The sequence below is a fragment of the Schistocerca serialis genome, chromosome 5 (assembly GCF_023864345.2).
Source record: "Schistocerca serialis cubense isolate TAMUIC-IGC-003099 chromosome 5, iqSchSeri2.2, whole genome shotgun sequence".
NCBI classification, from domain to species: domain Eukaryota; kingdom Metazoa; phylum Arthropoda; class Insecta; order Orthoptera; family Acrididae; genus Schistocerca; species Schistocerca serialis.
In genome coordinates this window covers 241,069,848-241,141,936 of record NC_064642.1, presented here as the reverse complement: position 1 = coordinate 241,141,936, position 72,089 = coordinate 241,069,848, and positions in this window count along the sequence as shown.

Genomic DNA, 72,089 nt, shown 5'->3' with positions numbered 1-72,089 from the left:
TAAGTAATCTTCCTCTTGCCTGTTTGTGTCTCAGCTTCAAGAATTACTGTGTTTGCTGTAATCCATTTCGCTTTAACTTTTGTTTTGTCAAGCCTATGGTTTGTTGCTTTAGTTAAGATTTCCCTTATGACTTTAGCATCTTAGTTGTTTTCTGATTAAAAAAGCAGCTCAATTGCCTTTCATTTTTTTTCTATTTCGATTTGTTCTTCAACCCTGGTTTTCGGCTTGGTAACTGGACCACCTGTCACGACTGCAGCGAAAGTTAATTGTGTTAGCCTTATTTCAGTGGTTAATTTTTTTTTTAATTTTCTTTCGTTGGGGCTGCGGTTTCCATTTCCAAAATTGAATTCTGTCTATTGAGTCAGTGGCCTTTGCCGTCGCCAGCTCAGTACACAAACTATCGTTTCCAGTTCTTAGTTCACCATTTTGTCCACGAAGTCTGATTTGACGAAGTGCTAATGCCCATTTTTTGTTCCTAACTGACGCTGTAACTGTAGTGAACAACCTCTCTGCTTTAGTTCTAATTGAAAATCCGTCAATATTTCGTCTACAGCTACGATCATTTTTAGTTTCGTGTTTGTCCGTCTGGCTGTTACATCTTTCGTTGAGCTTGTTTCCGTGCTGGTGTGTTGTCATTCCCGTTTCGTACTGATGTTTCTGTAACGTTTAACTTCGGGGTCTGGCCACCGTCACCGGTGTTTGATTCAGCCGACGCCAGCTTGGTCCACGATGTATGCTCCAGTATCCAAATACACTACTGACCATTAAAATTGCTACACCAAGAAGAAGTTCAGATGATAAACGGGTATTCATTGGACAAATATATTAGACTAGAACTAAAATGTGATTACATTTTCACGCAATCTGGGTGCACAGATCCTGAAAAATCAGATCCCAGAACAACCACCTCTGCCCGTAATAACGGCCTTGATACGCCTGGGCATTGAGTCAAACAGAGCTTGGATGGCGTGTACAGGTACAGCTGCCCATGCAGCTTCAACACGACACCACAGTTCATCAACAGTAGTGACTGGCGTATTGTGACGAGCGAGTTGCTCGGCCACCATTGACCAGACGTTTCGAATTGGTGAGAGATATGGAGAACATGCTGGCCAGGGCAGCAGTCGAACATTTTCTGTATCCAGAGAGGCCCGTACAGGACCTGCAACATGCGGTCGGGCATTATCCTGCTAAAATGTAGGGTTTCGCAGGGATCGAATGAAGGGTAGAGTCACGGGTCGTAACACATCTGAAATGTAACGTCCACTGTTCAAAGTGCCGTCAATGTGAACAAGAGGTGACCGAGATGTGTAACCAATGGTACCCCATACCATCATGCCGGGTGATAAGCCAGTATGGCGATGACGAATACACGCTTACAATGTGCGTTCACCGCGACGTCGCCAAACACGGATTCGACCATCATGATGTTGTAAACAGAACCTAGATTCATCCGAAAAAATACGTTTTGCCATTCGTGCACCCAGGTTCGTCGTTGAGTACACCATCGCAGGCGCTTCTGTCTGTGATGCAGCGTCAAGGGTAACCGCAGCCATGATCTCTGAGATGATAATCCATGCTGCGGCAAACGTCATCGAACTGTTCGTGCAGATGGTTGTTGTCTTGCAAACGTCCCCATCTGTTGACTCAGGGATCGAGACGTGGCTGCACCATCCGTTACAGCCATGCGGATAAGATCCCTGTCACCTCGACTGCTAGTGGTACGAGGCCGTTGGGATCCAGCACGGCGTTCCGTATTACCCTCCTGAATCCATATATTCCATATTCTGCTAACAGTCATTGGATCTCGACCAACGCGAGCAGCAATGTCGCGATACGATAAACCGCAATCGCGATAGGCTACAATCCGATCTTTATCAAAGTCGGAAATGTGATGGTAGGCATTTCTTCTCCTTACACGAGCCGTCACAACAACGTTTCACCAGGCAACGCCGGTCAACTGCTGTTTGTGTATGAGAAATCGGTTGGAAACTTTCCTCATGTTAGCACGTTGTAGGTGTCGCCACCGGCGCCAACCTTGTGTGAATGCTCTGAGAAGCTAATCATTTGCATATCACAGCATCGTCTTTCTGTCGGTTAAATTTCGCGTCTGTAGCACGTCATCTTCATGGTGTAGCAATTTTAATGGCCAGTAGTGTATTTGCGCGGACATGGAGCTTAACCTTGTGTAGAGCCCGATGTACACGTACTAAAAATCTTTCAGAAAGTGAGGTAAAGGGAGCCCACATCGGGTGCTACTCAGTAACCGACAACCAGCTCCCAACATTTGGGTTTAATGTAAGTGAAAAACAGTCTTAAATCCTAGTAAACACTGTTAACTCGGCATTCGTGTTCACGCAGTGTGTCAGTACCAGTGTCAAAGAAGCGCGAGGAAATAAGAGTCACATACCGGATTTAAATAGCTGCAGACAGGTTTCTGTAGAAGGCGTCCGCTGAGTCGGGTCGCTGCTGCCTGGGTCGCCTCATGCAACGAACAGCTGTAGCTCGCGCAGACAGCCCGCACCAAGCCGCGCTGTCGACACCACAGCCCTCTGCACGCCGCGCCGTCAGCAGAAGGCGCCACCCGTTGCCGCTGCCTCAAGGGACAATGGCCTCCCGCTCAGCCGTCGAAACTCACCACATAAATAAAACTTTTATCCATTCTGGATTTGGAACACTGCGACTGTCTCGATAAAGGTTTCAGGAATTACTACAACCAGTCGCCGTTTTTTCTTCAATTTTTATTTATTCGTGACCGGTTTCGAATCACCTGGCCATTGATCATCAGATGATACAATTTTAGGTTGGAGTATTGTCGGGGTCGTGCATCTGTGGCAAATACAGAGACGAAAAACTGAGCACTGTATGTGGAAAGAATCTTACAATCGTAATATTCTTTCCACATACAGTGCTCACTTTTTCGTCTCTGTATTTGCCACAGATGCACGACCCCGACAATACTCCAACCTAAATTGTATCATCTGATTATCAATGGCCAGGTGATTCGAAACCGGTCACGAATAAATAAAAATTGAAGAAAAAACGGCGACTGGTTGCAGTACTTACCGCAGAGCTCGCAAGAGTACATTCACCATCACGTAGAAACCTCTCACAGCCAAATGACAGCACCGAACTAGTCTTTATTGCGTAACGTGACAGATTACACCTCTAACTATCTGCGCAGTAACTTGCACTGGACCACTTGTTCCCACCACAAACGTGAAAATAAACGGAGCGCTCGCCGAACACGTCCGCATGTCACGTCACGCCACTGGACGAGACTTGGGTGTAAAACTTTTCACGTTTCGAGGATTATGTTTGGGATCTCAGTTTCAAAAGTAATGTAGTACTTGCTTTCTCTTCAAAATAAAATTTTGTACGAGTCATAACACATAAGCGACACTGTAACAGTAGCAACATGTAAATGTAGTATTCGTTCCATATCCCTTCCTACAATTTTTCAACTATTTACTAAAATGATAGTCACAACCGCTGCCTTCCATTAAGTGTATCTGCCAATATCCGCAGATTCTGATTTCTCACGTAAAAATTAATAACTATATCAATTGAACAGATCGGCCAATCACATTACGCGACTTTGTAAGTGCGCTTTGTTCTGATTGGCCAAGAACCTCATCCCGCTCGGTATTACAAATTGACAGCTGGTGTACACGTGTTCGGGGTTGGTTTCTTTACAACGTTACACTAGCAGAGTGAGTTGACCGCGTCAATGTATCTCGAGTAACTGAGGGCATTTCTGGGTGCATGTATACATATCATTCAATGATGTTAGAACTATATACGTGTGTAAACTATATTAAATGAAAATGATATTTATTTATTTTTGTTAATGTTGGTGTTTACATGTTTGAGCAAAGGCATACGGCGAGTATATGACGACAGTTTTATTCATTTTGAGTTGCACAGTTAATTTCATTCTTTTGACTCAGAACCCACATGTGGAATTAACCACTGTTAAATATCACACTCAAGTTCATTCGGTGTAACGTAACAAGATTAGGTCACCATTTGATCATACGGTCATTTATACTATTCATATCTAGGTTGACCATTCCCGATGAGCTTTAAAACGTCACACAGGCGTGCTGGTCTTGAAACCGGATGATAAGGTAACCAATAATTGCAGACAATCAGGTGAAGTTGCGTGACAAAAAAAAATGGTGCAAATGGCTCTGAGCACTATGGGACTTAACATCTATGGTCATCAGTCCCCTAGAACTTAGAACTACTTAAACCTAACTAACCTAAGGACAGCACACAACACCCAGCCATCACGAGGCAGAGAAAATCCCTGACCCCGCCGGGAATCGAACCCGGGAACCCGTGCGTGGGAAGCGAGAACGCTACCGCACGACCACGAGATGCGGGCGTTGCGTGACAATTCCCTATAAGTAGGCAAACTGCAGTGAGTTAAATGAAGTTTGTAGTTCAGTGCAATATCTCATACTTCCTCGGCAAAATTGCAGATTTCCACGTTTCTGAGTTTGTAGCCGAATTAATATTTTCACTATCGACCTGCGATGCTTCGACAGTTCCCGTACTTGTCTTCTTCAGGTAGTGAAAGCAGATTTTGCTGCCTGCTGTTTGAACTACAACCAGACTTTCGACGAGACACGACGCGCGCCGTCCTAGCAAGTGTTTCGCGTAGCCGTCTAAGAATATCAAAACATCGAACATAAATTTGATGTCAGACGTTAAAACGCTGCCTAGGCCGTGAGCACGAAGTGAAGATACCTCGTCATGGTGCAGGTGCCGCACTTTTGGGGACAATTTAATAATGGATGTACTATAAATTAGAGTGGCTGATAATATAATTAACAATATCATATTTTGATCCAACGGCGTAATTTTCTTAAATCACTTGTCTCTCAACTCATAGAAAAGTGTCAGTTAAGGCGTTTTGCGGCAAAGGTTATTGTTTCACGACATTTTCCTTACAGATATTTACGCTTTAGCTTAACATTTTTACTGCTCTTTGACGGCAGTGACAATCTGTCGCGAGAACCTGTCCCTTTCACATTTTGGTTGAAGTCCAAGCGGCGAACAGCAAAGCCTGAGCTCGACGTTTGATTAAGACAACTGGGCTAATTGTCGAAATATCAAGAGAGGAAAATGACATTAACTTGGCTGCAAATCGAAGAACTTGGAAACAGTTAAAATTAGCGGTAATTTGGTAGTCAGAATCAAACAGCAGACACTTATCAGTTCGGCTACACGTACTCAATCTGCAGGGAGTTTAAGTCTCTTACTAAGGAAAGTGACGCCAAAGGATAGCGTTAGTAAGGAAGTGGTTTCGGACCAACCGAGGAGTCCCATAAGGGCAGCTGTAACATTCACTGGCAGCCGCAACAAAAAGATCCATCAAATTAAATATTAACGATGGGATGAAGATTGGCAACAGCAGTGCGTTAAATCCATGATCAGGACGGATAAATACAGAAGTTAAGAGTTAAGATCACATCAATACCTACATCTAAATCCATACTCTGCAATCATCAGGTAAGTGCATTCTACATTTTGCGTGGAGTAGAGCAAAAATGAAACCTGGAGATGGCAGGAATCCTAAATTTTCAATTATTTTTAGTTTTCCATTTTTTCAGCCCTGGCTTTTAAATCATATACAGTGCGATTCTGTTTTTATTCACTTAATCTCTTACATATGTCGTCTCTATTTGACTTTTAATGGACGCAATGAATACATTGTCTTGGTCCTTTGCGAAAAATGAAAAACCTTATTGTTCATGCCTACACTGTATCTGTCAGACTATGGAAGGATCTGGCACTCATGATTATAAGACATCAATGCGTAAGATGATAACATAAAACTAGGTTTCAAATGAGAAAGTATGAATTTAAAACAGCTGACAGAAAAATCAACCAGCTAACCGAAGTGATACATTCAAGCTCAACAACGACTAGAGACTGAACGTTCATATTCACGGGACATGTACATTAGTATGTTCTGCAAAATGATTAGCATGTCAGCCAGCAGGTTAGAGGTCAATAACATCGTGCCGCAACATCACCTACCTCTAAAATGTGACTTCGGCTCTCGCCGCCATAAACCGAAGGTAATGGATCAATGCGACTTCAGCAGACGTGCGGGATGACTCACAGATGTATACGCGAACCGTACCTTTAAATCAGTAAGTTTGAAAGAGGGCGCATTATTGGTATGAATGAAGGTGATGCATCCGTCCACGAAATTACTGCTCGTGAGGGACGAAGCGTTTCGGCAGTACAGTGGGTGTGTGCAGAATGGTTCACAGAAGGCCACTGAACACGACGAGATGGGTCACCCAGACCAACCCCCGAGGAGATCGACGCCTCATCCGAGTGGCATTGCAGGACAGATCTAAGTCCTCCTCGGGACTGGCGCAACTGTGGATCAGTGTTAACACGACGTACGCTGTTAGGGGTGACAGTCCATTGCCGTTCGTTACCGCATGGGTTACGTGCGCGTCATCCACACCTCTGCCTACCTTTGACGAATGTGCAGAACATGCTAGAGTGATGTATGGAACGAGGTCACTGGGGACAGAAATGGCATCAGATAGTGTTTTCAGACGAATCCAGGTTCTATTTGTTTGAAAATGGGGGCCACATTCTGGCTCGCCGCAGACAGGGGGAGCGGCATCACAGTGACTGCATTCGCACAAGACATAAGCGCCAACTGAAGCCCTTATGGTGTGGGGTGCTACTAAGTTCAACCAAAAATCACAGTTGGTGAATGACATCCTGCGACTTGTAGCCATACCATTTCTGCACAACACCCCAGACGCCATTTTTCAGCAAGACAACAAACCCAACCCCATAGAAAATCTTTACAGGGCCGCAGGTTTCAGAAACCCTGACTCACATAGGAAAGCCCATGAACATACCGAGAAGCTAAAACAAACCTTTGATGCTCGTCACTCAATATTTGGCCTAGAGTGTGGCCCCAGCAGACTCAAATCCAGACGCCGTTTCCTAAGTTGCGCCTTAGATGAGCCCCCCATCTACTATCCATTAAGAGAGGACCCACCAAGCGGCGTTTCTGGTGACTGGAAAATCTGGAGAATGCTTAACCGCATCAGAACTGGGGTGGCTCCTGTGAAATCTAATCTGATCAAATGGGGTTTGTTGGACGAAAATGACGACAAATGCGACTGCGGCACTCGACAGGACATGGAACATCTCCTACAATGCCCAGCCTGCCCGCACAGATGCACCCTCGACGATCTATGGCTGGCTAAAGAAGAAGCATTGGACATTGCCCAATATTGGGCAAACAAATTGTAGTTTCCGGACACGAAAAAGTAAAGTAAAGTAAGTTTCAGCAAGACAATGCACAAACCCATGTTGCTGCTCAAACACGTGCCTTGTTAGTGTCACAGGATGTCAGACTTGGCCCCTGGCCCGCCAGATCACCAGACTTGCCACCAACCTAAAACGTCTGGGATATGGTGAAACGACGGGTGCAGTGCAGTGACCCATTTGCCAGTCACCACAGACGAACTTTGGAACCAAGTGAATCAGCATGGACTGCTATACCACAGGACGCCATTCGCGCCTTATACGCGTCGATGCCATCGCGCATGGAACAAGTTATTAGGGCCCATGGAGGACCCTGTGTCCCCTAAGGGACAGTATACATGCTGAACCGAGGTAACTTAAATTCTAATAATTTCTGCAGAACACACTAATGTCAATGTCCTGTGAATATGAACGTCCTATCTCTAGTCGTTGGAGTTGTTCTGTTTCTTCTGAACATGAGCGTATACTGAGCTTACTTGTCCGTAGAAGGACAGTGTAGTCTGACTTGCGTTAGGACCACATCTATATCTAAATCCATACTCTGTAAACCACTGTGAAGTCCACGTCTGGAGGTACTTCCAACTCTACAACTTAGAAGGGCTTCTCCACGTCTTATTCACGTACGGAGCGCGGGAAGAATGATCGCTTAAACGGCTCTCTGTACGCAGTAACTGGTCTAACTTGCGATTCTTAAGAGAACGGCACATAGGGGGTAGTAATAAATTTCTAGATTGATCATTTAAAGATGGTAGTTGAAATTTTGTAAATAGGTTTCCTTGGGATAGTTTGCCCGTATCATCAAATGTGGGCCAATTCATTCTCTACAGCATCTTTGTGACACTCACTCATGGGTCAAACAGACGTGAGACCATTCGTTCTGCTCGTATCGCATGGGCTGAGAGCACCGCGCCTGCCAACAACACTCAGCAGTCCCAGACGGTGACCCATCCAAGTGCTGTCCAAGCCCAACTTCTGCGATCTAACGGGAACCGATGTTACCACTGCGGCAAGACTGTTAGCCTAGTATTTTGCCAATGAACAGAAAGCTCTCAACCACTTTACCTCCGACTGAACCTACGTGATAGTTACGTCTTATATTCCTACATATTGTTGCACCCAGATATTTGTGTGAGTTGACTGATTTAATCTGTATGGGTGCAAAAAATAGACAGTGGGAAAAACAAAAGTGAAACGATTAGCACCATTGCAGTTTGGTGCTACAGGAGACTGTTAAGCCAACGGCCTTAACCACGGTAGCAACGCCGAAGTTAAGTGCTGTCGGGCTGAGCTAGCACTTGGATGGATGACCATCCGTTTTGCCGAGCGCTCTTGCCAAGCGGGATGCGCTCAGAACTTGTGAGGCAAACTGAGGAGCTGCTTGATTGAGCAGTAGCAGCTCCAATCTCGTAAACTATCATACGGCAGGGAGAGCGGTGTGCTGACCACATGCCCCTCCATATCCGCATCCAGTGACACCTAAGGGCTGAGGTTGACACGGCGGCCGGTCGGTATCGTTGGGCCGTCATGGCCTGTTCGGACGGAGTTTAGTTTTTTTTGGAGACTGTTCACCAGATGGACTGGTCGGGTAAGCAATGAAGGAAATCTGAAATGAATCAACGACAAAAAATTTCTAAGAAAGGACATAACGAATAACAGAGAATGGCAGGGTACGTATTACGACTTAATCGGTGCTGAAAACTATAGTCGTTGAAATGACGGAAAGAAAGAGACTTAAGGGTCCATATGAATAGCTGTCAGGCAGCTAAAATAAGCCTCCAAATATTTGCGAAAAGTTACAGCATACAATGTTGCGAATTTTCAGAAGCATACATTTAATTTTCAACGATTGTACATTCCAAGCAAAAAAGCTGACTTTTTTTATTATGGAAGCCTAAGACGTCTTGTAAAACTTTAAGTGCAAGTTCAAATAAATTTTGAACATGTTTCACCCCGAATTTTATATTGGTTTTCAAATGCAGAACCCTGTATAACGCAATCTGACTTGTAATCCTTGGGTAATGAAGTGGTACAACCTTTCCAAGTGCAAGGGGGTTCTTTTTGTAGAGGATTTCTAACTAGTACCTACTGAGTATTGCGTATATTTACTGCCCAAACAAAGACACAACTCGTAATGAATCTTATCATATAGATAGTATTCGTGGAGAGGAAATGTGCTTGCTGTCTGTAATAGATAGCGCATCAAAATTAATAAACAATACAGTGTTAAACTGCTACCCCAGACTGCATCTCAAGATCTGCGTCACAGCGTCCTTATCTCATTGCTAAAAGTCTTGAAAACTCCAATGGCTGTGCGCATTCCAAAGCAAAAAGATGTTTTAGTTTGAAAATAAATGATAGGAATGAAAAAACCCACGTGGTTACGTGAACGAACAAAGGAATATTCTCTATTGCAATAAATAGGCCTAAGGAAAATCTGGCAAAATGAATGTTATAATCAAGATACAAAGAAATGACTGACATTGGCTGCCAGTGGATACTGATTTGAATTACTGAGAAAAGCTGTAAATTTGTGCCGTGCTGGGACTCAACCTGAGTCTTCTGTTTATTAGGCGGGTGCACCGACCACTGCACCATCCAGGCAAAGTGGTCATCGCGACTGCACGATCTACCCTAGCACGTCTCTCGACAGCCCCAAGTTCTCAGCTTGTTCACACACCATTGATATAGAGCTCGTTGTCCGTTATCCTCATGACTCGCGACATTTCGGCGATTCCCGCAGGAGTCCCAGCTCGGTGTGGATCTGCAATGAAGTGATCAATTGGTCGGCCTCACCTTAGTTTATATGTTGCCTCTGTTTTTTCGGGAATGTCTGAAAGAACAGCCACCACATACATAGAATGTAGTAATATCTGAAAAGATAGTACAGAAGTGGTAGTCCTACAAGGACAGTTTAGATCACCATCGCAGCTGATCGTACAAGCTCACAAATCATTTAATACCCCCGTAATATCCATAACGTACAAAATGTTTCCAGAGCCTTTTATGGGAGAGAGATGCTGTAAGTTAATTCTACTCACGGATGGAAGATCTGTAAGCGGATGTCACCAACCACGAATGCATGTCGATTATAATAACTCAAAAAGGTACAATAAAACCCCGTCGTAAACTGAAGCAAATGTCTGATCGAGCATGACTGTAAAGCTTAATTTGGCGGCCTGGCTTCTCATTGGCTGAGACGATTAAGATCTGATTTGCCACGAGGCACAGTGATCTTTGCCACCTGGCTATTGACTCATAGGGCACGCAAAACTTCGCAAACAAGTGACTCGCACGTGTCACGCTTGCGCGGGATGTTATGAACTATGAAGCAAATCGGAGCACATGGCGCCGACATATTTCAAGCATGCTTACAGAGTTCTTTTGTGTAACATCTGAAAGAGTCTTCGAAGTGGATTGCAGCGATATTCCGTGTGTGGAACTAGATCAAACAGTAACAATGGAATACACCCACATGCTGCTCTCCCGCCACTGGGGCTTTCTCAGCAGCCTCATTCTCTAGAAGGAAAATGTTGCTGTTATGCTGAAATAAAGTGAATGGTTGGCAAGCGACAAGAATGGAAAACCACACACAACCAGCAAACCAGTTTTAAGGCTGATGACTGATATAACGATAGAAACCTGTTAATACTAGCGACGAGGCTGTGTCTTGTTGTGGGGGATGTCTATCATCTAATCTCTTACGGTAAATCCGCAACAGCTTTTTATTCAAAACACGACCACAAAGGATAAAAAACTGTTTCACGCCCTAGTGTCCATGCATGTCGTATTGGAGTCTACATGAAAAGAGCAATAGCAAAAAAGACATACAAAGCACGTACATTTTGTGTTGGTACTTTGCCGATGTTTGCATTCAGCTGTCAGAGTAGCGTAACCCGCTGTCATCCCCAGAAATCCTCAGTGAGAAGGTAGCTGCAACGCTACAGCCAACACGAACCCTCGCCACTATGCGTTGTGCAGATTAAATCGTTAACCACCGTATTTCTTTCGACTACCTGTACTGCTCAAGTACGGCAAGGAACTCCAATTACACTCCAGTGAATACTCAGCATTTGAATAACTATAATGAACTTGACTATGTGTTGTTTGTGAGCCGTTTTAAGTTTACGCATCAAAGCGAACTGGACACCTGGCAGGGAGGTAGCACCTCCGTGTTTAGTTTCGAAAACGGGGAGAGAAGGGGAGGTACCAGCAAAATACACCTCGGTACTCCTACACATGGAACACGGTAACACGCTGCCAATATCCTGCGTGGCACTACGATTTACCATTGACGAGCACATTTGTTCGACAACAGTCCTCGAACACTTCCACAGTTGACAATATTTATCTGCTGTGTAATGTGTCTGAAGAAATCTCTTGATCCTTTAATTCCGGTGATGCATTTTTTTCGTAAAAATGGAATGCAACATGTCGTTTTTAAACCTACGCCATCTCGCTCGTACACATCAAACCTCATTTACTCTGGAACATTTTGAAATGAAATCCCAAGGAAAACTTTTTTCAAAATTTATTTTCTAGCCATGACGTTCAGTTCTATTTCACTAAAGCCGCGAAGTTTTCGTAAATTTTGTATTTTCTTGTATTGTATAGCAAAAATATCCGCCTAAAAACACATTTATTCATATCTTCAACGACACATTTATTGTGTGCACTTTGCTTATAGATATTTGAATTCCACTCTGCTCAACATCGGGTACCTCCTGCTATAATTTCCGCACTATTGATTAACTCGTCTCCAAAATTCTGCTTGTACGTCACATTTTCCTTCCGCACTGACGCTCATTTCTCCTCATAATTTTCACTGAATATGACGGTGTTGACAGCAGGCCATCGCAGCGGCTGTAAATCCACGCCCTCTTATTTACTTTGTATTTGTTTTGATAATGACAGTTCAGTTAATTTTAGTGGTAACCGAAAGAGTGAAAGGGGTGGCGTTTACACGATATACATAGGCGACTATCTTATTTTACTCTGTGTCTAAACCGACCTACGCACCGCTTCATCAGCGCATACGGTTCTATGCTTAAAAAAAAAAAAAAGTTCAAATGGCTCTGAGCACTATGCGACTTAACTTCTGAGGTCATCGGTCGCCTAGAACTTAGAACTAATTAAACCTAACTAACCTAAGGACATCACACACATCCATGCCCGAGGCAGGATTCGAACCTGCGACCGCAGCGGTCGCTCGGTTCCAGACTATAGCACCTAGAACCACACGGCCACTCCGGCCGGCTTCTATGCTTAACGGCAGTACTAGAATGATAAAAATCACTCAATTTTATCTCCATTTATTTATCCTCGAAACAAATATTTGCTTCCTAGTCAGTCTCACATAGTCTAGTTCCAAAGGAAAGGTTCATCATGTGACCTATTTTCAGAGAGATTTAACTGTCTCTCTAGTTCCCTCGATTAGTTATATAACTTCTGGTATTCAGTTACATCTTTAGTTCCCGCTAAGGTCAGTTCTATGTTTCCCTTTGTCGAGTAATACGAATACAAGTCAAATTTTCTTAAGTGATATCAAATGGTTATTAATGGGTGAATGGTTATCCGGAGAGTGATTTGCAAACAGAAATTGGGGGATGTTAACCAGTGTGAAACTCTGCAGTCTACTGTAAGTTTACTGCGTCACAAAATTTTTCTGGGTCATCAACCAATTTAATTAAAACATGAATAATTTAATATAAGGACGGAATTAATCACTGAATTGGAAAGCATAACTAACGTGTTAATATTATTGAAAAGATCCAAGTGAGTATGTAGAATGAGCATATAGGAACTATTTCAGTACAAAAGTTAAATCAAATAATTCAGAGCAAGCAGGAGTTTAAGCCCTAACCAAAAGAATAAGATAATCAGACAAATTATACAAATATAAGGCCTACCTTTTGTGCTTCAGAAACGCCAGGTGGTAAGTATTAAAATTAATCTTACAGTAGGGGACGGATTTGTCTGAGAAACAATCATCGCAGTTTAACATAGTTTACTAAAATAAAACATCATATTAAAAATGCACAAAATAATTCTAAACTATCGCCTGTCGTTGCCTGTTACGCAGTTAATTACCTCACTTATAATTTTATTACACTGAGTCTTATGGTACTTTGCGGTGATAAATGAGAAGGAAATCTTCGGAGTGCATGGGAAAAGTTCACACAAACATTCACGATTCACACACAAGAACAGGGATAAAAGAAATTTTGTCCATTTCACTAAGACAGAGAATCAGAGGTTCACTCCTATCGCTACGACTGAATTATTACGAATAATAATACTATGGAACACTTCCCGACAAAGAAATTTATCTGCGTCACCTTGCACATCAAACTAAGCTATGCTGGCGTGAAACACCGGAAACGCCGCGAATACTCGTGAACAAAGCAAAAGTATTAAGATTCGTAAAAACTTCAAGAAAACAAATCTAAATCGTATAGACACAAATAGCAATAAATATCAATAAAAGTTATTCAAGATGGTACTGAAATTACACACTGTGAAATCACCACCTCGTGGTATGAAAAAAGCTATACGATCTTAACATTGAAACGAAGTGAAAAGTAAAAGAAATAAAACACATACAGACAAGAAATGTTGACACATACATTCCAGTAATAAGAGAAGTCAGACAACTAAATTTTAAACCTTCTTGCATCGCGTGTTCTGCTTACACAAAGCGAGGAACGGAAAGACTTAGTACATATAGAAAATTTGCCTTGACTGAGAAAGCTGCGTTGGCTACACTGTTGCTACCACAGCAGACAGCCAAATGCTGTACCGCTACCACATATAAGACAAATTCAACATACATACAACTCACTCAGTCATAGAGATCATTAAGAGGGCAAGGAAATTTGGGAGTACAAAATGTAGGTAATGTACTTAGCATTAGATGTTTACTGGAAAAATTGGTACTTTAATGTGATTGTATACCATTGAATGGGGACAATCACGAAGTAAAAATCTAAATTACAAATACTTCAGTTTGTCAGCACTAAATACACACGCAATCACTCATTCATAGATTAGATGCTTACGGCAAAAACTGATACTTCAATGTTATTGTGTACCACTGAATGGGGACAAACACGAAATATAAAACTAACTTACAATAATTGATCGTGTCAGCATGAAATACAAGTTACAACGCTAAATAGTATGAAACGAATCTAATAGACGTTTCATAACTCCTATGTTCCATGAAAAAGGCTGTGCAGAAAATGTACTTGGTATGCTAGGGCATTATCAAGCATATGAAGCAGTCTTTCGAGAAAAAGAAGAAGAAAAAGAAGAAAAAAAAGGAACAAAATAACAGCCCAAAAAGTAGACATGTTGTGAATAGATTAGTGAAACATGAGACAGACGTTAAAAAACATAACCAATAACCTAAAGCTAAAGCATATGTGTGTAAATAAAATATACCGTCCGACACTGCAGTATGGTGATTGAATCATGGACCTTATTTGGTCACCAAGATTAACGTAATGTCCTGTTGACGAGTTTAAAACGAGGAAAGAAAGTAAGTGTGAGTTATGGAGCCCATCACGTCGAGCTCAGTTCAAGAGCGAAACCAAAGTAAAAGTGTTTCATATGTACAACTTGAGAACAAAACGACTTAAAAGTGAATATAAAAGTGTCACAGAAAACAAGCTGAGTTTAGATACAACATGAATGGCAATTATAGTTCAGTACAGAATGGAACACATCAGGATATATCAGAATAAATATGTAGCCTAAGCAAAGACATAAACAAATCCCTCATGTAAGTACATACTGAATAAATACTATAGATCAGTAACTTAACAGTTATCACTGTAACTTCAAAGGTTATAGTGAGTATTATATAAAAATGTGAATAAGAGAGAAAAGTGTTCATGGCACCATTGTGCACAATTCCATACTTCAACAAAGGTAATACATTGTGTATGACAATAATAGTACGGCAAAAAAATTATTTGAGACAAAATATGCATATATTGGAAATGGAATGCATTATTTGAATGTTGATCCATTGTCGTATTTTGTTGAAAATGTGAGACGTTTCTGACGTATGGTGCACAATTTAGAAAAAAGGATTAGATCATAAGTAAATTTTGAGATATATCTTGGCCATGACAAAAGTGTCAATAAATCGACAAGCCGCGCGGAGTGGCCGCGAGGTTTGAGGCGCCATGTTACGGATTGAGCGGCCCTTCCCGCCACAGGTTCGAGTCCTCCCTCGGGCCTGGGTGTGTGTGTTGTTCTTAGCATAAGTTAGTATGAGTAGTGTGTAAGTCTCATGACCGATGACCTCAGTAGTTTTGTCTCTTAGGAATTCATACACATTTGAACAATAAATCGACAAACCTGCACAACATATAATAATTTAGATTTTCGATTCGACGAATCATTAAATTTTATGTCTATGCCCTCATCACTTCTACTGAAAATTTTGCGCATAGATTTTGTTTACATCGTACAGAAATGAGCAATATTTACGCGCTGTTGGCACAGTCAGTCGTCGCACTGCATTGAAGTCCGAAGCAAGAGGATCGCACCCTGTTTGCAGTTCATGAAATATACACACAGATGCTGCGTGCGACCTCACTCCGTTCGCCGCACCCGTCATCAATCATGCAACTCGTGGTCACGTGGTAAGCCGCTTCTAGGTGTCGTCAGTGGCATCGAATTGTAATCCGCCTTGGATCGCCTGTAATATCTCTGATCAAGAGGGACAGGAACTGGCTCATTTGTATGTTGATCTCGTCAGCAGAGACATCGATCAAGGTAGTCCCCCGTTGACGTGAAGTCGCTATTGAGCGGCACGCCCCCTCGGCACCGAGGGCGCTGAGTTTGAGCAGCCGTGTGTACCAGCAGACATCTGCTCTTGCGGATACCGGCTCGGCCGTAGGCTTCGGTTCGGCATGTAGTCGCGACCCTTCAGTCCGCCGCCTTCTTCCGGCACTGGAAAGCAGTGGGGTAGGGCAAGCGGCCCTTTCTTGTAGGTCTGCTTTTGTCACCACTGGACGGACCCCGCCTGCTATTAACGGATCTGGGAATTCTGTCGTTAGCTGCAGACGCCGTGCTCTTAACCGCAGAACCTCCGGCAGATGCTGCTGGCTCACGGAGCTCAAACTTCACTGAGAAGCATCTCATTATAACATCCTACAGGCATTACAGAATTTACAAAGGAAATTTCTACTACTGAAACTCATACAAGAGAAACTGCCCCAAAAGTTGCTTTACAAGTTGGTCCTTCTTAATAAAATGAAACGAAGGAAATAAGAAACTTATATGAATGAATTACCAAGCTTCCAAAAATACTTCGACGTAAAATTTACTTCTCATAAGGTTACTTGCATGAGCAAACTGTTACCTAGGTCTTTTAACGTTACTGGAGTGAGACACAAAATTTAGACAATAAAACGAATTCTTACACAGTTTAAATAAAACACATTATTTATATTGAGAAGCTGGTCGGGGTACGCATTGCACAATATTTGGTAAGGAAATGGAGTATATTCGGTGTCGCTGCTACCTACAAACACAGAGCGTTATTTACCACTAATTACATTTCCATACACAACGATCTATAGAGTTAGAGCAAGCCGAGCCGTTCTAGGCGCTTCAGTCTGGAACCGCGCGACCGCTACGGTCGCAGGTTCTAATCCTGCCTCGGGCATGGATGTGTGTGTTGTCTCTAGGCTAGTTAGGTTTAGGAAGTTCTAAGTTCTAGGGGACTGATGACCACAGATGTTAGGTCCCATATTGCTCAGAGCCATCTCAACCATTTTGAAGTTAGAACAATTTGCTACAAACAGACATAACCATTATGATACCCACATATAAACAAAGAGGACAACCTTTATTTTGATATTTAATACCAATGCTACCATGGTTTGTTTGATTGTTCATCTGCGGTGTACACGTCTGCTGGTTTATGGAAGACTGCTGAAATATCTGATTTAAACACCTCACAAAAATTATGGTTATTCAAGCACCAAAACAATTCATACACTTCATATATGGAATCATTCTGAGATTATGTACCCCATTGACATAAACCAAATTACAGAAAAAAATAGAAATGTGAAGCACTTTACGTTATAAATAAATACATGAAAGACGGACAAAATACACATTTATAACCGAAGAGCGCTATTATATACAAAAATCAAATTATTCGTCAATTACCATATACTCTCTCACACTTATTGTTTTGTTCACTCAATAAATGGTTTGATATTTGAAATGTGATGAACGCCTTTTGACTTTAGTGTCCGGATTGTCTCCACTTCCAGTGCATTTCCACGAGGGGTGCGTTTCACGTGATATGGACCATTGTACAGATTGAAAAAGTTTTTGCAAAGGGTAAATCGCTTGTTGGTCATTTTATGGTTCTGGATCCAAACCTTTTGCACAATATGAATCTAAATGTTTCTAATATTCTTTTTCTAAGCATTGGTTCTTGTCTCGGCTGCACATTTAATGTTTGGCATTGCGAAGTCCACAATTTCAGTACGTCTCAACCTCGGTTCAGCAGTACATAAGCAGGAGGGAGCATAGTCGTCCCGTTCGGCAACTCATCCAGTATGTCCTGAAATTGGTTTATGTGTGTGTCCCGCGATTGGTGATCACGATTCCAGTATATGCCACAAAGTTTCCTGATTTCATTCATCCAGCGGTCGCTAGGATTAGAGGATGCATTGTACAATGATACATACACCGCTTTAATTTCTCTCCTGGACTTCATACGCTCCCAGAACTTCGACCTAAATTGTGGTCCGTTATCAGAAATAACTTTCTTCACCGAACCCACCTCTCGCAAGAAATGACTGGAGAATGCAGTTGCAAGTGCTTTCCCGTGGTTTTACGTAGTGGCTTCAAACACACAAGATTCGATGTGAGCTCCACTGCGACCAAGACATACTTAAAACCTGTCCTAGAGCGTACTAGAGGACCGAAAAATATCCACTGCAGCTAGATCTCGGAGTTTACTCGGAATAATTGGATGGAGTAGTGCAGCATACGACTCCTTGGCTGGTTTCGGTAGCTAATAGCGCCTGCATACTCTATTTACTTTCCAAATACCACGTAGCATATCGTTAAAGTAGCAGGTTTCCAGCAGCTTTAGGAATCATTTAAGTGTACCAAAGTGCCCGTTGCCTAAATGTGCGGACCAAACCAGTTTATGCACGAGTTCCTCTGGGATTACTGGGAGCTACCTGAAGTCGTTCGGGCCTCGTCGTTTGAACAATATCCCGTTCCTAGCTAAATAATGCAGACGAATCGCCGCATTATCTTCGTTGTGTCACTTCTCCTTTACGTTTTTCAACACATTGACCTTATCCTGCTTCTGTACGATATTACTCAAAGATGTGGACACAACGTTTTAGAAAGCAATGTTCTTCAAGTATAAAACGCTGAAGTTGTTTTCCCCAAGCTTGTTCTTTTCCGTATGGTCTAATCCTATCGGCATGCGCGACAGTGCGTCTGCGACCCCGTTTTTCTCTCCATAAATACACCGGTAGATAGTGAAGTCAAGTTCTTGGAGAAACAAAGTCCAGCGGGACATTCTCCTGCACCCCTGTCTTGTGCTCATGAAAAATTGCAGAGCGCAGAGGTCTGTGAACACACTAAATGCCCAGACGACTGCAAGAGCCTCGACTTCCGTGACAGAGTAATTTTTCTCCGAATACGAGAGCACTCTATTGCTAAAGGAAATTGTCATCTAAGAAGACGGGTCATCCTCACCATCCATTTGAAAGAAAACTGCGCCTAAGCACTTAAAGAATTGTCCGTCATGAGACAAAACTGCTTCTCCAGATCAGGATGTGACGGAAGCGGTGCATTTGTTAGTACGTCCTTCATCTTGTTTAATTCCTCTTGTGCCTTATGGTCCCAATCCCAAACGGTGTTTTTGTCCGTCAAGGAGCAAAGACGAGGAGTGGCCAGTGCGATCATGTTTACAAACCACTTACAAAAGTTGCAGAGGCCTAAATATGCTCTCAAATGATTCTTATTTGTCGGCGCTGCGCTGACCGTTACCGCTGCAATTTTCTCAGGGTCCGGTCACAGTCGATCAGACGATACAATATGCACTAGGAATTTTATTACTTTCTGTCCAAACTGAAAGTTTTCTAACTTCACCTGCATTTTCGGAAACCTCCAATTGTCCACGTAGCACTTCATTATGTTGTCCCCACGACTTTTCGACATAAAGCGTTATCCATGCTTGTAAATCGTCCGGCAAAATGCTGTTTAGCCCTTCAATAAATGCGGCTGAAGATACGTTCAACCCGAACGGAAGGCGCCGGAACTGGTAGCAACTGCCGTAACGGAGAAAGGTCGTGTACTGACTACAAGAAGGATCCAAAACGAAGTGCCAGAGGCTGACACGAGATCGGTCGATGACAAAAATTTTGCACCATGGAAGCGCTGTAAAAATTCGTTCAGGCTCTCCGGCCTATCCGTCTCCGGTATGTTGACGGTATTTATCTGTCTGGAGCAAAACAAACCGAACATTGCCAATACGTTTTGATACGACTTAGAGTGGAGAATTGTAGGAACTTATGCCATGCTCTCTTGCACCATAGCCAGCATTTTCTTTAGTTCACGCTCAATCCGCTCCTTATGTGCTAAGGGAATCGGATGCGGGCGAACAAAGAACTTCTGATGTTCCCTGCCCTAAACTTGCATGCAAATCCTTAATTGCACCTGTTGACCAGAGAAAGCACGCTCGTGTTTCCCCAAGATTCGAAACAATTCCGTTCAGGCGTCGACTGTGATACACTCATCGGCAACATTCTCACTCCAGTCATCAGCAAGGGTAGCATTTATTTTGTGTTCGTTATTCGAACAACTCGACCTGTTAATGCAGAAAACTAGGACCTCTTTACCCGGTCGAGCGTCGGATTGAACACGAAAACTCAGGCAGCTGAGAGATTCACAATGCAATACACATTCATTAAATACAATATGAACAAATTTACCATTAACCTGGATTATCATTGTTCCTCCACCCACGTCAATCTTTGAGTGGTGGTTAAAGTCTGCTGTTGGCTCAGAAGTCCGATGCGAGATCCGACTTGGCGCTCACAAGCAAGGCAAATGTGAGTCCCTCCAACAGGAGGGTTAGTCATAAACTCATGTCTCTGCGATCGTTTTGCAGCTAAGTTGTTAAGCCATGCGTATGTATATGTGTATTGAACTGGAGACCTAGGAACGACGAAGAGGCTTCGTCCCGCCATATCCCTCAGTGGTTCACAACCCTACAACAGGCCATAAAAGTCCACCCACCCACCGCCGCCTCACACAGAACCAAGAGTTATTGTGCTCTTCGGCCCCCAGACGAGTATAACCCCAAATGTTTGTGTGGTAGCGTAATTATGGTGTACGCGTACATGGAGACTGTTTGCGCAGCAATCGCCGACATAGTACACTAATGGCCATTAAAATTGCTACACCACGAAGATGACGTGCTACAGACGCGAAATTTAACCGACAGGAAGAAGATAATGTGATATGCAAATGATTAGCTTTTCAGAGCATTCACACAAGGTTGGCGCCGGTGGCGACACCTACAACGTGCTGACATGAGGAAAGTTTCCAACCGATTTCTCATACACAAACAGCAGTTGACCGGCGTTGCCTAGTGAAACATTGTTGTTATGCCTCGTGTAAGGAGGAGAAATGCGTATCATCATGTTTCCGACTTTGATAAAGGTCGGATTGTAGCCTATCGCGATTGCGGTTTATCGTATCGCGACATTGCTGCTCGCGTTGTTTGAGATCCAGTGACTGTTAGCAGAATATGGAATCGGTGGGTTCAGGAGGGTAATACGGAACGCCGTGGTGGATCCCAACGGCCTCGTATCACTACCATTCGAGACGACAGGCATCTTATCCGCATGGCTGTAACGGATCGTGCAGACCCGTCTCGATCCATGAGTCAACAGATGGGGACGTTTGCAAGACAACAACCATCTGCACGAACAGTTCGACGACGTTTGCAGCAGCAGGGACTATCATCTCGGAGACCAAGGCTGCGGTTACCCTTGACGCTGCATCACAGACAGGAGGCCGGCCGAAGTGGCCGTGCGGTTAAAGGCGCTGCAGTCTGGAACCGCAAGACCGCTACGGTCGCAGGTTCGAATCCTGCCTCGGGTATGGATGTTTGTGATGTCCTTAGGTTAGTTAGGTCTAACTAGTTCTAAGTTCTAGGGGACTAATGACCTCAGCAGTTGAGTCCCATAGTGCTCAGAGCCATTTTGAACAGACAGGAGCGCCTACGATGGTGTACTCAACGACGAACCTGGGTGCACGAATGGCAAAACGTTATTTTTCGGATGAATCCAGGTTCTGTTTACAGCATCATGATGGTCGCATTCGTGTTCGGTGACTTCGTGGTGAACGCACATTGGAAGCGTGTATTCGTCATCGTCATACTGGCGTATCACTCGGCGTGATGGTATGGGGTGCCATTGGGTACGCATCTGAGTCACCTCTTGTCCGCATTGACGGCACTTTAAACAGTGGACGTTACATTTCAGATGTGTTACGACCCGAAGCTCTACCCGACATTCGATCCCTGCGAAGCCCTACATTTCAGCAGGATAATGCACGACCGCATGTTGCAGGTCCTGTACAGGCCTTTCTGGATACAGAAAATGTTCGACTGCTGTCCTGGCCAGCACATTCTCCAGATCTCTCACCAATTGAAAACGTCTTTTCAATGATGGCCGAGCAACTGGCTCGTCACAATACGGCAGTCACTACTGTTGATGAACTGTGGTATCGTGTTGAAGCTGCATGGGCAGCTATACCTGTACACGCGATCCAAGATCTGTTTCACTCAATGCCAAGGCGTATCAAGGTTGTTATTACCGCCAGAGGTGGTTGTTGTGGGTACTGATTTCTCGGGATCTATGCACCCAAACTGCGTGAAAATGTAATCACATGTCAGTTCTAGTATAATACATTTGTCCAATGAATACCCGTTTATCATCTGCATTTCTCTTTGTGTAGCAATTTTAATGGCCAGTAGTGTATAACTGAGGCCGAATGAGGGCAACCAGCCGGCATTCGACGAGATAGATGGAAAATCGCCTTGAAAACCATCCACAGGCTGGCCGGCACTTCGGATCTCGACACTAATCCGCCGGGCGGATTCGTGCTGGGGACCACCTGCACGCCTTCCTGCTTGGGAAGCAGCGCGCTGGACCGCGCGGCTGGCCGGACGGGCTGTTGAACCATACTCGATTGTGCATCTTGCTTCCATCTGCAGTCAGTTTCCTTCATTTGCTACGATCGTCAGTGAGTTGCTCCCACTTATCTGTCAATATTAAATGCTCGTATATCACGCTTGACGCAATCCCTAATGCGTAGCGAAGGTCTTGCACGAGGTCTCTTCGCCCCTGCTATTTCACTGAGTAATGTGCGCTGGGGCAGACGGGAGTGCATACGATGCAGTTGTCCTAACAATCGCAGGCGACGTTGCTTGAGCATGGCAGTGACGCTCTGTCGCTTTGCAGTTTTCAGAACCATATCATTTGTCGCATGATCCTTCCATCAGATTCCCTGAGATGCTACGGAAGCACCGCAGGTGAAAGGCGTTCAGCTTTCGTTCCTGTTTGGCATACGACGTCCAAGTCTCAGTTCCATACAGGAGAGTACTCAGCACACATGACTGATACACAATTGCTGACAATGTAAGACGTTTGTTGTCCCTTGCTCGTGTGCGGAACTTTTCGAAAGTGCTGGCAGTCTTTCCTATTCTTGCATTTACCACATCCAGGGAGAGATCTTCTTCGTTATTGAACCAAAATATCAAAATTTATCGACTACCTTCAACAAGGTGTCGTTCAGTTTGATGACAGTTGGAACTGTGTAATCTTGTACCATGATAACCGTCTCCTCTATAGACATGGAAAAGAACTTTCATGCAATTGAGAATTCATCCACAAGCTCTTGCAGATCGTCTTGAGTATGCGCTGCAAATGCAGCTTCTTCAGCAAATAAAAGTCTGATTACAAGCAAGTCTTCTCGGAAGCGCTTGGATCTGAGTAGAGCTTCCCATCAGCTCTGGTATAGAGATGAATGCCCAGGTTAGTTTCACCAAAAGCAACTTTGAGGAGTGCTGAGAAAAAATATATTGAACAAAGTGGGAGCCAATACGCAGCCTTGAAGAACCCCTCTTTTCACAGCGAACGGGTCAGATGTGGCTCTGTCGAAGACCCCCATATCTTCGTGAAAAGCCTTGATCATCTTTAACAGCTTTGGAGGACACCCAGTCTTCAAAAGTACTGCGTACAATCCATCTCTGCTGACTGTGTCGGAAGCTTTGTTTAGGTCGATAAAGGCAATTAACAGAGGGGTTTTCTGCTCGCGGCACTTTTCCTGAATTTGCCAGAGTGTGAAGATCATATTAACCCGTAGATCGTCGTGAACGAAACCCACATTGTTCCTCAGGGTAAATGCGCTCGGCAAGCTTCTGAAGCCTGCCCGACCCCACAAGGGCAAATGTTTTTACAGGTGTACTCAGAAGTGAGATTCCATGGTGACAGTTGCAATCGCCGTGACCACCTTTGCCTTTGTATAAAGTAACATTATTGCCATCGCGCATGTCTTGCGGCACACTACCCTCAGCCCAACATTTCAGTAAGGGGTTGAAAAGCAGCGGAAAAACTGGATTAAATTTTATAATTTCTTTGGAGATGTTGTCTTTTCCAGGGCACTTCCCACATTCGAGCTGTGCAATCCCTCTTTGAAGTTCCTCCATAGTAGCCGTGGCATCCAAGTCATGGAAGGTGTCATCTGAGGAATTTCATCCATTGGGTTTGGGCTAATGTTGATGGGATGTGAGTAGAGGCCGGAGTAATGCTCTACACAAAGGTGCAATTGGCAATTTCGATCTGTGATGACATTTCCGTCTATTTCCTTGAGTCGTACGCTCTTATTGGAATCGGTCCAATGGCCCGTTTGATGCCCGAGTAGGCACCACCAATGTGGCCAGCATTGAAACACTCCAGTACGCCAGCGCAAAGCTGCTCCCAATAGGAACTGATACAGCTGCGGACAGTGTGTTGAACAGCTGCCTTTGCTTTGCTTAGCTCTCTGCGTGTAGAACTGCATGGGTTTTTATGCCAGTTGACAGTGGCCTCACACTTAGCCGCAAGGAGAGGTTTCAGGACATCTACGTTCTCGATGAACCAGTCCTGGGATTTTGCTTCCAGATAACCGAACACATTTCCAGGCGTAACAATAAGAAGCGATTTTATCTTCTACCAGTCTTCAGAAATAGTAGCGGCTGGGTGCCAGGGATCCACCTCTTTTCGTATCTCGTCACTAAATACTTCTACTGCAACAGTGTTTCTTGTTTGGCAAAGATTGATTTTTGTTTTGTAAGGTGTTCTGGTAGAGTGAAACTTTTTAGTCGCGAAGCCCACTTTTGTCGCTACTAGTGTATGATCCGTGTCACAGTCTGCACTAAGGAAAGAAAGTGTATGAAGAAAGTAACGCTGTAGTTGCAATAAGATCTAATTGGAGCCAATGTTTTGAGCGGGGGTGCATTCAGGAAACCATGTGGTTCAGTTTGCCTTTGAAGTATGTGTTGGTGACACGCAACTGATACTTTGCACAGAATTCAAGCAGCTGTAGACCATTTTCATTCATCTTGCCCGCTCCGTGTTTGCCTATGCAGTCGGGCCAAGTGGCAAAATCACTACCAATATGAGCGTTGAAATCAGCAAGGATGCATAGACGGTCCCCGAAGTGCACTCCTTGTACCACATCACTGAGTTGTTCGTAAAGCTGATCCTTGATCTGCAAAATGGCTCTGAGCACTATGCGACTTAACTTCTGAGGTCATCAGTAGCCTAGAACGTAGAACTAATTAAACCTAACTAACGTAAGGACATCACACACATCCATGCCCGAGGCCGGATTCGAACCTGCGAACGTAGCGGTCGCTCGGTTCCAGACTGTAGCACCTAGAACCGCACGGCCACTCCGGCTGGCTGGCATCTGCAGCTGAGGTAATTGTTGGTACATATACAGATAAAAACGTCAGTGGTCCACTATTTGTTGTGAAACGCAGAGTCATAATGCGTTCTGAGATCCCAGTCGGGTTTTCGGTACAACACAGCAAGTCGTTGCGGACAGCAAAACCGATTCCGTGCTGTCTGGGGCTAGCAACATCTTTGCCCTTTCAGAAATAAGTGTAATTTTTCCCGTATTGAGCCTTCTTCTGGTACCGCGGTTTAATGCAGTGCTGTTATAGCGATATTGAGTCTGACTAGCTCTACGTCGATAGCAGGCGTTTTCCGTAGCTTTTGCGAGCTTCCACAGGTGTCCGGGAAGCCTTACAGCATAGTGCGAATGTTCCACATACCGATGCGTAATGAAATATCTTTACTTTTTATTTTATTTCTATTTTTTATTTTTGTAGCAGTGGGTGTAGATATTATGGTGACGACTACTAGCAGTGCTAGTGTTCCATAGACCCAATGGAACAATCGGCACCAGAACGAACCTTTACCTGACTGGGGGCTGCCCAGCTTGAAGCGGGCGGTGACTGGCCAGTGGACTTACGATGGTCCCTCCCACTGTCAATAGCGACCCCTGGCGCCCGCTACTACGCCCATTAGAGCGAGCTTATGACCCGTAACTGCTGCTATCGTGTTCACATGGTGAAGTGTCCTCTCCGTGGTTGCTACTGCACCTGGGACGCAGATTTTAGGTGACGGCGAGCTTGCCCACTATTCGTGCCACCCTCTCGGCCTAGCTTATTGGTTCCACAGGAGCGAAAAAACGCGACGTGCGGAGTTAGGTTGGCTGCAGGCAATTGCCGCTCATTTCGGTTGACAGTACTTGCGCCTAACGGAAGTGCCGATCCCGGGTTTCAATTTGGAGCTGTCCCTCTCCTATACGGATGGCATACCAGTGCTAACGAAGTCCTTGTCTCCGAAGACAAGAGATGGGAAACAGGATAGGATAAGAGGAAAGAAAGGGCGTTGTGAGGCACACTTTGTCTGGCTCATCTGCAGTGGCCCGAGTGACTTGGGAGGCGTTGCCGGTAGCTACGCTCCCGCCGGCATGGCCCTCTGCTTCCCTGGAGCACGCAAGCCCTCTCGCCTGCACGGACAGTGCTACTCTAAGCCGGTGTCTCCTGAGAGGGAGACAATATAACAATTAAACTAAAACTCTTTCGCTTGACATTGTACAGTTGTCGAGTCTGCCTGCGTATTTCAATGCTCTTTCCGTATATCGCTCCCTTTACTTTTGTACCTCTCAGCTGTAAAATAGGCCAAGCACCATCTTCTGTACATTTCCAAAATGCCGCCTCGCTGATAACTGAGAAGGGGCTGCCGGTGTCGATAACTCAATCAAGTCGCAGTTCCAGTTGTAACTACCGGGCTGATTTCCGTAACCTTCGCGCTGGAGACTTTCTGCAAAAGCTCCTCCCTAATGTCATGGTTTCGTGTGTAGAACACATGTCCTTGCGGCCTTGTCACGGTCTGCTTTAGAGCCCCGTCCTCCGCATCTGCTAATCGACATTGCTGGTTGTGACCGCTGGTGCACGGCTGGTTGTGTCTGTGGTTTCCTGGGCAGATATCGACTCCTGGAGAAGGATTTGGTACACCGCTGTTGGTACGCCTTCCACTACGACATGGATCGCGGTTCTTGTCGCTACTACGTTCATTCCGGTTTACGTGATTTCATGGTTGCCGTAATTTTCTCAGTTTCCGTAATGCTGTCTGCTAATGTAATATTATTAGTTAAAGTAATTTTGTTGATTACCGTAACGATACCTATGTTCCCTGTTATTATTACGCCACTTCTGATATGCCAAATGTGTTTCATTCTCATATTGGTCTCGCCTCCGCGTGTGGACCCGTCTCTGTTTTCGCTGCGGCAGCGACTACCGGCGCGACGCTAATATGAGCCGCTATACTGTGCGCTATCACCTTCATCGACTGCAGTTCCTGTATCATGGTTCTAAACCCCTCTCTGTCATCTTTGCGTCTTCCTGCGATGATGAGCAAGTTCATTGGTAACTTCATAATGAAAATGCGAATTAGTACTGCTGATCTACACAAGAACGGTTTTTTGTAAAGCATATGTTCGAATAACTGAACCAGGCTTGAACAGTGTAAAATGATGCAAGTTCGGCATCATAATTATCCCTTGTTTAACGTGGTTCTGAGCCGCCCCAGACTAGTAAGCCCGTAGAAAAATCTATCATAACTCCTAGACTGAGTTGCAGTTGCCTTGGCTCACCCTCGTGGTACCCACATGTGTATTCAATCTTGTGCGAGTCCGGCCAGGCAGGAGGAAGGAAAAATTGGAACTGCCGTAACCAAGCCCTGGGATGAAGCCCATTTGGAGCGTTCCGAAACACTTCGAACTTTCTCACCGAGAGGAAATGTTTAAAATCAAGTCCGTGCATTTCTCTCGAGGAGATCACTCGCCGGCGCCCCCATTTCGTTTTCTTCTGCCCCTATCCTCGTCCGAATCAGTACCGCGTCCAGAGTTCCGATCTGTAGTCTCCGTTTGTGTTTACAGTTACGTTCACTAGCATGTATATTGTACCGAAGGTTCTTTAAGTGCGCTACCCGGTCACACAATTCTGTCATAACGTCCCTGTGTTGCATATTTGCTTCCCACTGACCCCGTTGAGTTTTCAGTGATGATCTCCTCCTTATCGTCGCAGATACGCTGATCGTTACCCTCTTGTCGTAATTGTCACTAATGAACTATTAGCGTCCACCTGGCCGTTAATGCTCTCCGGTACCTGTGCCGCCGTACTTAACACAAGTGTCGGCGTATTCGTGCTTACGTGACTGAGCTAGTGCACGGAAATCCTCCGTAAGAAGACGCTCCTCCTGCAGCTTAAGTCGTTCGCTAGCTTGCACCTGCCCTCTTCCAAAGTGCAAACAAGGATTTGAATCTCCTCCTTAAATTCCGCAACTATATCGTTTTTCATCTTTACTGCGAGACCGGCCAGATCCATTTCCTAAGATAATATTTGATGATTCTCCTCAGATAAATTTTGTTACTTTCTTCTAAAGCCTTACGATTCTCCTCAGAGAATATTCTTACTAGCTCTCTCACATCAAACTGATAGTTTGCTACAGGGTTGATTGGGGACTCAGCTGTACTTTCACTACTGTTACTTAAGGCCTCTCCAGGACTTCCCGACACGAAATTGGATGGTGTCTGTCCGTTTTCAAAACTTACATGCATAGTATTGTTGCTAACGTTTCTAGTTGTAAATTGTTTATTAGCCTGCACTACATCAGAACCCCTCCTGCTAGGATACTTCCTCTTTGCTCAACCTTCGCAGCTGAATAATTAACCTCTTCTATAGTTTATACCATCGGTGACCAAGCAGATCGTTAGAATGAAATTACAATGAAATGAACACCCTTAGCTGTTTACAGCTGTAAGCAGATAAGGGTGTTCATTTCATTGTAATTTCATTCTGTTCCATAGTGTCAACGTTTTCGGGCCTGCTATTGCTTTTGGACTGGGCGCGACACCCACTTCCGCAAAATATCATTATCAAAAATCTAAAGACACGGAAGTCTATTTTCCTAAACAAATACTCAGAATATAAGTTTCACAAGCAGTCCAAATACAAGTATCACACATAACCCGTCACATGGAACCGACACACGCAATATATACCCACACACAATAAAACAAACCAGTTCTCAAACTCACAAAATACATCTATACACGACACAGAACAATACAACTCCCCGTCAAGAACAACGCTGTAAAATCATGAGAAGGAATTGTCTCGGAAGTCTCGGAACAACAAGTTGTTCGAGTGCTACCTACTGACTGTTTCTCTACAGATCCAGTGATGTTCACTTGCAGGGTCGCCATGTAAATGGTTATTAATGGGTGAATGCTTATCTGCAGAGAGATGTGCAAACAGAAACTGGGGTAAGCTAGCCAATGTGAAACTGTGCAGTCTACTGTAAGTTTCCGGTGCCACAAAATTTTATTGCGTAGCCAGCCAACTTAATTAAAATTGGGAAAATTTAATACAGGAACATAATTAATCACTGAATTGGTAAGCATAATAACGCATTATTATTATTAAAAAATCCAAGTGAATATATGGAATGGACATATGGGAATAATTTAAGTAGAAACATTAAACCAAATAATTCAGAGAAAGCAGGAGCTTAAGCCCCAAGAAAAAGAATAAGGTAACCAGACAAAGACTACAAATATAAGGCCTGCCTTTTGCGTTTCAGAAACGCCGGGAGGGATGTATTAAAATTAATATTGCAAAGGGGACAGGTTTGTCTCAGAAACAGTCATCACAGTTTAACATTATTTATTAAAATAAAACTTCATATTAAAAATTCACAAAATAATTCTAAACTATAATCCGTCATTACCTGTTACGCAGTTAGTTATGTTACTTATATTACTATTATACTGAGTGCTGTAGTACATTGCGGTGATAAATGAGAAGGAAATCTTCGGCCGCGTGTGAGAAATGTTCACACAATAAACCACGATTCTTGCACAAGAACAGAGATAAAAAGAATTTTGCACATCAGAGTAATCCAGATGCTCAAAGAATCATCCCTATCGCTTTTTTTTGGTCATCAGTCTACTGACTGGTTTGATGCGGCCCGCCACGAATTCCTTTCCTGTGCTAACCTCTTCATCTCAGAGTAGCACTTGCAACCTACGTCCTCAGTTATTTGCTTGACGTATTCCAATCTCTGTCTTCCTCTACAGTTTTTGCCCTCTACTGCTCCCTCTAGTACCATGGAAGTCATTCCCTCATGTCTTAGCAGATGTCCTATCATCCTGTCCCTTCTCCTTATCAGTGTTTTCCACATATTCCTTTCCTCTCCGATTCTGCGTAGAACCTCCTCATTCCTTACCTTATCAGTCCATCTAATTTTCAACATTCGTCTATAGCACCACATCTCAAATGCTTCGATTCTCTTCTGTTCCGGTTTTCCCACAGTCCATGTTTCACTACCATACAATGCTGTACTCCAGACGTACATCCTCAGAAATTTCTTCCTCAAATTAAGGCCTGTATTTGATATTAGTAGACTTCTCTTGACCAGAAATGCCTTTTTTGCCATAGCGAGTCTGCTTTTGATGTCCTCCTTGCTCCGTCCGTCATTGGTTATTTTACTGCCTAGGTAGCAGAATTCCTTAACTTCATTGACTTCGTGACCATCAATCCTGATGTTAAGTTTCTCGCTGTTCTCATTTCTACTACTTCTCATTACCTTCGTCTTTCTCCGATTTACTCTCAAACCATACTGTGTACTCATTAGACTGTTCATTCCGTTCAGCAGATCATTTAATTCTTCTTCACTTTCACTCAGGATAGCAATGTCATCAGCGAATCGTATCATTGATATCCTTTCACCTTGTATTTTAATTCCACTCCTGAACCTTTCTTTTATTTCCATCATTGCTTCCTCGATGTACAGATTGAAGAGTAGGGGCGAAAGGCTACAGTCTTGTCTTACACCCTTCTTAATACGAGCACTTCGTTCTTGATCGTCCACTCTTATTATTCCCTCTTGGTTGTTGTACATATTGCATATGACCCGTCTCTCCCTATAGCTTACCCCTACTTTTTTCAGAATCACGAAAAGCTTGCACCACTTTATATTGTCGAACGCTTTTTCCAGGTCGACAAATCCTATGAAAGTGTCTTGATTTTTCTTTAGCCTTGCTTCCATTATTAGCCGTGACGTCAGAATTGCCTCTCTCGTCCCTTTACTTTTCCTAAAGCCAAACTGATCGTCAGCTAGCGCATTCTCAATTTTCTTTTCCATTCTTCTGTATATTATTCTTGTAAGCAGCTTCGATGCATGAGCTGTTAAGCTGATTGTGCGATAATTGTCGCACTTGTCAGCTCTTGCCGTCTTCGGAATTGTGTGGATGATGCTTTTCCGAAAGTCAGATGGTATGTCGCCAGACTCATATATTCTACACACCAATGTGAATAGTCGTTTTGTTGCCACTTCCCCCAATGATTTTAGAATTTCTGATGGAATGTTATCAATCCTTCCTGCCTTATTTGACCGTAAGTCCTTCAAAGCTCTTTTAAATTCCTATTCCAAATCTGGATCCCCTATCTCTTCTAAATCGACTCCTGTTTCTTCTTCTATCACATCAGACAAATCTTCACCCTCATAGAGGCTTTCAATGTATTCTTTCCACCTATCTGCTCTCTCCTCTGCATTTAACAGTGAAATTCCCGTTGCACTCTTAATGTTACCACCGTTGCTATTAATGTTACCAAAGGTTGTTTTGACTTTCCTGTATACTGAGTCTGTTCTTCCGACAATCATATCTTTTTCGATGTCTTCACATTTTTCCTGCAGCCGTTTCGTCTTAGCTTCCCTGCACTTCCTATATATTTCATTCCTCAGCGACTTGTATTTCTGTATTCCTGATTTTCCCGGAACATGTTTGTACTTTCTCCTTTCATCAATCATCTGAAGTATTTCTTCTGTTACCCATGGGTTCTTCGCAGCTACCTTCTTTGTACCTATGTTTTCCTTCCCAACTTCTGTGATGGCCCTTTTTAGAGATGTCCATTCCTCTTCAACTGTACTGCCTACTGCGCTATTCCTTATTGCTGTATCTATAGCGTTAGAGAACTTCAAACGTATCTCGTCATTCCGTAGTACTTCCGTATCCCACCTATTTGCGTATTGATTTTTCCTGACTAATGTCTTGAACTTCAGCCTACTCTTCATCACTACTATATTGTGATCTGAGTCTATATCTGCTCCTGGGTACACATTACTATCCAGTATCTGATTTCGGAATCTCTGTCTGACCATGATGTAATCTAACTGAAATCTTCCCGTATCTCCCGTCCTTTTCCAAGTATACCTCCTCCTCTTGTGATTCTTGAACAGGGTATTCGCTATTACTAGCTGAAACTTGTTACAGAACTCAACTAGTCTTTCTCCTCTTTCATTCCTTGTCCCAAGCCCATATTCTCCTGTAAGCTTTTCTTCTACTCCTTCCCCTACACCGAGCGAGGTGGCGCAGTGGTTAGACACTGGACTCGCATTCGGGAGGACGACGGTTCAATCCCGCGTCCGGCCATCCTGATTTAGGTTTTCCGTGATTTCCCCAAATCACTCCAGGCAAATGCCGGGATGGTTCCTCTGAAAGGGCACGGCCGACTTCCTTCCCCATCCTTCCCTAATCCGATGAGACCGATGACCACGCTGTCTGGTCTCCTTCCCCAAACAACCAACCAACCAACCTTCCCCTACAATTGCATTCCAGTCGCCCATGACTATTAGATTTTCGTCCCCCTTTACATACTGCATGACCCTTTCAATATCCTCATACACTTTCTCTATCTGTTCATCTTCAGCTTGCGACGTCGGCATGTATACCTGAACTATCGTTGTCGGTGTTGGTCTGCTGTCGATTCTGATTAGAACAACCCGGTCACTGAACTGTTCACAGTAACACACCCTCTGCCCTACCTTCCTATTCATAACGAATCCTACACCTGTTATACCATTTTCTGCTGCTGTTGATATTACCCGATACTCATCTGACCAGAAATCCTTGTCTTCCTTCCACTTCACTTCACTGACCCCTACTATATCTAGATTGAGCCTTTGCATTTCCCTTTTCAAATTTTCTAGTTTCCCTACCAAGTTCAAGCTTCTGACATTCCACACCCCGACTCGTAGAACGTTATCCTTCCGTTGATTATTCAATCTTTTTCTCATGGTAAACTCCCCCTTGGCAGTCCCCTCCCGGAGATCCGAATGGGGGACTATTCCGGAATCTTTTGCCAATGGAGAGATCATCATGACACTTCAATTACAGGCCACATGTCCTGTAGATACACGTTACGTGTCTTTATTGCAGTGGTTTCCATTGCCTTCTGCATCGTCATGTCGGTGATCATTGCTGATTCTTCCGCCTTTAGGGGCAATGTCCCACCCCTAGGACAAGAGAGTGCATCCGCTCCTCCGCCCTCTTTGACGTTGGCAGAATGAGGCTGACCTCTTATGCCGGAAGTCTTCGGCCGCCAATGCTGATTATCTATCAAAATTTAGGCAGTGGCGGGGATCGAACCCAGGACCGAAGACGTTTCGATTATGAATCAAACACACTACCCCTAGACCACGGGTATGATTGTAGTGTTGTGAAATGGAAAACTGCGGAACACTTTCCGGCAGAGAGATTTATCTCCATAACTATGGACATCCATCTAAGCAACGCTGACGTGTTTCACCAGCAAATTCCGTGAATATTCTTGAAAGAAAAATTATTAAGACCCGTGACAAGTTCAAGAACATAAATTTAAATAGAATAGACACAAATGTCAATAAAATATGAAGGAGAATTAAGAAAAAAACTTATTCTAGCTTGTACTGAAATTACACACTGTGAAATTAGCACCACGTGGTACGAAAAAAGTTATACAATCTTAAAATTGAAATGAAATGAAAAGTAGAAGAAATAAAACACATACACATAAGATAAGTTCACACATACATTCCAGTTAAAAGAGAAGTCAGACAGCCGAATTTAAAACCTGTGGTTGAGTAACGAACTTCTTATACCAAGTGTTCTGCTTACACAAAGCGAAGACAGGGAAAACTAAATACATACAGAAAAATATACTCTGAAAATGTAAGGGTTCAGCTACTGAACTTGAAAACGAACTAGCAGATCAAACGTGTAAATCAGGTGGAACAGCTACACACCATCACACATTAAAGCACTCACCAGTGCCAAGTCGCTCTTAAGAGCACCGTCTGCACTCACCAAAGGTCCAGTCCCGACTGCCAAGGGCAGGGTCTTCCTTCAGGCAACTTCCTACAGGTAGCCAAAAGAGACCAGAGGGGTCCTTACCGCCACCAGATTAACTACTGCCGAATGACTAACGAAAGGGTACAAATCTCTTTGCCTTGACAGATAAAGCTATGTTGTCTACACTGTTGTTAGCACAGCAGACAGACAGATGCCGTACTGCTATCATACACACATCAAAAGAAGTTTTGCATCACCTCGGTTCAGAAAGTACAGGAACCTGTAAAGAAAATTGGAATAGAGATCAACATAAACATCATTTCCGCCCTTTTTATTGCTCATGAAAACCACACATTGCATGTTGTACCACCATACAGCGAGACCTTGAAAGTTGCTGGTACAGATTACTGTACACACACTTGTACCTCTAATACCCAGTAGCACGTCCGCTTGCACTGATACATGCGCGTATTCGTCGTGGCATACTAACCACAAGTTTATCAAGGCACTGTTGGTCTAGGTTGTCCCACTCCTGAACAGCGATTCGGTGTAGACCCCTCAGAGTGATTGGTGGGTCACATCGTACATAAACAGCCCTTTCAATCTATCCCAGACATGTTCGATAGGGTTCATGTCTGGAGAACATACTGGCCACCTTAGTCGAGAGATGTCGTTATCCAGAAGGAAGTCATTCACAAGATGTGCACGATGGGGCGCGAATTGTATTCCATGAGGATGAATGCCTCTCCAATATGCTGCCGATATGGTTGCACTATCGATCGGTGGACAGCATTCACGTGTAGTACAGCCGTTGCGGCGCCTTCCATGACCACCAACAGTGTACGTTGGCCCCACATAATGCCAACCCAAAACAGCAAGTCACCTCCACCTTGCTGCACTCACTGGACAGTGTGTCTAAGGCGTTCAGCCTGACCGGATTTTCTCCAAACACGTCTCCGACGATTGTCTGGTTGAAGGCATATGCGACACTCATCGGTGAAGAGAACGTATGCCAATCCTGAGCGGTCCATTAGACATGTTGTAGGGCCAATCTGTACCGCTCTGCATGGTGTCGTGTTTGCAAAGATGGACCTCGTCATGGACGTCGGGAGAGAGGTTGCGCATCATGCAGCCTACTGCGCACAGTTTGAGTCGTAACACGACGTCTTGTGTCTGCACGAAAAGCATTATTTAACATGGTGGCGTTGCTGTCAGGACTCCTCCGAGCCATAATCCGTAAGTAGCAGGCATCCATTGCAGTAGTAGCCCTTGGGCGGCTTGAGCGATGCATGTCATAGACAGTTCCTGTCTCTCCGTATCTCCTCCATGTCCAACCAACATCGCTTTGGTTCACTCCGTGACGCCTGGGCACTTTCCTCGTTGGGAGCCCTTCCTGGCACAAAGTAACAATGCGGAAGCGATCGGATCGCGGTATTGACAGTCTAGGCATGGTTGAACTACAGAGATCACGAGCCGTGTATCTCCTTCCTGGTGGAATGACTGGAACTAATCGGCTGTGGGACCCCCTCAGTCTAATAGGTACTGCCATGTATGGTTGTTTACATCTTTGGACAGATTTAGTGACATCTCTGAACAGTTCAACTAGTTCAAATGGCTCTGAGCACTATGGGACTTAACTTCTGAGGTCATCAGTCCCATAGACGTAAAACTACTTAGACCTAACTAACCTAAGGACATCACACACATCCATGTCCGAGGCAGGATTCGAACCAGCGACCGTAGCAGCAGCGCGGTTCCGGACAGAAGCGCCTTCTTTGAGGATAATGCCATTTGACACAAAGCAAGAAAATGGTTTTCTGGTTTTAAGGAGGATCGTTTATGTCATTAGTGACTCTCAACGTTCAGTAAGACCTTCGGGGTTTGATGAAGATCGTTTAAACGCATTAATGCACAATGGTCACGTCAGTGTACTCAAAAACTGGCACATTTCATGACTTGCAATCATTCCACCATCGTATAACATTTGCATTGAATGGGGAAGGTTCAAAATCGGGCGTGTGAGTACTACAAACTCTAAGTCGAAATCACAAAAAACAGAGGGTGGCCATATGTGCGTCTCTGCTTGGTCGTCATCAATTGGCTCGTGAAGAACATCGACCATTCGTACCCCCTGTATGTCCATCTTTTTAGCGATGGTGGCGGGAATCGGCTGTTCGATAAAGGATGTCAAATCAAAGGCCTTTCAGCTGTCAGTTTTCAACCTTATTTTAGTGGGCAATCAGTTTCAGCGTTTTACTACGCTATCTTCAGACCTGTGACCGACGAGTGGGAACAATCCACTTCACTTGTGATCAAAACAGGGGACAGCAATACTGGTATTAGTAGATATTTATTGCAGTGATCACCTCAACCATCACCTGCAGGATATCACCGCAGCAAATATTTACTAATAACAGTGTTGCTGGCCCCTGTTTTGACCAGAACCGTGGTAGATTATTTCTACACGTTGGTCAGAAGCCTGAAGATGGCGTACTACAACCTGAAACTGGTTGCCCAATAAAATGAGGTTGAAAACTGACGGCTGAAAGGCGTTTAATTTTACCTTCCTATCCTCTATCATTACTGGTGGCGAGACATGGTGTATTTACGCCAGAATAAGGAAAAGAAAGGAATGGCTGAGCCCAAACAAAGCAGCGAATCCCAGTACAAAGACCTGCGCGCATCCACAAGAAATTATGTAACGGGTCTGGTGGGAAAGCGACGTTGTGATGTACTACGAATTGCTTCTCCGAGGTGTAATCATCACTGCTGACATTTATTGTGACCAATTAAGACGTTTTGCAGGCGCAGTCCAAGAACAACGACCAGGAAGACTACGTGATGTGATGCTACTCCGCTATAACGCCAGCCCTCATTCTGCTTCGCTCACAAAGAACATTATACAGGAGTTGGGTTGGAAGTCATTCCGCATCCACATAATTCACCTGATCTTGCACTCTCAGATTTTCACCTTTTACATTCTCTATCGAACGACCTTCAAGGAACTTCGTTCCGGATGAAAATGCGCTCCGAACGTGGCTAGACGATTTCTTCGCCTAAGAACGACGTTATTTCTACAGTGGCGGCATTGAAAAGGAACCCCAGCGTTGACAGACTGTTGTAAATAGTGAAGGAGAATATATTATTGATGACCAATGTCTCTTTTGTTTATACGTTGTCTGTATTGAACTTACGGATAAACGGTAAGAACTAATGTACCAATCTAATACTTCGATACATAACCTCAATGGCACACACATCAAATGAAACTAATCACACTTGATCATTAATGTACTGTACATCAACAGAAATACATCTGACGATGGCCATATACAGCCGAAACGCGTCGTGCTAGTTAAGTTTTAGTAAAATGTGACTGAAGCACTAGAAATTATTTAATAAATTCACAATTCAGTCGAAACCCTCAAAACATTTCATGTAACATAAATACGTCGTTTAGGACACTCGTGTACTGATTTTTTTTAAGAAGTGTTGTTGAAAATTGGTATGAATTTTCGATCTGTTTGTGGCACCGGTAGTAATATATTTTTAAGGTGCTCCTTTCACGGTACAGAAAATTTTCTAACACGTGACGTCGGTGGTCTCCACTTTCCTTTGTCTCCCCTTTCAATTTCCAGCCCTCTAAAGTAACCTTTCACCACACAGCCACCTCCCTGCCACCTACTGATCTCTCCTTGCCGACGTTTCAAGTGGCCGGGTAGCTCTGCCGTTATTACACCGTCAGGAAACTTAATTACGCGGACCTAAATTGACTCCAGGAAAGGTCTTTTCGTCTGCAACTCGCTGGAGAGGCAGTAAGTGAGATGAAGAAAGGCGTCGCCACTGCTTCCACGGCCCTCTGCTCCCTCTAATGAAACGCGTCCAATACCGGAAATTTGTCCGCTACCCTGTGAAACACCGTTGTAGTAAACAACAAGTGCCAGAACACTACGGAAATAGCGGTGTGTTTCGGCCAATCTCTGTATTTATTCGCCATAGCTGGGATGCAACAGAAATTAGGCGACGGAATGGTGCTAAATAACAGTCCCTATTTCTCCGCCTTTCCATTCTGTTATCTGGAAACAGATGGCAATGAAAACAAAAGTGCTAGTTTTTGGACGCAATCCCGAGTTAGGTCATTGCATTCCGTCCAGTGTTTTTCCATCGAATAGACCTGTGTCTCTGAAGTAAGATTCTGATAAGTAAGAACTTCTTATTATAAAGGTACAGCTTTCTTTACTTCACTCAGCCTTAGTTTGCACTGAACGTACACTCTTAGAACTTTCGAGTTTGTTCATGGGAATAGCCGAATCGATAGAAATCGGGTAGCACAAATCTCTGTTAGCTCACATTTTTTCGCTGCCAAATTTAGGTAGGAGTAATCACTGTGTTTAATGGGCTTTCTTGTTTTCCTTATTCTTTACTACACAGTCCGAATGGCAGCAGTCTGGTTGGCAGTATCTCTAAGGTCTCCATATGTGTCTGCCTTCTTTTTCATATCTGAATAGGAGTTACAGCCTATATCTTTTATAAATCTATCTGTGTACTTCAGTCGTGGAGATCCTCTATCCCTTTTTCCTCTGACGTATTTCCTTATTATAATTTTTCATTAGATGACCATAATCTGAGCTCTTCTTTTTACGACAGTGTTCTATAAACGTCTCTACTGCTATTTTAAAGATTTTATCATTCGTGATCTTGTAAGTCCATCTGACGTTCAGCATGAATCTGTAACACCATGTTTAACAAAGTAGTCATTCCCTCTCCCCAGTTCTCAGACACCAAGCCTCGCAGCCGTACAATGCCACATTCCAAATATATTCTTTCACACACATACCAGTCACAGTTTATTTACATCCATAAGTGTTTAAAAGCTTTAGGCCTCCGTCATCAGGCGGACTTATGTGGATTAGGCCATTGGAAGAATTTACTTGTAGTTATTTTACTTTAAAATTTACATTTCATGCCGATCCTTAGTCAAAGACCTCCACAAGACTGACATGTCATGAGTAGCATTTTGTTTTTCTCTAGTAGACAGTGCTATAGGTTATCCCAAAGTCGTAGCACAACACATACGGGCCATATTATTCTACAAAAATTTACATGATGTTGGACGTCTAAATCAACAAGAAGCGTTGAGGAAATAAACATTGACAGGTAACAGAAATCTTGTTAGTTCATTCGAGAACTATTAGCTTTGTTCTATACACGTTTATTTTGGTTCAAATGGCTCTGAGCACTATGGGACTTAACGTCTGAGGTCATCAGTCCCCTAGAACTTAGAACTACTTAAACCTAAGCAACCTAAGGACATCACACACATCCATGCCCGAGGCAAGATCCGAACCGTAGCGGTCGCGCGGTTCCAGACTGTAGCGCCTAGAACCGCTCGGCCCACGTTTATTTTCATGCTATACTTTGTGCCACGACTTCAAAGCCTTTTTTCACCTTCAGCCACAAGAAATATGTCATCAAAAGAGCCCGGATTTTCACGTACTAAAAAAAATGGTTCAAATGGTTCTGAGCACTATGGGACTCAACTGCTGAGGTCATTAGTCCCCTAGAACTTAGAACTAGTTAAACCTAACTAACCTAAGGACATCATAAACATCCATGCCCAAGGCAGGATTCGAACCTGCGACCGTAGCGGTCTTGCGGTTCCAGACTGCAGCGCCTTTAACCGCACGGCCACTTCAGCCGGCCTTTTCACGTACTATCTAAGAGTAAAACACGCATACGTTAATGCAGTATCGTATATTAAATACGCACAAATAGGCAGTAAAGCCGTAAAAATATGGCCACTAAAGTACTAGGTTGTGGTTGTTTCTCTTTCATTTTAATGACGGATAGAATGCTTGGCCCTGGTTGAAAGAAAGGGAATGGAGGGGAAAGGAGAAGGCGAAATGTGTCACTTGATGATGATGACATCAAAGATAAGGGGGCCTGCTAGTGAGACATCATGTGTAGGGGGCATGGTAAGGCAGGGGCACGTAATGATCTTCAAGAGACAGGTGAAAAACCAGGTCCACGTCGGTATACCAACACTACACGGTACAAAAGGGACTTGCAGGAAATGTAGCTCTCATTCTGTCTGTCTCACTGAGGTGTGTCTAATGCCGGTTAGTTTGAAACAAGAAGTGTTTATTACAGACCAACGAAAACTAGATACTGTACATCTTTACGGAGAATGCGGAACTTACACGAAGAGAACATATCAGTTGTGTACATAGAGTGTACCAACAGACAGTGTCCAAAAAGAACGATCATTGATCGAATATGTAAAAAGTCATTGGTAAAAGGGCGCTGGAAGGTTATACAGAGGGTAAGAAGGAAGCTTGCAACGAGCAGAGCGAACGAAATAAATGTTCTGGCACCTGTTGCTCATAATCCACTCGTTAGCTCCAGAGAAACTGCAAGTGGCCCTGGAATAAGTCAGCTCAGCGTTGTTCGCGTTTTGCGTGCAAACTACGTCAGCCCGTATCGTGTGACACTTGAACTATCCTGTGAAACTGCGGAAGACACATGGCGTTGTAGCACTGAGTTCCAGTATAGCACCAGGACAATAGATTCTTTCTTCAAATAACGCTATTTACCGATGAAGCTACCTTTACAAAAATGGTTCAAATGGCTCTGAGCACTATGGGACTTAACATCTGAGGTCATCAGTCCCCTAGAACTTAGAACTACTTAAACCTAACTAACCTAAGGACATCATACACATCCATGCCCCAGACAAGATTCGAAGCTGCGACCGTGGCGGTAGCGCGGTTCCAGACTGAAGCGCCTAGAACCGCTCGGCTACGACGGCCGACTCTATCTTTACAAATCATAGAAAGCTGAATGTAAGCAATATGTATTATTGAACTACTGAGAGTACACACAGAATAAGGCTGGCTAAATATCAGAGGCAATAGTGTGGAATTGTTGGAGACTTACGCTGAGGTGAAAAAAATCATGAGATAGCTTCTGATACCATGTCGGAACCCTATTTGCACGGACTCAACAACTCGTTGGATGTCCCCTACAAAAATATTGAGCCATGCTGTCTCTATAACCGTCCATAATTGTAGAAGTGTTTCCGTCGCAGAGTTTTGTGCACGAACTGACCCCTCGAGAATGTCCCATAAATGTTATGAGGTATTCATATTGAGCGATCTGGGTGGCCAAACCATTTTCTCGAATGGTCCACAATGTTTTTCAAACCGATGACGAACAAATGCGGTCCGGTGACAGGGCGCATTGTTATCCATAAAAACTACATACTTCTTTGGGAACATAAAGTCGACGAATGGCTGCAAATAGTCTCTAATTAGACGAACATAACCATTTTCAGTAAATGATCGGTTCAATTGGTCCAGACGGCCCAGTCCATTCCATGTAGATGCAGCCTACACTATTATGGATCCACCACCAGTTTACACCGTGCCTTGTTGACAACCTGGGTCCATGGCTTTGTGCAGTTTGCGCTACCCTCCAACACCACCAACTGAAATCGGGACTCATATGACTAGGCCACGGTTTTCCGGTTGTCTAGGGGTCTACCTGATATGACCTTGAACCCGGGAGAGGTGCTGGAGTCAATGTCGTTTTCTTAGGAAAGGCACTGTCGTCGGTCGTCTGCTGCCATATCCTATTAACGCCAGATTTCGCTACATTGTCTTAACGAATACGTTCGTCGTCATCTCACATTGATCTCTTAGCTGTTATTTCACGTAGTGTTGGTTGTCTGTTAGCACTGACAACTTCATGCAAATGCCGTTGCTCTCGGTCGTTTAGTGAGTTCTGTCGGCCATTGCATTGTTCTTGGAGACAGTTAATACCTACAATTTGATGTTCTAGGCGCACTCTTGACACTGTGGATGTCGGAATATTAAATTCCCTAACTATTTCCGAAATGGAACGTTCCATGCTTCAACTACGATTGTGCGTTCAAAGTCTGTTAATTCCGTGGTGCGGCCATAATTACGTTAGAAGCCTATTCATATGAATCACTTGATTACAAATGGCAGCTCCGCCAATGCGCTGCCCTTTTACACCTTGTGTACATGATATTACCACCATCACTATATGTGCATAGCGGTATCCCAGTATTGTCACCTCAGTGGAGATATTGGTGCTTACTTCGCTGAAGAAACCGTAACGGCTAAAAGGGCCGCACAATTACAGAAGTTCTACCGGGTCTCTAAGAAGAACAGTCACTTGAAGTATGTACAAGATGCGTCTGAAAGGTCATAATATCCGCTAGATCCTCGAATACTGGAAAATAGTGGCCTTGTCAAATGAGTCCCGATTTCATTCGGTAAGAGCTGATGATAAGGTCCGAACGTCGTACAGACCAGAGGAGGTCGTGGTCCCAAGTTGGCAGTTATTCGTGACTGGGCCGAAGAACATTGTGGAAAATTCGGGTGAATGATTTGGCCACCAGGATCGCCCGAGACGAGTTCAAATAATGGTTCAAATGGCTCTGAGCACTATGGGACTTAACTTCTGAGGTCATCAGTCCCCTAGAACGTAGAACTACTTAAACCTAACTAACCTGAGGACATCACACACATCCATGTCCGGGGCAGGATTCGAACCTGCGACCGCAGCGACCGCGCGGTTCCAGACTGTAGCGCCCGAGACGAGTCCCATCGAATATTTACGGGACATAATCGAGAGGTGAGTTCCTGCATATAATCGTGCCCCGGCAACATTTTCGCTGTTGTGGACGGCAGTAGAGGCAGCATGGCACAATATTTCTGCACAAGACTTTCAACAACTTGTTGAGGTCATGCTACGTCGAGTTCCTACACTACCACGGACAAAATGAGGTCCGCCACCACATTAGAAGGTATCCCATGACTTTTGTCATCTCTATGTATTTCCAGCACAACTTGTCTTAGAACTCTGCAGGGAACAACTTTTCAGTCAGTATAGAAAACGTGCAGGTTTGACTTTCGTATGTTGTTGTGCCTACACTGTTTTTAAACAGTGGTTATGCCTGTCCGGATAGTCTTTACTTTCGTGGTATAAGAGACACAGCTTCTTTTCAGTGTTCTATTGAAACAATCACGTGGCTTTTGCCCCAGGTTACCATATTATGCCTCCTTTTTCGTCGAAATCACCTTGTCGGTTCGGCGCGGAAACTGTGAAACGCTTAATTGCAGATTGTCTTCTCTTTCCGTTTTGCCTGAAAGCACGCGTGCTTTGATTTCTATTGGAAACATTCGTATACTATTGAAATCGTTTTCACGCACGAATACAAACACTCGCTGCATTTCGTGCAACACACAGAAACAGGGTTTAGGTAGTAGGCATAGACATTATGCATTACTCTGAGTCCTCTGATTATGGGTTAAGAGGAACTTGTACACGGGCACTTACGGAATTCAATGTGCGAAACTGGCAGTGAAATTGCGTTTAGAAGTTACGAGACTATTATGTTCTCACAAAGCGAACTCAATAGTGCGTGTTAACGGAGAATGCGTGACCGTAATTCAGTACGGAACTCCACAGCTGTTGATAACGCAGACATATTGTTCTCACGAACAACGGCAAACTACCGCCAGTCCTTCCATTCTCAGCTGTCAGTTGTCCTGATCGAGGTATATGGGTGAATACCACATTGATAAATTATTAATTTCAACCGCTAATTTACTTTGTTGTGGAACTAGGTGAATGTCTGAAACATCCAAAGGTTGTAAACAGGTTTGATAACTGTAGTATTCGTGAACCACTCCCACTGTGACCCCATTGCTCCTCCGTGAGCTGGTGCTTCTCCGAAATGAAAAATTTGTGGCATCACCTTCAATGTCATACGTTCGTCCCATTTGCAATGGATTCATTACCGCTAATTTACTTCGTAGTAAGCTGAGGCGAAGTTAGTATCACTGAGGAGTTTTTCTTGACAGATCGTTGACGCGGACCATGATGGTAAAAAAAAAAAAGAAAAAAAAACTAGTTACTGGTTGAAAGTTATCAGTGTTTTCTCTATGAACGGCAACAAACATTAATCACACTAACTTTCATCAACGTTCTAGTACTTCGTCAGCCTTCAGCGTACGAAATACGCTAGTGGATAAAAATTAGTACACCTGGAAAGACGATGTCGATTTGGATCCGATGACGGCATACGCCACCCGCTGGATGGTAGAGGTACTGATAATGGGTTCAGCTTCGTCCGCCGACAGGTAGCTCAGTGTCACAGCTACTAGTGTGCAGTCTACGTCTACCCATCAGTAAGGAATGCTCGCAGCCAGAAGGCTCAATGCGATGCATACGTATGAAGCAAGCACGCAACCATGCTACGGCGACGCACTTGTGCTTCCTAAAGCCAAATGAGAGAGTTTGAAGAAGGTCAAATTGTGGCCTTCCCAGTGGCGGGATGATCCTTTGGGAACATTGACACACAAGTTGGACGTGCTACATCAGTTGGGCAACGATGCTGGTGTCAGTGGTCACATGAACATTCTCACGCCCGTAGACGAGGTTCTGGACGTCCTCGCAGCACAGGATGGTCGTATTGTAAGGGCAGCAATGGCAAATTGTACCGCTACCATAACACACATAAAAGGGCTAGTGATCCCAGATGTGTCAACACGAACTGTTGCGAATTGGTTATTCGTAGTGGGGCTATGAGTACCCACAATTCTGGCCTGTCTTCCAATCACGCCACAGCATCGACGTGCACAACTGTAATTGGTGCCGTCAGAGTATCACTTGGTGAGCCTTGGTCTTCAACGATGAAAGCAGATTCTGCCTGCCCGCAGGTGATGGTCGTTAGCGCGTACGATGCAGACCTGGTGAATGCTGTATCGTAGAGTGCATTCGTCCAAGACACACTGGCCCTTGCCGAACCTTATCGTCTGGGTGCGATAAGTTACAACTCTCGTTCACCTCTGGTGTTTCTGGAGGGGACGCTAACCAGTGCTCGATAAGTGCACAATGTTGTTACACCCGTTCTTTTGTCGTTCTTGCAACAAGAAGGTGATGTGTTGTTCCAATAGGATGATGCTCGCCCACACACTGCCGGTGAAACTAAATGAACTCTGCAAGACGTGCAGCAGCTACCGTAGCCAGACAGTCTTCTGATTTTTCTACCGTAGCCAGACAATGTCCTAACTTTTCTCCAAACGAGCAAGTGTGGGATATGGTGAGACGAGAAGTTACTCGAGCGACTCGCCAACCAACAATCCTTACACAAGTACGTGAACATGTTGATCAGGCGTGGCATGACGTATCCCAGGACAGTATTCCCCGTCTGTTTGATCGACTGAATGACAGAGTCAGTGGAGGATGCACCACGCCATGATAAAGGTGTTTCAGTGTGGGTCGGTACCTGGTACCTCAGAACCGCTTGTGCTGTCGATCTGTAAATGCAATCGTTTCATGTACTCCATATGCACAGTTGTAATAATAAATCATGCCTGTAAACGCAGGTATAACTTTGGATAAGGAGGACTTTCATCTGATGAGCCGGTTTGCAAGCTGTGGATAACAATAACCTACGCTGTTCTTGTACATGATTGGAGAAAAGCTTTTGCTTATTCCTATTACATGCGTCCTACGTTAGAACTGAAGCCACCCTCTGGACGTATTATAGAGCAGAATTTCGAATCTTAGCGTGCGTTCGGACCAGTCGGTAATTCGACGTTTGTACAGATCCATATGGACGTTCTTGCTTCAAAAATTCGTTCTTTGCATTACCTTGTACCCAATCCCAATGTAGTTTTCAATGCATTTTGTAATGACGATCATTTTACAGTTATTAGAAAATTACGAATGTTTGCAGTATGGTAAACTCACCAAAATAATCCAGTGTCTCGCGCTTCACAAACTTCATTCATAAAAGTGTCACAGAAGACGGGAAAGACACCTGATAGTGAGAATTATTTCCCTAGACGAGTCATAAATAAAGAAAAATTGTAACCGGCAGCAGAAAATATTATTGTACAAGAAACAAAAGAGTTGATGAAATTGATGAACTATATAAATGGACGTGAAGTACTCGCACAATTCATTCCAGCGTCTGCACACAAACATTTCAGCAACCGACACATACATTCTGAAATCATTTAACAGCAGTAGGTGGTTCTCCGTATTCAGTCACTTATTTACACAAATTTAGGGAAGCACCGGTGAACTGAAATATTGTGTAAATTGGAGATTAATTTCATTTTCGTAAGTTATCTCTCTCATCTTATAACGACTGCAATGGCTGAACCAAGGACCTGCGTGAGGCGCAATTCGTCCAACAATAAATAAACGAAAAATGACGTCACTGAATATTGTACACGATGTGAATTTCTATTAGAAAAATTTTGTGGTGACTCCACTCAGTAATTAGCTTTCGTTATACAGGATGTTCCGAAACTATTCGTTCGAATTAACACAGGAGGTAGCATCAAAACAAATATATATCGATGACGAACATTTAGTCTCTGAAATCAACTTGTTATGTGGATTTCTTCCGCTGGAGGCATATAAAGCTGTTGGTGTATGAAACCGTTGTGGAAGACCTCGTCGCTAGAATTTCCGTCGCTATTGGTGCTACTGCAGACATGCCAGGAATCTTCTAATGGACACAACGGTCAATAGCCCGACGCTACTGCGTGCATACAGGCCAAGTGTCGCACATTCGAGCAGTTCCTGTAAATGGTACTGCTGAAGTTAGGCTGTTAAACTACTTTCTGTGTAAATCGTTCCTAGCATCAGAAATAGCCGCCAGGAAGCATGTGTACGATAAATAAATATATCTGTTTTGATGTTCTCTGCCTCCTGTATTAATCTGAACGAATCGGAAGACCCTGTATAGGGCATACCACGCCATGTGTACATAACCACTACTTCAAGAATTAGCACTTCCAGCATACCGTAACATTTACCCCTTTCGATTCGGCTTGCAAATGGTGCGCACCAAAAGTGGCTGTTAAAAAACCGCCGTTTTAACCGAATTTTATTCAACTATAGTAGTTATCATCTAGCGAGTTATGCGTGAAAGAAATTAATATGTTATTAGATACTTCTCGGGATTTTTAAACGATCCCGGTGCAAAACTTGCCGCACATCTTCTGATCTTCCCATATCCTTCATGTAATATACGTGGTAACGGCCCTAGACTGACAACTAATAATCGAGAAGAGCATTTTGTTGTTGCTGCTTCCCTAGGTGAGCTATATTTCTTCAGAATTCTTCGAATAAGTCCAAATCTGGTATCTACTTTCCCTACGACTAGTTTCATGTCACAGTATCACATTGTATTGCTACGTACGCTTACTGTTAGATGTTTTACAATTGTTATTATTTCCCGTTTGGGTTGCCAAACATGCCTTTATGCTTATTTATTCCAAACGCATACCATTTATGGAAGTTTAGGATCCACTACTAGTGGTTGTAACAAGAGCCGATTCTTGCTGGTCTTCCCATATTTCGCTTCTGACGCTGCAGCTTTCCTACGAGGATCATTTCAAAAGTCCTGCACACTGTTCATGAGCACCGTTACGGTTGCGCGATGAAGTTGAATTTCATAACAATAGTGAGCGAGACTCTAGGCGTGACGGCCGTAGGTTGTTTGCTGGTTCGTGTGGCAGCGTCGTGAGTAATTCAGTTTTAAATGTGAAGCCGAAACCGAGTGAGGTCTGGAGTACACACAGTGGCCAGCGTTCCAACATCAAAATCGAATCCTTCCTTGGAAAAAACCTAACGCAAATTCACAACGCCTTGAGTGAGATATGTGGGAATAATGTAGTTGATTGTTGCACAGTGTCACGGTGGTCTGTTTGTTTCTGTAAAGATCAGATACACGCTGAGGGCAACCCAAGGAGAGGAAGGCCATCAACTGCAACAGTCTGCACCCATCTCAGGTGACATTATGAGAGAGAATTGAGTAAAACCATGCGAGGAAATTGCATATGAGAGCAGAAACCTATTACTTCAGTTTACAGAATCATATCTGAAAAGTTAAAAGAGCAGAAAAGTTGCTGCCAGGTGGGTTCCGCGTGATCTGAGTGAAGAGTAGAAAGCAAAAAAATAGCGGAATAATTGCTTCAAGGTTATCAGACAGTTTCTGCATAGGATTGTTGGATACCAGATTTTGAGCCAGAATGAAATCTCATTCGACACAATGCAACAGTTCCGACTCTCCACGCCCGAAAAAATTCCACCGACAATAGGGAAAGGTAAAACTGAATATGACCTTTGCATAAGACATGTATGGAGTCATAGCTACAAACAGAGTGTTCCACGGTACGTCTGTAAAAGACGCATGCTACAAGCTATTTCTGCAAAACATTTTGCGCCAGAAATTTTGCCAAAGACTGCCTGCGTTCTTGCAGTTAGTGTCATCATTTTGCGCGATATTGCAAGACTGCATATTTCCCTACCGTTGAGAGAAAAGCTGGACAATTGCGGATTGGAAACACTTCCCCACCCGACATAAAGTCCTGATATAAGCCCGCCAGCCTTTAATTTGCTCCCCGAATCGGAGGAACACCTGCGTGGAAAACTTTTTGCTACAACATCTAAATGTGCAATTTGGTGAGGTGAATGTGGTAATTCGTAGGCTGTTGTAGCCACGCATTGTAACGGGTAGCGCTAGCTGAAGATATCCCAGCATTCCTGCAGCCTAGAGCGGCTGTGCTTAAGCGGATCAGTATATCCAGAAATTCCGCTCCGCACAACAACAGAACAGATAAAGAAAAAATTGGCCAGCTAGGACTCGCGCACTGAGGTTCTGAACAAATTTAATGAAGTAAATAAACAGTTTATTGATTCCCTGAATCGAGTGTATTGACGATTTTTTGCTGTTGTCGACATTGATACCGGGGAGATATCTGTCCCAGGGATTCCAACACTTTCAAGAATCTTTTAATGTCAGGTTTCAAGTCGGATAGCAAATAACAACATCATTTTTTTCGTGTTTTGCTACTACCCAAATATCATGATTCTAGGCCAACGGGAAGCACACTATAGATTTTAATGAGTGAAATTAAAATGGCTCTGAGCACTATGGGACTTAACATCTGAGGTCATCAGTCCCCTAGAACTTAGAACTACTTAAACCTAACTAACCTAAGGACGTCACACACATCCGTGCCCGAGGCAGGATTCGAACCTGTGACCGTAGCGTCGCATGGTTCCAGACTGAAACGCCTAGAACCGCTCGGCCACCCCGGCCGGCTTAATGAGTGAGTTTGCGAGTATCATAGTATGTGACACAAACGGCCGTATCTTCTGATTGCATTGATTTGGGCACTTACATATTCTACACCGCCAAAGGACTGTAGACCTTAGTATGCGACATAAATTTCAACTTGATACGTCTAACCATTTTTTGGGAGACAGTGATATTAATAGATAGATGGATAGCGACGCAGTCGGATAGTAAATGACAAAAACATTTGTATTCGTGTGTTATAATTGCAAAATAACAATTTTCCGATTTTTTCTACAGTTTTACTGTGAACCCTTATTCTAGCCAAAGATCACCATTCTAGGTCAACGGGAAGTACACTATAGGTTTTGATGAGTGAGTTCGCAAGTATCAAAATATATGACGTAAATAGCCATATCTTTTGACTGCATTAACTTAGAAAGATCTAAGGGATTGTAGATCTTAACACGTTACGTAAATTTCAACTTGATACGTCTACCTCTTCCTAAGATAGCAAAATGATCCTATAAGGGTTCCGTTTCTATCGATTGCGACACGCCCAAAAAAAAAAAAAGGTACGGCTAAACATTGATTATGATAAAACTGATATAATTCAAATAACGGTTGGCAAAATTAATGAACTGGTGGGTAACTAGAATTTGCTAAACGCCATCTCCCTTTCCTAAAGATTTGTCTACCTACCTGTACTTAGGTGACAATGACTGTTTCGCTTGAAAGAGAAACTAAAGTTATCCATGCAGCTGTGACTGCACTGTAGAACATAGGAAGGCAAACTGAAATTGGTGTTAAATTCTAAGTTCCCTTCATTCCAAGACGCCGGTGCTGCATGTCACTGACACTAGTTGATGCAGCATGAGCAGAACATTAATGGTGTGGCTGGCTGCCATCAAGTGCGCACCATCAAGTGCTCCGCTGTGAACTTCAATACGGGACTCCGTCAGTCTCCGCTGCAGAGCAGAGTTGCTTTCGAAGTCTGCTGTGCTATTTGAGAATGAAGCCAAATCTCTACGATCTCGTACTACCTCGGAAACCTCAGTCCACGTCTTTTAGCAGCTCGCCGGCCGGAGTGGCCGTGCGGTTCTAGGCGCTGCAGTCTGGAGCCGGGTGACCACTACGGTCGCAGGTTCGAATCCTGCCTCGGGCATGGATGTGTGTGATGTCGTTAGGTTAGTTAGGTTTAATTAGTTCTATGTTCTAGGCGACTGATGACCTCAGAAGTTAAGTCGCATAGTGCTCGGAGCCATTTATTTTTTTAGAAGCTCGAACTAAGACTCTCTTTGTTTCTCTCCTACAAAACTTCGTCTACCAGTCCCGAAAAGTTATATTTTCTCCACCAATAACGTAACAGTTTTGCTGTTAAAAAGCTTCCACGAGAATCTGACAAACACGTCAGATCCATTAAGCTTTCCGCCCCTTTGTTCTCGAAAAAAATCAACTCAAAGGCTACCTCATACTGTCGTCACACTACAGCCACGAATCAGTGTTCTTTTTTACTTGCTAGCGGAGTTTCCTCTAGCCACGGGAAAACACTTCAGAGAAAAAAGTAACTTCGTTCTTTGGCGACAGCCTTCCGGACACCTTTGAAGCTACAATTTTTTACAATCCTGTTTCCAAGTATATAAGGACGGCTGAGGGATGTCTAGGTGGAAGCATAAGCTGCCAAAGACACTACTAGCTAGGGCATAACCACCTATGGCAAGCTAACATACACCAACAAACGACAAACGTCTGCAAGCGCCTGCATTTCAACAACGTTGAGTGGAAATTACCCGCTGCTATTTGAGCCGACCAACAGGTCACAGCAGGGAAACCGACGAGCTCGCGCACTGACGCACAACAAATCGTCATCACCCTACACTGTGAATCCGATACATGACCTATCAGGCACAAAAACGGTGATAAACCCTTTGCAGGTTGCTGACGCTGATCGAGAGTTCAGCACCGGCACCCAGCGGCAGCCGCCGAGCAACAGCACCGCACAACGTCAAAGGTATCGACGTGCATGGTACCCACTACTAACAAAGCCTAACCTTGCATGACCTATCGCAGGCAGCAAGACATCCGCTACTGCTCTTACCACCCGACCTAACTATCGCAGAGGTTTTCTTCCCTTGGCTCTTGCCTTGGCACTTTTTTTCCTCTGCCCTTCAAACCTCTACCCTTCGTTCGACTTCGACCCAAACTATCACGAGATGAGCGCGTATTAATGGTTAATCTTAACCAGACGTACAGAAACATCACAGTACCCACATCCTGCGACACCTCACTCTAGTGAAAAGTAACCCTTATGCAGAGATGGCAGTAGACCTTTTGAGTTGGCCATCATGCCGATGTGGGCGTAGAGGGACTATACCTCTAGGTGGGGGGTCTATCTCGCAGAATGTTTCTTGCGCATAGGCCCGACTGCCGCCCCATGCTTCGCTGAATTACTCGCTGCAGAAACTAAAGCTTTCAGGGCACCTTTGTCTGACAGGGCACAGGCTGTAAGTAGCACCTTTCCACGGCTGCAACTCGCCTTTTTTAATGTTTCTACCGCCTTGGCTCTCATTGTTCCGCAGTCGCTGGCAGTGCCGCGCAGGCACCGCTGATCTTGTGTCCGCTCCTCCGCGTTCACCTGTACAATGCGTACGACCGCCCCCACTTCTGCGTATGTCACTCAGCTGCCAGTTCTCAGAACATCTCATCCCTTACATTCAGAGCTATCATTTCGTTCGCATTTCACTCATAATATCGTATCGCACTAACTGCAGCATGTCACAGTTCGAAATTTCACTCAACGAAATAATTATAACTGCGTACACTACGTCAATTGTAGTACAGTAAGGAAATGAAATCGTCCGTTACAACCAGCGTTATAGCTTTTTCTGACACGAAAAATGTATTTGCACCATCTGGATCGCTTTAATACGTTTAATCGAATCTCCATGTGAAAATGAATGAAAAGTGACGAGCCAAATATTCACGAAAACAATTCACTACAAATAAGAAAATCATAGAAAAATTGGCGGTGCTACAGATATTGAGCCATTCTTATACTGAATAGTAAGGTGAGTTTGAAAAATAAAAGAAAGATATTCCACGGAAATCAAATGGGGCAAATGGTTCAAATGGCTCTGAGCACTATGGGACTTAACATCTGAGGTTATCAGTCCCCTAGAACTTAAAACTACTTATACCTAACTATCCTAAGGACATCACACACATCCATGCCCGAGGCAGGATTCGAACCTGCGACCGTAGCGGTCGCGTGGTTCCGGACTGTAGGGCCTAGAACCGCTCGGCCACTCCGGCCGGCAGCCAAGTATGGAAGTGAAACATGGACGATAAATAGCGTAGACAAGAAGAGAATAGAAGCTTTCGAAATGTGGTGCTACAGAAGAATGCTGAAGATTAGATGGGTAGATCACATAACTAATGAAGAGGTATTGAACAGAATTGGGGAGAAGAGGAGTTTGTGGCACAACTTGATTAGAAGAAGGGATTGGTTGGTAGGACATGCTTTGAGGCATCAATGGATCACCAGTTTGGTATTGGAGGGCAGCGTGGAGGGTAAAAATTGTAGAGGGAGACCAAGAGATGAAGAAACTAAGCAGATTCAGAAGGATGTGGGTTGCAGTAGGTACTAGGAGATGAAGAAGCTTGCACAGGATAGAGTAGCATGGAGAGCTTCATCAAACCAGTCTCAGGACTGAAGACCACAACAACAACAGTCACTGAGCTAGCTGGATTGATAGCAACACTTTGGAACTCACGAGCGATTCCTTCTGCTGATTTAACGCGGCTTTCTACAACCACCTCAACACATTAGTACATTAGGTCTACCTGTTCTTGGTTTAGCTTTAGTTATTTCTTCGCGTTTCCATTTCACAATCACGTATTGAACAGTCGACTTGAGCAGCATTAGAATGTTTTAAATGTCTCTGACGGATTCATTAATGATAATTCACTTTCAAGTCACCAAGCTCTTCTGATGGACGTATTCTGTTGCTACAACTTCTCTACTGACAACACGATACTCACCGCCACATTTTATACTGGCGGTCCCCATCTAGCAGTCAATACCGGTTGACATAAGAGTATCAATGGTGTAGGGATGGGGGAATTTTTGAGGAAGACCAAGGTTTGAGGACAACTCTCGATCTCGGTGTGCAGTCATGAAGCAACGACTGCACACTGACCAGCGCAGCTCCGAGGAACGGTGTCGAGAAGGCGCTGACCCACGTGCAATTTGAAAGAGCTGTCAGCGCCACACCTCCAGGAAAACGGAATTCAGCGCCTGCTGTCAAAGCTGGTCGTCCCCAGTTCGGCCGCAGACTTCGAGAGCATCAGTACTGAGTAACAGCAAGACGATACTTAGCCTGTGTTCTGTGAGTAGTAATAGTGTAAAAAAGTACTTGCATTTAGGAGGCGCAGAAAGTATGTCAGGCACATCAAGTCACTTCATAACAACAAGTTAAATTATGTTTCTTTCCTTATTTACAAATAGTGTTCTATTTATTTGAAAGTGTTATGTACATATCATTTTGGTTTTCTGCAATCGTCCGTCGTAATGTATCTCCTTCCTTGGGTATGTTGGTGCTGACTCTCACAGTAGCCGAAATAACATTCGGTTTGCCCATCCTTACAATGACAGAATTTGTGGCAACCATACTATATGCTGGGAAGGAAACGTGAAACATGAATGAACTTTTACCAGCAACAGCGCCATCTCACTGAACTAAATGTACGTTTAGAAGGGGCCGTATTTCACAGCAGTGTGTGTCCCCAGTAGTGTTTCTGTCAACGTTGCTGTATAGCGACTGCAATACAAGAATATTTTTCGGTACGGCCCGATAATACGGCTGATGTTATAGATTGTGAAGGCAGTTGTACAGGGTGTGTGGAGGAGATGTTGCCAATGCTGTCCGCCTAGGGTGGAGAACGTTTCGTGTGGTCAGGTCATATCCACCCCTTTCCTTGTGCGTAAATGCCTCCCCCTCACTCTCAGTCTTGCTTCTACTTTCTGTCGCAGGCAGTGCTGCAATGCCAAGTCACCTAGTCTCAATGGTGAGGCAATAGCATTTTGGTTAAGTCTCCTCTACGGGTGATGCACGCTATTAATGAATTGATGTGCCCAGGTAGCGAAAGAACAATTGAATTTTATTAATCCCGTACCTTAAAGAAGTACAGCAGAAAGCAGCAGCTGAATTAATACAACTAGAAGATCAGATGATCTGATGGGAATCTGACACCAATCCAATGACAGTTTCTTATATGTATGGTAGTCACTGAGTTAGGTACATTGAGGATTGACCGGGCGGTGCCCTATAAAGCCGTACCGTAAAGTGTGGTGATAGCACGTGACTCGCCGAGGTATTGACAGCAGCGATGTATCCGACGAATGAAGAGCCACCAGGTTCGCGCAGCGGCTGCTGGGAGCGTGATGGGGTGCGGTGGAGTTGCAGGCGCCTTGGCATTACGGAATCCCGCGGTACACCCTTGCCTGATTGGTGGCTGGAATGTAGGCGCCAGCCTAGGCTGCAGCAGTTCCACTTCAGTTTGAAAGATTGTGCACATATGGAGAGGGATCCCATTTGTTATTATGTGATCTGCAAGAAACCAGAAGTGGGCAAACGAGATAATTGTGACTTTCATAAATACGACTCGTACATCTGTTGTGAGCCCTAAGGATCACAGAAAGTATGAGTACTACACCCACAATCTGCAATCCGGAAAAGGAGATTGCGCTGCTAACATCTTAGAAACTCTGCAGTGGTAAGCCATAACTGTACCTACATTGATTCGTAAGACTTTTGAAGACTCATCAAGTGTGTTTCCGTGTTTGTTGGAAGCAGCTTGACAACTGTCCTTTTTTTTTATTGCGGTCTTTGTATACAATACTTTTCACGTCCAATAACTCTATATGAAGATGGTATCTGTTCTTTCGGACATGTCCTAAAGAACAGATACCATCTTCATATAGTTAACGCTAACCGGCCATTAACCTTCTTCTTCTGTGCTGGATGCACACGCATTGCCCCAACTCTTACGGGACTCGGTAAGATTGTCTGCCGCGAGTAATGAGTGTAATGGGCAGGGGCACTACGAATGAAGCGTGTGGACATTAAGATGGGAATGTGGCTCTCACGGGGAGAGTGCAAGGGATAAATTCCTGCAGTCGTACTATCGTCTGTGCCCTCGGTGGCTCAGATGGATAGAGCGTCTGCCATGCCAGCAAGAGATCCCGGGCTCGAGTCCCCGTTGGGGCACACATTTTCAACTGTCCCTGTTGATTATATCAACGCCTTTCGACAGATTAGGGTCTTGATTTAGTTACCATTTCATCCAATAACTCTAGTTCTCGATGGATCTCATTCATGAAATTTGTACTTGTCTCAGTGTAATGGTTAACCACAATGAAATTTTAAGATAAATACTGGATTTTTGTTTGAAAATACCTTAATCAATTCACTGAGCCCTTGCACTAAAGTGTTTCTTACTTTGGAGATATTTCTGATAGAATAGGCAGATGCTTGCTTTCAAAAAACATAGCCCTGGCTTGTTATATCTCTAAGAACAATGGCCAAAAATTTAGTCAAAAACAAAGTATGTTTCGTGATAGGTTTAAGTTACCGGGTGTCTGCTGCCTCTCTCATCAGCAATGTGAGCCAAATATATAGGCCAAACCGGCAACTCAGTTTAAGGAGAACACCAATTCCGCGAACTGATGATCAACACTAATTGTGTATTTACGTGACACAGGACATCAGATCATCTACATACACCAGAGGATGCAAATCATACACCGATCAGCCAAAACACTATGACCACTGCCCACCGCGAGGATGGATGCTGCCTGGTGGCTTTGGGGACATGTGACGCGGTAACAAAAGTATGTACGCGGAGTAGTCACGTACGGGGAATCACCCTATCGGAGATACGGGCTGCAAATTGGGAGATCCATTGATATAAGTGACACTGAAAAGGGGCAGACCATTATTACGCAGAGCCTGTGAACGAGTATCTTGAAAATGGCGAAACTGGTCGAATGTTCACGTACTACTACCTTGAGCATCTACAGAAAGAGGAAGGACAGTGGAACTACCACTAGGCGCTAAATGGTTGGACGTCCACGACTCTTCACAGAACGTGAGGTTCGGAGGCTTGTCTACTCTGTAATGTTGGATAGATGGTGCTCTGTGGCATCCGTGCAGAAAGTGCACAATTCTGGTGCACGTACAAGTGTTTAGTACCTAATGTACAGCACTATTCTACTCCAATAACAATATTTGTTAAGCAAGTACAGAAATAAAAAAATTGTAATATACTTCCCTCTTACTCCCTGTTTAGATCATTTGAGGATGCTCCTAAACTGGCACGAAAGCGGTCATGGTTTTAATTAAAAAACAGCTACAGCGGTGTTTCTTGCCTTCTTATCAAAATGCTACAAATGTCTGGTACCAAGAGGAATATGCGTGGGAAGTGCACTTTGAAGAATTGCTTCAAACTACCGCATGACTCACCACTAGCCAAAACCGAAGGGTCGTAAACTGGTATATAGTGCTTCATATTGCTATTATTCTTACTAGTTCTCGGATCAACTGGTCTTATTACCCATTCCAAAACGTGTTTGATACGTATTAATCCCTCATCAGTTTATGAGTCACAGTTTCGGAACCAATTTTCTTATTCAAAAGAGAGCGGATCTATAAAACCCTCTCTCTCTTCTCTTGAAAAAGTAGTACAGCAACACTCAATCCCACTTAGTCGCTGTGGCGTGTCGTAATATCGTGTTGGGCAATTTCAGCAAGACTACAACAAAACCAGTTACTTATTATTAACGCAACATGAGGTTTTATTTAATCACTACTTTTTCTGGCCAATGGTCGTTATTTTGTTAAAGAAATCTCCACCTGGGAACGTGTAGCAATGTTGTCTGTCAAGTGATCATACACAAACCGAAAACGAGCTAAATGCATGATAAGTAATCTCAACTATACAAGAGCAATTATTTTTAGCAATCTTCAGTGGTGTTGCATAATAATCTCATTACTAGTTGCAGATCGTCTCTCGAATTTACCGCCACTGTTATTCGAGGTGGCAACACTTTTCTTTAAGCAAAATGAACAGTTTTGTCACACAATACCACACGCACACAATACTAATGTATTGTTTCCTGTCAAAATAAAGTTGTTACTAAATAACTAGGCTTCATACATCAGCAGAGAACGATTTTTATCACGTAAGATGCTGTTTGCATAGACATAAGCTCACTATATTTAAAGTGGAATTTATTACCTTTGAGTGGGTTTTGGCCTACCAACACACAATTATTGTTGCAATAATGACCATCAATATTTATGTCCTCATAAAAATTCAGTTTGAAACTGCCTCTGCAATATTTCACTAAGATGGCGGCTAACATAAGAGAGTCACTTATCGATTCTCCTTCAGGTACTGTTTTGCTACTAACAAATGATATATATTAAACCTATTTTGTACCTTTACTATATGCATTAACATTCAAAGTATTTCTCAATAATAATCGCTTGTTATTCAGCGTTTACCAACAAACCGCGCTGTTGATCAATAGTGGTAATGACTGTGCTCCATTGCTGCTGATCAGAAAACTTATCATTTATATAGGACGAGAATCATAGTGAAATAAAAGTTCAAACAAGAGGATTCGTTTCAGTGGCACAGAAACTCTATTTTTCAAATATTACTTAACAACATAATACAGTTTGTCAAAGACCTCTATGCTAAGAGACACCAATCTCATCCGATCAGTACAACAGTTAGAACGAGAAGAAAGATTATTCTAGAAGGATCATAGATAACAAAAGATGGAGATTTTCATTATCTTTTTCCATGAGTATAGTCTGAGATATAATTTCTTATAGGATATTAAATTATGTCATTGACAATAATTATTTTTCTTTTATTATCGATGAAGTCCTTTTCATTAATATCTCGAGAATGTTCATTCGCATTCCACATACAACGCTGTCGTGAATATGATTTTGAAAAAAATATAGGGGTGGATATTACACCACGTTCCTTCATTTCGTAGCGTAAATGCGGTCGGTCCGTTTAAGCATCTGTGATGGAAATGTATTGCCGTAAACATGGCAGTACACCAGCGACCTGGAATGTTGCCGAACGACTAGCTGTAGTTCGTCTGGCCGCCTATTTTGTCGGTAACACGTGATCTCTACGGGCCGTGTAAACATACCTTAACAGGAATGCATCAGAAGCTTCAGAGCACTGTATGGGGAGGGGGGACAGCCGGTAACAGGTAGCAGATAACGGCAGCGGTCGCTCAGCGCAGGCGCCACCCAGCACGCGGGAGCGCTTTTAATTAAAACTTGCTCGCTACACACGGTCTACTACACCAGCAATTTAGTTCCCGCAGCAGTGTCAGCTCCAGCGGGGAAAGCCGTGTACTGTCACAGAAATTTAATTGTCGTTAACTGCAAATCGATATGCAAACGCTGAGTAAAACTGCAGTGTACCTGATAGCTTGTGAAAGCGCAGGTTTCCCTGAAAACAGGTGAGAACAGAAATGACAGTGTGAAACGTTCGTTTTCCGTAATCCTGGAGAGTGAAAATACTGACCTCTTGCAACGCAACGGTGAATCTGTTAGACAAGTGTGTATTATTTCTATGTATCATGAAATACACTCTGAGACAAAAAATGACGTACTACGAAAAAACACTCCGTCTTCAGGCCACAAGTGGCCCATCGGGACCATCCGACCGCCGTGTCATCCTCAGTGAAGATGATTAGAGTAGATTAATACTTGTTCCATAGATCATGACTACGACACTTCGTAATGATGTGGAACGTTTCAGGTTAATAAAAGGTGTGTATACAAGATATTACATTACACAAAATATTACATGACACTTAATATTTTTATTTATTTATTTATTTACTTTTTTTGGGTGGGTGGGGGGGGGGTTGGGGAAGTTACACACTTATTATATCCAAAAAATCATCTAATGAGTAGAAGGAGTTGCCATTAAGAAATTCTTTTAATTTCCTTTTAAATGCTATATGGCTATCTGTCAGACTTTTGATGCTATTAGGTAAGTGACCAAAGACTTTTGTCGCAGCATAATTTACCCCCTTCTGAGCCAAAGTTAGATTTAACCTTGAGTAGTGAGATCATCCTTTCTCCTATTGTTGTAGCCATGTACACTGCTATTACTTTTGAATTCATTCGGATTGTCAATAACAAATTTCATAAGTGAATATATATATATATATATATATATATATATATATATATATATATATATATATATATATATATATATATATATATATATTGTGAGGCTACAGTGAAGATCTCTAGCTCTTTAAATAAGTGTCTGCAGGATGATCTTGGATGAGCTCCCTCAGTTATTCTGATTACACGCTTTTGTGCAATGAACACTCTTTTACTCAATGATGAGTTACCCCAGAATATGATGCCATAGGAAAGCAGAGAATGAAAATAGGCATGGTAAGCTAATTTACTCAGATGTATATCGCCAAAATTTGCAATGACCCTAATAGCATAAGTAGCTGAACTCAAACGTTTCAGCAGATCCTCAGTGTGTGTTTTCCAGTTCAACCATTCATCAATGCATACACCTAGAAATTTTGAATATTGTACCTTAGCTACCGGATGCGAATACTGGCCGGCCGGTGTGGCCGAGGGGTTCTAGGCGCTGCAGTCTGGAACCGTGCGACCGCTACGGTCACAGGTTCGAATCCTGCCTCGGGCATGGATGTGTGTGATGTCCTTAGGTGTAAGTACTTCTAAGTTCTAGGGGACTGATGACCTCAGATGTTAAGTCCCATAGCGCTAAGAGCCATTTTTTGCCGGATGCGGATGGGAGGGGCGCTATGATGATTGTCTTTGACCGGAGCCGCTACTTTTCGGTCGAGCAGGTCCTCAACAGGCATCATGCGGCTGAGTGCATCCAGAAAAATGGCAACAGCGCATGGTGGCCCGGATGGTCACCCATCCAAGTGCCGGTCACGCCCGACAGCGCCTAACTTCGGTGATCTGACGGTAACCGGTGAATCCACTGTGGCAAGGCCGTTGCACACACTACGAAAGACTTATGTAGATTGGTAGCAAGTTGATATTCATACATGTACCGACGGAAAGCGCAAAATTTCGAACGAACTTTGGGGGCCGCCGGATGAACGTCTGACACTGCAGAGCAATTTCGCAAGTAGCTGGCAAGGATAGCAAACAGTGGCACGCCGATAACAGGGCATAAACTCTTTGGGAATTTCACTTGGTGTACTCAGTTGGACAATACTGTGCCTCGCAGACAGGCGCTGAACAATATACGCAAACGTCAGCGTTTGAGAGAGGACGTGTATTCGAGCTCAAAGAAGACCGTTGATGCACAGTTTGAATAGGAGCGATGACACTGTCGATGTTGGCAGAAACGGGTAAACCGTGGCCAAACACAGCGTCAAGAAGGAAGTGCTCGATCTAAAGAGACGGCAGAACTTGAGGACCGAGCGATCGTCAGAGAGACACACAGAGCGGCAGATTCATCGTTATTGTCGATCCAACGTGCAACTCATGCGTAAGTGAAAACAAGGACCGTTGGTAGGCGGCTCCCACAGAAGGGGCTGAGCTCACGGGTGCATCTTGCGCTGACTAACTTTGACCTATGACATAAACAAGGTTGTTTGCAGTGGTCTCGAGCACATCCGGCCTGGAGCAGAATTGTCTCGAGTGGAAAGTCCGGCTTAGGACAGAGAACCGGTGACCAGCGAAGAGGTGTCTGGAGACGCCACAAACAGCGTTGAGATACAAACTAGACTGTCGCCCGCCTTACAATCCGACAACCAGGAATGATATTTCGGGTGCCATTTTATTTCGTAACAGGACACCTTTGGTTGTCGTCTGCGGCACCCTTACAGCAAGAGATACGTCGACGCTATTCTACGCTCTGTCTTGTTGCCCTTAATGATAAACCATCCTGGGTTTTCATTTCAGCAAGATAATGCCCTCCTGTACGCGGCGAGAGTTTCTACTCTTGTTTTCGTGCTTGTGAAACCCTATCTCGGCCAGCAAAGTCAGCCGGTCTGTCTCCAGTTAACAACGTTTGGTGCATTGTGGGTAGGGTCCTCAACCAGCTAGGGATTTTGATGATTTAACGCCCCGACAGAATTTGACACGATATCCCTCACGTGGACATCCAACAGCTCTGTCAATCAATGCCAAGCCGATTAAATGCTTGCATAAGTGACAATTGTGAACCAAGGAATTATTGAGTTTCTCAATTTGTGAAGTACTTTCTATTGAAAAAATCATTTTTTTTTGAAATTGTGATAGTTTCTTTGTTTGTACATTTACATCACAGCTACAGACTTCCGTTCCATTCCGATAATTCCTTCTTGCTGCGTTGTTTCTTTTTTCGTCTCAGAGTGTACCTCTCTCTCACTGTTGCAGCGCGATTGCTGCAATACAGGAGTCGTGCATTTTATATCGCTACTCTCATTTTTTCTGAAGTGATAAGTTTACTGGCCCCTATTAACAAAATGGCTCTAAGCACTATGGGACTTAACATCTGAGCCGGCCGGGGTGGCCGAGCGGTTCCAGGCGCTACAGTCTCGAACCGCGCGACCGCTACGGTTGCAGGTTCGAATCCTGCCTTGGGCATGGATGTGTGTGATGTCCTTAGGTTAGTTATGTTTAAGTAGTTCTAAGTTCTAGGGGACTGATGACCTTAGAAGTTAAGTCCCATAGTGCTCAGAGCCATCTGAACCATTTGAACTTAACATCTGAGTTCATCAGTCTCCTAGACTTAGAACTACTTAAACATAACTAACCTAAGGACATCACACACATCCATGCCCGAGGTAGGATTCAAACCTGCGACCGTGGCAGCAGCGCGGTTCCGGACTAAAGCGCCTAGAACCGCTCTGCCACAGCGGTCGGCCCTCTATTAACAGGCACGACTTTTGTTATTTTAGAAATAAACAGAAACTTAATAAGATTTTGCTTATATTTTCTGATAATGAAACCTTACGGGAGACCACTTAGTTCTAGACGAGCGTCACACTAACCTGAAAGGATCCCATGTTGGAGACCTCTGACGGAGTATCGGTTTGGAGGACATAAAAAAATATATTCTTCAGATTTCTTTCACATTATCTGTTCACCTAATTACATTAATGTAAAGGGTTTTTCGTACCCACGTAGTTTTACAGTGTTGTCCACCTTATGAGAACTTTTTTCCAAAATATTTGCGAATTGTGTAATTGAGGCCCTGTATTCACCTTGTCGGATGTGTAAAAACGCCTATAAATCACATCCAGGTTGGATGGCACAGGAGCCCTCGTCGTTAATCCACGAGGCGATTCGACCCCGGTCAGACTCGTCTCCCCGAATCCAGGGTGAGGCGCGTCAGCGCGTTCAGCTGTCCAGACAGGTCACATAGAAAAGAATTTAACGTCCTATTTTTTTTTTTTTTTTTTTTTTTTTTTGAGAACGACGGTGTCATTATTTCAGTACTCTAAAATTTAAGAATTCCATTCAAAGACTACACTTCAAAAATTTCGCCACTGCGATCCAACACGTTTACCAGTTCTTTTTATATTTGGGATGACCTTTCTCAACTGCCTGCGTAGTTATTTGACGAGAAAGGTTTAAAGTGTTACTTATTACTATCGCCCTACAATTGCTCCCATTATGAAGAAGCTCAATTGAGAGAGAGGAAACGATTTTTCTGACGAGCAGTATGAGACCCATTGTTACCAGATGGGAGCTATGTTCCGACCGGAGGTCTGTGGTGGGACATCAGAGATCTCTAATTAACTGGCGGCCAGCGATGACAATGAGGACTGGGCCAGGGTGGCGGGCTGTCGGCAGCCGCCTAATTAACCAGGCGGACCCCACTGGTTCAGCGCGGCCATAGTTGAGGTTTGCAGGGGGAGGCGGGCACCGCAGGACGCACGGCTCACAGCAAGTGGATGTGATCAAGCCGTTGCACCCTCGCCCCCCCCCCCCTGCCCCCTGCCCCTGTAATCGTATAGCACAGTACGATAGCTTGCAACTTTCGACCGAGGAGATGGTTGCAGTTTACTTGTCTCCCAAATCGTATTAGTAGTCAGTGCAATGTGCTACTGATCTCTCGGAGACTCTGGATACGAGGAGATGCGATATTACTTCTCTGCCAGTCGATGCTGGTGTCAGTTTACCGTTCTCTACTTTCCTAGTTCTTGAATTTAACCACGTATGTAGAGTCTACGAGAGATCAGTGGCACATTTGATGGCCCCCTAATACGATTGGGTTGAAGATGGTACGAAGATAGTGACAAGAGAGACAAATGTCTTAGAAAGTTGGTATTCTGCGAGGATTTAATTAGAACCTAGAAAAAACGGAACTGCTCCCATGAAATCGGGTGTTATGCTAGTCCTTCTCCATACGGCCATTCTCCAATGCGACACATTTTTTACAAGCATGAATGACTTGGCGGAGACATTGGTTGCAGAAATCTCCATTTTCTGCCCACGGAGCTTTCCATCTGAAAATCATCGTTCCATAAATTCTTGCCACATTACAGCCTCTTCACCTGATGAAAGAGAAATACGAGGGGCGTCCAGAAAGTAAGTTCCGATCGGTCGCGAAATGGAAACGACTATGAAAATCCGATAAAGCTTTGCACAGAAGTGTTGGGCAGTGTCTCTAGTGTGACCCCAGGTAGCATCACGTCGCTCTACTCATTTCTGAGCCCACAGTGAGCGCGTAAAGATGTCTAGAAAATAGTGTCTCCCGCCAAGTACGAGGGCCTGGCGAGAAATTTCTTCTGAAGCTATTCAGCCAAAATCACATAACTGTCGTGCGGTTTTCTTCTTGAAGACATTTCTCAGCCGCATTCTGCAGGGCAATGGTGAGAGTATTGAAAAGTTGATACAACGCTACTCAAATGTCTAAGTCAGAACGGCGACTGCGTAGAGAAGTAGCTGGAAGGTGTAGCTAACTGTTACAAATAAGACATTTCTGATATTCACTGTGGTTTCCATTTCGCGATCAATGGGAACTTACTTTCTGGACAGGCCTCGTAAGTCCATGGGTGCCACGTCACGAGAACAAGGGGTGCGGGGGGGGGGGGGGGGAGGGGAGAGTGAGAAGCCAGATCTCATAGTCCAAAGAAGCAGCACGAATGGCTGTGTTCTGTAAAGGAAGAGCTGGGGTGTTATCGTGAAGCAGCAAAGAAACACCCTCGTGCGCCTTAGTGCCAAGTTTCGCTTTGACGGCCTGACGTAACGTCGTCAGGAGATTTAGTTAGTATACCCCTGTTACGATTTGCCCCTCTCGAACATAACCTGTTAACACCACGTCATGCTCGTTCCAAACAATACTCAGCGACACCTTGTGCGATAATCAATCATGAACGGAGCGCGGTTCTTTTTTCGTTATTATTTGGTTTTTGTTTTCTTTGCTTTTATTTTCTTTCGGCGGTGATAAACAGACGTATTTCCACCACTTGCTTTACTTTCTTGTGTTGGAGTCTTAGTGATACAGCCAGCACTCGACAGCCAAAGACGTCAACTGGATGGCCGGACACAGCTGCAACACTTCCGCTGCTGCATCTGTTGGGCGCCACGTTTTGAATGAGTGTGAGCAGTAGCGCTACCAGTGGACGGCTCCTTTCTCATATTTAAAATGTCATTCAAGATATTGAAAACTAATCCTTGACTGTTTTTCACCATCGTCTCGATCGTGATATTCAACTCTTCGAGCAACAGGACCACAATTTCTTATGGAATTTCCGGTTTTTAGAAACGGCTCATCTATACTTCATCTTTTATTCTTGTGAGATCACACTGAACGCGTCTGATCCACCAACGATTTGTGTCTTATTGTGCTGTTTGTTGCTGTAAACTTCCACTGCCTACCCTCTTGGATAGCCGAGAGCGGTAACGTGCCGCTTCCGGGACACAGGCCCGAGAGCTGGTGAGATTGGATGTGGCTTTTAGGCTGTTTCGAACGTCCCATTAGGCAAATACCAGGCTGTTCCCAAGTCCCTTCCAGACAGAAATAGATAAGGTACACAAATTTCATACTGGGGAGGTGGGGGGGGGGGGGGAGGTTGAATGAATAAGAAACTGGAAACTGATGATGATAGATATTTAGTCTCTTGAAACCAATAATCATAAGCATCATTATAGTCACTTCCACTAACTCAGCATGGCATGTTGCAATATTATTCCATTTCAGAAGCAGCAAGGTTACCACAGGTTTGGCGCAAGGAAGGGGGAGGGGGGAGTGGGGAGATGGTAAGTGACGGTGGAAAGGGAGCGAGGGTGGGGGATGTTCCCGCTACATTTCATTACAAATCATTGAAAAATCTTCTAAAGTCAGTGCGGAAAACGATTTGAATGGTTGTAGTTTCAAGTTCGATGGTTGTTTGGACGTTCATGCAGTTCCAGTATGCTGACTTTAACAACAGATCTTACGAACTGATGGACCGCCCTCATTAACAGCGGGTGGTTCGTTGCGAGTCATCGTGCTGTTTCGGCGACAGGTGCGCTTCACAAGAACAGAGGTGGGTACAACATCAGCTGCAAACTGCGCCAGCCGGGTGATTTCCGGCAGCGCGCAATCAGAAAGCAATCACGGCGCCGGCTGCCACGGCCGTCTCGTTCTGCTTCATCGGCGACAACAGCTGCAGCTGCTGCATCCGCGCCCTCCCGTGATCGTGCTGCACCCAGCCACCCGGCTCTGTCAGGCATGTAAAGCTACCGTTGCGCGCCATCTGCAGCAAAACATTTCACCTGGCACACCAGGTGTGCCGTAAATTAGGAACCTAAATTGTTTTTTGAAATGTCCCTTGCAAAACGTAGGTGGTCTTTTTCTATTCCTCCACATCAACTCAGAAACTTCGATAATTATCTCGGTGCTGAAGATTTTATTACAAGAACTATAACATTAACGGCCACAAATGTCATTTTATTAGTTTGTTTGTCATCCTATACCCCATAAGGATTTACAATAAAGCCCAGCACACAATATGAAAGGAAGTATCTCTAAGACCTTTAATAGTCAAACTCTAAATCACATGTAGGTATGGAAATATTTCTATACATCTTTCTTACATTCATAGCACCAGATTTGCACCTGATGGTCGAAATTGGAACTAATTTTTTCCAGAATAAATCGGCTTCATATTAACGCATTAGAATATTTATCAAGTTTCTCTGCTATACGATAATTACCGCCCACACTGCATGTCTTTAATTATAACCACACAGTACTATGAAGGTGGCAGGTCAAACACTGCACCTCTATGGCCAATCTCTGGGGTTCAGCGACATTTTCCCCTGTTATTTAAACAATTGGGTGTTTCACAGCATGCTAGCCCATACCTGCCATAGACAGCCAGCCAGGCTCCACGTGAGGGAATAGATAATAACAAAAAGACGGAAATTGCGTCAAGTAGATCACTTACATATTTAGAAATTTGAACAATCAATCAAAACAAACTATCATGAAAGAGTTGAATAACATCATGTATGATAATGTACAGGGAATCCATAATTAAAGTTCCAGTTGCAGAATGTGGAAACAAACCACTGCCCTGAATGACGTCAAATTTGAACAGCATATTATTATTAACTCAGGGAGAAAATTTATGGAATGAACAAAAAGAAAAAAATCCACCAATCGATGGCACTGTAAGTGTCAGAAAATGATCACCAAAAGACGATTGGCAGCCAACTGTTCCTCTGCAGAGTCTCACGGCGATAACATTGAATAAAATTTTCTCGGGTTTCCAACCGCGTCAATTGCTTAAAACTACACGAGCTTTCGGCCGAGCACTCCTTGGCCATTGTCAAGTGATATGACTGCCAGTGGGCTGTTGGTGCGCCCTTATATACGCTAGCTGCCGGCTGCGACGTCACTGGTGCCTGTGACATTGGCATACATGGGCATGTTTTGAGTCGGCGTTCGATGTGCCCTCTTCAGCCGCGCGATCGCTGGATCCCACGCAGCACTTAGATGCAAGCTACCGTCTCTATTCAGGGTGTTTGCGGTAATTTTCATTTCAATAGCTTCCTTTATTAAACTGTCCCAGAAGCCGTTAGTGCGAGCCACGACAGAGGTGTCGTCAAATTTTATGTGGTGACCGTTTTCTAACGCATGCTCAGCTAACGCAGATTTCTTTGGATAGCGTAGGCGATAATACCTCTCATGTTCGTTCCTGCGTTGTTCCACAATGCGCACTGTTTGTCCGGTGTACTTCTGGCCACACACACAAGGTATTTCGTAGACTCCAGGTAATCTGAACCTACTGCGTCTTTAACTGGTCTCAGTAATTGACGGAGTTTCGTTGGAGGCCTGAAGATTGATTTGATCTTGTGTCTCTTCAACAGGCGGCTTATCTTGCCCGACACAGAGCCACAGAATGGCAGCAAAGCAAGTTTCTTTTCGTGCTCTTCGTCGGTGGTCTTATTCTGATATTTCCAAAAAATCACTTCTTTCACTTGATGGGCGCTGTAGCCATTATTCCTGAAAACCTTGCATAGGTGGCTCAGTTCATGGGGCAGGTTATCGTCGTCTGATATTAATCTTGCACTGTGCGCTTCTGCGCTGGATTATGATGGCTGGTGGCGTGCAGGTACAGGTCTGTGTGGGTGCATTTTCTGTAGACGCTGTGGCCAGGGCACTCATTTCGCTTACGGTGGACAAGGACGTCGAGGAAGTACAATGCATTATCTTTTTCCACCACCATGGTGAACTGGATATTACTGTTGATGCCATTGAGATGTCCCAAAAACTCGTCTAGTTTCTCGCGTCCATGTGGCCAAATGACGAACGTGTCGTCAACGTATCGAAAGAAAGACTTCGGCTTCAATGGTGCAGTATCTATGGCAATATCCTCAAAATTCTCCATGAAGCTAGTGTAGTTTTAAGCAATTGACGCGGTTGGAAACCCGAGAACATTTCATTCAACTGTTCCTCTGTCTGCATCCGTGAAGCCCAACGTGAATGTCTCCATGAAGGATCGTGCACTGCTGGTAAAGTCGCTTTACAAGAACAGTGACTGTGCGCAGAGATGAAAGAAGGCACTGGTCAGATGTCTGCTAAGGGCTAGGGAAAATCATTACAAAATTCAAAAATACATGTTCTCTTGAAATGCAGTGTGGCACAGGGAGGAAAGCAGTTGATCCAACGTCTGTCGATGATGTGGTCACAGCGTTGCAGGTGGGTTCGTGTGAAGGTGCGCAAACATGCAGTGCATGGGACATTGCCCAAACTTTGTACATGTCTCGAGCACGGCACTAAAATTCTACGAAACGTTCTGCCCTGCATCCATAAGAAATCACCCTTTTTCAGGAGTTGCATCCTGCCGACCTGCCTACAAGATAAACGTTCGCTCTGGAATTTCTTGCTCGCATGAAAGTGGACAATAAATGACCATGGAATAGTCTATGGACAGACGAAGCCCACTTCCGTCTCCAAGAACATATAAATACGCAGAACTGCAGAATACACGCTGCCGAAAATCCACACGCTCATCACCCGGTAGCACTTCATTATGAGATGACTGCAGTTCGGGTGGAGGGGTACGATCTATTGTCGGACCATATTTTTCGAGGAGATGAGTCCTACGGGTCCTGTTAACTGTAACCTCATTGGTGAACGTTATGAGATTCTTTTGCGCACCAACGTCATTCCAAGCCTTCAACAGCGCAGATGTGTGGGTACTAACATTTTTATGTAAGATGCTGCTTCTCCACACATTTCACAGCCAGTGAACCGGCTACTGCAAAGCAATTTCGGAAGTGCTAGAATTAACAGCCTTTCAGATCTCCTAATCTTGATCCGTGCCACTTCTGGCTGTGGGGTTATCTGAATGGAATCGACTTCAGTGCCCCTATTACGAACGTTTCTGAATTGAAGGCAAGCACTGTGCAATGAATTTTGAGCGTGGCTCTGAGACAATCTGATCTGTTGTGGAACACGCTGGTTCTCGTTTTCAGCTTGTGGCAGAAGACGGTGTCTTGCGTCAGTCTCGTGATAATTAGAAACAGATGTTCGGCATGATGACTGTTGTGTCTCATGGTTTGGCATGCAAGCAATTGTTCAAGTAGATTTTGTAGAACTGATTTTGTGTAATAAAAGAGAATACATCTACTCCGACGTGGTGTAGTACAACGTAAGAATTAATCACTTCACTAAGACAATAACTTCTTGAATAAGGAAGAAACAGTATTGAAAAGAACGTCTCTTCTCGAATAGGAAAAGAACAATAATATTTTTATGGAGGTCAAAGGCCTGATCGACACAGTCCCAGCTTGTCGAAGAACGAATAGACATTATGTACGTGATGACGATGGAAGCTGAAGAAATAGATTACAATCTGTACCACGGCAGAGACTTGAGACTCGAACATGGGTCTCTTTGCTTCCTAGGCAGATATGCTAGCCATTACACTATCGCAACCGTATAGCTAACATTGATGCACTGGCTACCCAAGTCCAATGTTCTCCCCAACACAAACTTCAATTCAAATCTTATTTTCTCCTTGTTAGATCGTCACTATTGCTGAGGCTCTCCAGCTTTGGAATAGTATCTCAGTATTGAATGTAATGGGGAAATCCTGTACCTCAGGTGTACGTGATCTATAGCCCTTATAACTAAATTTTTCCTCGAGACACAGATAAAGATGAGACTCAAATGTCTTGAGGAAAAAACCCGATCTTACTTTGGAATCTCTTTCTACCACAAGATAAAATTCATTATTTTTTCATGACATATCGTATTTGGCAATTTGCTGCTGTAAAATAGACGACAGGATTCTAATTTAATCGGAAATGAAGACGTATTATGGTCTAAATTTCTCATTTTAACAATAAGATAGAAAACTAATTTCGTAGCAACGTTGCTTCTTTCTAAACACCAAGGTAATTTCAATAGTTTCAATTAACTCCTTAAAACTGACGACTTTCACAAAACCTGTTAATACTGTATAATGCTACCCTTGCCTTGTTTCACAACAAAATTATGAGATTTGTTTTTACTAGATTTGACGTTAAAAATACACGAGGCTACGTCAAAAATCATCCGCAGTTTTGACATGACTCTTGTTACAATGTTCATGCAGACATCTATTCAAAATGGTTCAAATGGCTCCGAGCACTATGGGACTTAACACCTGAGGTCATCAGTCCCCTAGAACTTACAACGACTTCAACCTAACTAACCTAAGGACATCACACACATCCATGCCCGAGGCAGGATTTGAACCCGCGACCGTAGAGCTCGCACGGTTCCAGACTGAGGCGCCTAGAACAGCTCGGCCACACTGGCCGGTCTGACACCTATCCTTGTTCATTTTTTTTTTTTTTGTTATGCTGTTGTGGTCCTGCTATGAAAGTTGGATCTCAGTTCCTCAGTTTGTCGTCCTTTTCTTGCAGGTAGACAATGGGCGCTCCGTTAGAAGCTTCCACTAAAGAGAAATAACGAGCGGTGATGGAAATTTCGTGGTCGGAAGGTGTATCGGGGGTCGTAATCCATTAAAGACTATCGGTACAATACGGGAAGTGTATACACTTTTTAAAAAAGGCTGTCCATTCTCCCAAGAGTTGTTGCGAGCTGTGCTTAACATACCTGTCACTAGATATTTCGTCCATTTCTAGACACTATTATTAATATGCTCACTGTTATGTGTGCATGTCGTTATTCTCAGGACTTTGTTATTACAGTACTAGCAGAACTACTATTGCCCGAAACGTCACAGCAGCAGCAATAGTCAACAGTGCAATCGGCGAAACGGAAGTGTTCACATCAGTAGTCTTCTATATCATGTTTACTTGGCCCATCAAGCAATCATGACGAATATAGCACGACAAATGTTGGCTGTTCTTGTAATTGTTGCTTGTAAATAAATATATCATATAAAAATTGTTTGTTTATTTTTTAACTACTATCAATCAATAATAGGACACTCACTTGCACCTCATAAAGTGCTAACAGTTGAACTTACAGCAGCAGAGTTTTGTATCATATTTTCTTTAATTGGAATAAAATTGGTAAATGGTCTCTATAATTGGTAAATTGGCAGGACGCCGAACCTGGAAACTGATAAAATGGCCTGTAAAATGGGCAGTTCGATAGGTCAGTAAGATACTAAATTGGGAAATTGGGAAACTGGCTGTATAATTGGTAAATTGGTAGGATACAAAATCTCTAATTTGGTAAAAATTGTGTACCTGGTAGGACGACCAAGAAGGAAACTGGTGTATAATTAGTAATTTGGTACGACGCCAAATTCGGATATTGGTGAAGCCTTAGAACAGACTAAAACGCAGATGTTCCAACCACAAAAAGGGATGTGTAAATACACCAATTCTTGAGATGTGCATTAACATTACCAAAGAGTCAATGTGATGCAAGACAGATACCATGTGAGTATTGAGAACGCTGTAGCTGCTCTTACAGAGTATGAATGCAGCAGCCCACCGGTATGCATATGAAAGACGCTTCGCGGGCCAGCTATGTGCGCTATCCGGTATCACACCACATTTTTCTGCTGACGCGCTTCTCGCTGAACAGGCATAGCTGCGTGAAATCAGCACACACAAACAACCTAGTCCGCAGCTCGTGGTCTCGCGGTCGCGTTCTCGGTTCCCGAGCACGTGATCCCGGGTTCGATTCCCGGCGGGGTCAGGGATTTCACCTGCCTCGAGATGACTGGGTGTTTGTGTTGTCCTCATCATTTCATCATCATTCATGAAAGTGGCGAGACTGGACTGGGCAAAAGTTGGGAATTTGTACAGGCACTGACAACTGCGTAGTTGAGCGCCCCACA